The 72,089-nt window shown below is 47.9% G+C and overlaps 1 protein-coding gene across 1 annotated transcript; it reads left to right on the top strand.

Annotated features, from left to right (window-relative positions):
- The first annotated feature begins 21,184 nt into the window (after positions 1–21,184).
- Positions 21,185–56,456, top strand: LOC139268007 (netrin-G1-like). The gene is made up of 5 exons (XM_070885972.1): positions 21,185–21,821; positions 41,761–42,404; positions 45,766–45,942; positions 51,984–52,006; positions 56,124–56,456. Exons 1-5 carry the CDS (start codon positions 21,579–21,581, stop codon positions 56,351–56,353), a joined length of 1,317 nt encoding a protein of 438 aa, XP_070742073.1. The 5' UTR covers positions 21,185–21,578; the 3' UTR covers positions 56,354–56,456.
- The last annotated feature ends 15,633 nt before the right edge of the window (positions 56,457–72,089 follow it).

Raw genomic sequence — 72,089 nt, 5'->3', positions numbered from 1 at the left:
AATTCATCTGAGCACTGATGGAAGTTGAATATATAAACCTGATGCTAATGTCACCATATAAATGGTCTCTTTACTGCAATGTTTGGTGAATTAATGCATTGTGTGAGAATCTTTAATAGCTCTGCAAGACATCAATATTTAGCACACTAAGCTCAATGTTGACTGTAACAGATGGTGGGGAACAAATGATGATGTGCAGGTTGTAAGAATGAGTTGAAGTGTTGAAGTATCTCACCCTGTGCACGATGCAGGATTGGGGCTGCAGGCTCAACTTTAAGGAACAAAGGAAGTGTGATATGTTCTTATGACATCACTAACATACATGCTACACAAGGGTCCAATACAGTCATCATATGACTTTGCCTCATGACCCTTTTATTGTAGCTACATTACCACATTAGTCCACTAGGGTGAGCAGTAGTCCACTAGGCGGTGCTCTATTAAACTTCTCCCTCCTGAATGAAGAAGTAATCTCATTCCAATCCAGCTTCAGGGATCCCACCTAATTTCTACCTATCAAGACAGGCACGTCTCCTGTCATTACTATGAGAGGGAAGGTCTGAAACTGATCTTTCTATTTCACCCATATGTTGATACATCCTACCACAGGAATTTGCTCTTCTGGGTAGCCTCGCAGCTCCAGCTTCGATTTCTCCCGTCGAAAATCAAACTTGTCAAGATATAGCGATTCCTGTACTAGGCTCATGGATGCACCAGTATCGATTTCCATGGGTATCCTGGTTCCTACAACGTCTACTTGGATGATGATACTTTGCGGATCAATGTTAGGTACTCTCATGATCCTGATTACGTGTTCCTCCAGAAATTCCTCATCTTGTTGCTTCTCTTCAGTGCTATGTAGTGTCTGGTGATTTCTACTTCTAGCACTGAAAATCTGTTCACTCTTCAGTCAGTACCCCTCCGCAAGATGCCCAGTTTTCTTGCAGAAGAAACACTCTGCCTTCACATATGGTCAGCTTTGAGCAATGTATTGACTTCAATGCACTGTTACCTTGGCCAGTTGCTGAGGCCTTGGGGCCCAACTGCCTTTTACTTTCAACCTGCAGGCAATTCACCTCGGTTGTCTGATGACAGGAAATGGCACGAAATTCTCGGGAGTATTGGTCGGCCATATCCATGTCTGATGTGCTAAATCAAAAGTCAAGTTCGGTGTTGTCAACAACATCCTTCTGATTGCTTTATTTATCATCCCACAAACAAAGTGGTCACGTAATGCTTGGACCTGAAAGTTTTCAAAATGACAGAGAATGGTCAGCTTTTTTAAAGCTACAATGAACTCACTGATACCCTCATCAATGAATCGATCTCATATTCCAAAACGTTAACCTTTAGCAATTTCCAGGGGCTCAGGACTGTAGTGCTGAATCTCTGTCAGAGATGTGGCCTATGCCTTGAAACGATCAAGCACATTTTTCAAGGTTTAATATAACCCGAGGCCTGTTCCAATCAAAAAAATAGCCTGTTTCCATTCTAAAACCACCCGGTTATGGTTTTCATCATCGGGGACATTGATGATACTATTTGCGGTGAAAAACATTTCTAGCCACTCCACATGCTCCGAAAGTCTCTCAGTCACGATGAAACTCACCCAAGCGTCCTATTATTTCCATAGACGTGGCCATCTCGACTCTGCCAATGTCAACAGTTCAACCAAGTGTGCTTGTAATTTACCTTGGATATTTAGCTGTTCTGCAAAACATAGAATCTCTCAAAGTCTCTCTATTGGTTGGTTGGATTATCCACCAATAAAAATGTCAACTAATGCATCTAGAAATCCTGTCCTCATCGCCAATGTGATATATTCTTAAGACATCACTGAAATACACACTGGACAATATAGCTCCAATATAGAAAACGGTCATCATATGAGTTTGCCACATGACACATTTATTTTATTTACATCAGTAGTTGCATTACCACAGTAGTCCACAAGGTGGAGCAGTAGTCCACTAAGGGGAGCTCTATTACAGGAAGATGTTTCCATCCGTGCAATGAACCAGTGATGAAAGGACCTTCCAGGAAAATTTCTATCATCAATAAATTGTGAAGATGAGCAAGTTCTCCAGCTCATCCTTCCTCAGAAACCTGGGATTGCTGCATCTGACCGACCCTGGAAAATCATTCCCTCTCCCAGTCCCTGACCCATAGCCCATTCTGGGAATTAATTCCTCTTGGTGTGGTGTTTCTGACATCAGTTCTCAACCTGCCTTTTCCCAGTCTGTTCTTGAGTCTCCTTGTCCTGCAGTCACTGTTTAACCTGAAATAAAGGGGGAACATTGACCTCAGGACACCGGGAGAGATCCCTGCTGTTCCTCAAATAGTTCCTGGGGATATTTCCTGGCCTCCTGAGGAGGCAACCTGGGCCTGGGTTTAAGGTCTGACCCTGAGAATAGAAGTGCCTGTGTAGGGGCGAGCATTACTGTGGTGGGGAAGGAGACACACCAGGCTGCCCTGCCTGAGGGTCAAGGAGAGCGCAGTGGGAGCGATGGTCCTGTTCATCCTTCTCCTGATGTCTCGGCGTGTAAAAGTCATTCATTGAACGGCGAGAGCTTCGGGACATTTGAGCGACAGGAGAGGGAGCGATGGGAATTTGAGTCCATCCGATACTGAGAGCCTCTCAGAGTGAGGTCTGTGCCACATTCAACTCTTTGATGCATTGCCCATGTTTAGCATTCAGCTCAAACAGTCCGTCATTTGCAGGTTACGATGCTCACATCTTTCACCAGTGAGCTACTGTCAGCAAACAGACTCCCACAAATGGGCTCCTCATGGAATGGAACCAAAACCCAGCATTGCTGTGTGCTGTCTGTGTTAATGCAGCATTGCTGTGTGCTGTCAGTATTAATGCAGCATTGTTGTGTGCTGTCCGTGTTAATGCAGCATTGCTGTGTGCTGTCAGTATTAATGCAACATTGTTGTGTGCTGTCCGTGTTAATGCAGCATTGCTGTGTGTGTCAGTATTAATGCAGCATTGCTGTGTGCTGTCCATATTAATGCAGCATTGCTGGGTGCTGTCCATGTGAATGCAGCATTGCAGGTACAGCAAGTAATCAGGAAGGCAAATGGAATGTTGGCCTTTATTGCAAGGGGGATAGAGCATTAAAGCAGAGAAGTCTTGCTACAACTGTGTAGGTTATTGGTGAGGCCACACCTGGAGTACTGTGTACAGTTTTGGTCTCCGTATTTAAGGAAGGGTATTTTTGCATTGGAGGCTGTTCAGAGAAGGTTCACTAGATTGATTCCGGAGATGAGGGGTTTGACTTATGAAGATAGGTTGAGTAGGTTGAGCCTCTACTTATTAGAATTCAGAAGAATTATCGAAATGTGTAAGATTATGAGGGTGCTTGACAAGTTGGATGCAGAGAGGATGTTTCCACTGATGGGGGAGATGCGAACTAGAGGGCATGATCTTAGAATAAGGGGCCACCCATTTAAGATGGAGATGAGGAGAAATTTCTTCTCTCAGAGGGTTGTAAATCTGTGGAATTTGCTGCCTCAGAGAGCTGTGGATGCTGGGACATCGAATAGATTTAAGCCAGAAGTAAACAGTTTCTTAAATGATAAGGGGATAAGGGGATATGGGGAGCGGACAGGGAAGTGGAGCTGAGTCCATGATCAGATCAACCATGATCTTATTGAATGGCGGAGCAGGCTAGAGTGGCTGTATGGTCTACTCCTGTTCCTATTTTTGATGTTCTTATGTTCTTAAAGGGTTATGGGGAGAAGGCAGGGAAGTGGAATTGAGTCTATGATCAGATCAGCCATGATCTTATTAAATGGTGGAGCCAGGTGGCCTACTCCTGCTCCTATTTTTAATGTTCTTATGAATGGTGGATTAGGCTCGAGGGGCTGAATGGCCGCCTCCTGTTCCGATGCATGGTGGAACAGGCTCGAGGGGCTGAATGACCTTTTCCTGCTCCGATGTGATGTATAAAAGTCTTGGAACGGGTCCTTTTGAACGTGTCCATGTCAAACACCATGAGCTGCCCCACTGAAGAGCTGATCAGCACCCACAATGTGTAGAATCAATGATCAGAGGGAGAGAGAAGTGGCCCAGCCAGCTCGATTGGTCAGGGGCTGAAGGAGACGTTCGGGGATGGAGCTGATTATCAGTCGGAGCACGGGCTGTCAATCAGGGCCATGGGGGCGGGGACAAGGGGTAAATGAGGGCATCGCAGGGGTCACCGAGGAAATGGGCAGCAATTGGTCGGATCCACAGGAACAGCTACTTACCTTTCCGGTGGGTGTCACTGAGATATTTATCATTAAACACTAGCATTTTAATTCCATGTAAACTGCACTGTGGGAGCAGTGACTGATGGTGATGGGATGTCGGGCTCAGGGCAGTTATTTCGTTCATTTACATTCACTGCGACTGTGGAGAAAATCGATGGTTTTCAGAATGGCAGGCAGTGACTAGTGGGGTACTGCAAAGTTCTGTGTTGGCGCCCCAGCTGTTTACACTGTACATAAATGATTTAGACGAGGGGATTAAATGTAGTATCTCCAAATTTGCAGATGACACTAAGTTGGGTGGCAGTGTGAGCTGCGAGGAGGATGCTATGAGGCTGCAGAGTGACTTGGATAGGTTAGGTGAGTAGGCAAATGCATGGCAGATGCAGTATAATGTGGATAAATGTGATGTTATCCACTTTGATGGTAAAAACAGAGAGAATGGTGACAGATTAGGAAAAGGGGAGGTGCAACGAGATCTGGGTGTCATGGTACATCAGTCATTGAAGGTTGGCATGAAGGTACAGCAGGCGGTTAAGAAAACAAATGGCATATTGGCCTTCATAGCGAGGGGATTTGAGTACAGGGGCAGGGAGGTGTTACTACAGTTGTACAGGGCCTTGGTGAGGCCACACCTGGAGTATTGTGTACAGTTTTGGTCTCCTAACTTGAGGAAGGACATTCTTGCTATTGAGGGAGTGTAGCGAAGGTTCACCAGACTGATTCCCAGGATGGCGGGACTGACATATCAAGAAAGACTGGATCAACTGGGCCTGTATTCATTGGAGTTCAGAAGAATGAAAGGGGATCTCATAGAAACATTTAAAATTCTGATGGGTTTAGACAGGTTAGATGCAGGAAGAATGTTCCCAATGTTGGGGAAGTCCAGAACCAGGGGTCACAGTCTAAGGATAAGGGGTAAGCCATTTAGGACCAAGATGAGGAGAAACTTCTTCACCCAGAGAGTGGTGAACCTGTGGAATTCTCTACCAAAGAAAGTTGTTGAGGCCAATTCACTAAATATATTCAAAAAGAGGTTAGATGTACTCCTTATTACTAGGGGGTTCAAGGGGTATGACGAGAAAGCAGGAATGGGGTACTGAAGTTGCATGTTCAGCCATGAACTCATTGAATGGCGTTGCAGGCTCGAAGGGCCAAATGGCCTATTCCTGTACCTATTTTCTATGTTTCTATATTTGTTCCCCTCACCCACAGCAGGACAGACAGAGGGCAGGCAGCAGGGTGAATTACTTCATTCATTCTCTGCATGGGCGTCACTGGCAAGGCCGGCATTTATTGTCCAACCCTAGTCGCCCTGAGAAGGTGGTGGTGAGCCGCCTTCTTGAACCGCTGCAGTGCGTGTGGTGAAGGTGCTCCCACAGTGCTGTTAGGAAGGGAGTGTTTGAAGGGGAGAAGCCTTGGCAAGTTGCTGCAGTGCATTTGTAGATGGTACACACTGCAGCCACGGTGCGCCAGTGAGGAAAGAGTGAGTTTGGCAGGAATTAGATGTCAGCAGTGGCTCAGTAGGCAGCACTCTCGCCTCTGGGTCAGAAAGTCAGCGGTTCAAGTCTACACTCCTGACAATGGAGCACATCATTAAAGCTGGCACTCCAAATGCCGTACAGAGGGAGCACTGCACTGTCGGAGGGGTAGTACTGAGGGAGTGTCGCAATGTTGGAGGGGCAGTACTAAGGGAGTGCTGCACTGTCGGAGGGTCAGTACTAAGGGAGCGCTGCATTGTTCGAGGGGCAGTACTGAGTCAGTGCCGCACTGTCGGAGGGGCAGTACTGAGGTAGTGCCACACTGTCGGAGGTGCCATTATTCAGATGATGAACCGACGCCCTGTCTGCCTTCTCAGTTAGATGTAAAAAATCCCACGACACTCTTGTTGAAGATATTGCTGTTTGTGGGAGCTTGCTGTGCCCACATTGGCTGCTGTGTTTCGCACTTACAACAGTAAATACACTTTAAAAATACTTCATTGTCTATGAAGGCCGTCCTGAGGTCGTGAAAGGCGCTATAGAAATGCAAGTCCTTTCTTTCCTGTGCAGCCCAGAGTTGGGTGGGGGCGCGGGTTCAGACCTGGTTCTCGCTCAGAGTGAAACGGTTGCGTTTGTTCCCTGGAGACGGACGATAAATGATGGCAAATTTCAGATTCTGCTCTGCCCCCGAGTCTCGGCCTCAGATGGTGTTTCCCGTCGCGTTTCTCAATTCTCCCAGTTTTTATTTTGATCGATCGGGCCGTCGCAGATCTAATTACATCGAGCTTTGCTCATTTATCTCCCCCTGTTTACAGATTGTAGCGCTGTAAATCCTGTTAAACGAACAGAGCTGGGAGTTGGGGATTGGGACTAATATCACACGGTGTGACTCCAGCCCCAGTGCTTCGATATCCCGGCTATTTCTCTCACTCCAGGTCTCAGCATTCACTCTGCCTTAAAACTGTCCCTCGTTGCTGTTCCATAAGAAAGAACAAAAGAACATAAGAATTAGGAACAGGAATAGGCCATCTAGCCCCTCGAGCCTGCTCCGCCATTCAACAAGATCATGGCTGATCTGGCCGTGGACGCAGCTCCACTTACCCGCCCGCTCCCCATAACCCTTAATTCCCTTATTGGTTAAAAATGTATCTATCTGTGATTTGAATATATTCAATGAGCTAGCCTCAACTGCTTCCTTGGGCAGAGAATTCCACAGATTCACAACCCTCTGGGAGAAGAAATTCCTTCTCAACTCGGTCCTAAATTGGCTCCCTCGTATTTTGAGGCTGTGCCCCCTAGTTCTAGTCTCCCCAACCAGTGGAAACATCCTCTCTGTCTCTATCCTGTCCATCCCTTTCATTATTTTAAATGTTTCTATAAGATCACCCCTCATCCTTCTGAACTCGAACGAGTAAAGACCCAGTCTACTCAATCTATCATCATAAGGTAACCCCCTCATCTCCGGAGTCAGCCAAGTGAATCGTCTCTGTACCCCCTCCAAAGCTAGTATATCCTTCCTTAAGTAAGGTGACCAAAACTGCACACAGTACTCCAGGTGCGGCCTCACCAATACCCTGTACAATTGCAGCAGGACCTCCCTGCTTTGTACTCCATCCCTCTCGCAATGAAGGACAACATTCCATTCACCTTCCTGATTACCTGCTGCACCTGCAAACTAACTTTTTGGGATTCATGCACAAGGACCCCCAGTTCCCTCTGCACCACAGCATGTTGTAATTTCTCCCCATTCAAATAATATTCCACTTTACTGTTTTTTTTTCCAAGGTGGATGACCTCACACTTTCCGACATTGTATTCCATCTGCCAAACCTGAGCCCATTCGCTTAACCTATCTAAATCTCTTTGCAGCCTCTCTGTGTCCTCTATACAACCCGCTTTCCCACTAATCTTTGTGTCATCTGCAAATTGTGTTACATTACACTCTGTCCCCTCTTCCAGGTCATCTATGTATATTGTGTTCCCAGCACCGCTCCCTGTGGCACACCACTAACCACCGATTTCCAACCCAAAAAGGACCCATTTATCCCGACGCTCTGCTTTCTGTTAGCCAGCCAAATCTCTATTCATGCTAATACATTTCCTCTGACTCCACGTACCTTTATCTTCTGCAGTAACCTTTTGTGTGGCACCTTATCGAATGCCTTTTGGAAATCTAAATACACCACATCCATCGGTACACCTCTATCCACCATGCTCGTTATATCCTCAAAGAATTCCAGTAAATTAGTTAAACATGATTTCCCCTTCATGAATCCATGTTGCGTCTGCTTGATTGCACTATTCCTATCTAGATGTCCCTCTATTTCTTCCTTAATGATAGCTTCAAGCATTTTCCCCACTACAGATGTTAAACTAACCGGCCTTTTGTCTGCTCCCTTTTTTAAACAGATGCGTTACATGTGCTGCTTTCCAATTCGCTGGTACCTCCCCAGAGTCCAGAGAATTTTGGTAGATTATAACGAATGCATCTGCTATAACTTCTGCCATCTCTTTTAATACCCTGGGATGCATTTCATCAGGACCAGGGGACTTATCTACCTTGAGTCGCATTAGCCTGTCCAGCACTACCCCCCTAGTGACAGTGATTGACTCCAGCTCCTCCCTTCCCACATTCCTGTGACCAGGAATTTTTGGCATGGTTTTTGTGTCTTCCACTGTGAAGACCGAAGCAAAATAATTGTTTTATGTCTCAGCCATTTCCACATTTCCCATTATTAAATCCCCCTTCTCATCTTCTAAGGCACCAACATTTACTTTAGTCACTCTTTTCCATTCTATATATCTGTTTTTATGTTTTGCGCAAGTTTACTTTTGTAATCTATCTTTCCTTTCTTTATTGCTTTCTTAGTCATTCTAAAATGTTCCCAATCTTCTATTTTCCCACTAACCTTGGCCACCTTATATGCATTGGTTTTTAATTTGATACTCTCCTTTATTTCCTTGGTTATCCCTTCTCTTACCGTCCTTCTTTTTCACTGGAACATATTTTTGTTGAGCACTATGAAAGAGCTCCTTTAAAGTCCTCCACTGTTCCTCAATTGTGCCACCATTTAGTCTGTGTTTCCAGTCTACTTCAGCCAACTCTGCCCTCATCCCACTGCAGTCCCCTTTGTTTAAGCATAGTACGCTCGTTTGAGACATTACTTCCTCAACCTCAATCTGTATTACAAATTCAACCATACTGTGATTACTCATTCTGAGAGGATCTTTTACTAGGAGATCGTTTACTATTCCTGTCTCATTACACAGGACCAGATCTAAGATCTATTTGTTTCTATCCCCTTCCCTCTCCCTCTCAGCGGCTCCGTGTTGGCCTGTGATTCCCCACCTTTGGTCCCCCTCCCCCCATGATACCTCGCACCCAACTGCCCATTATTCATCTGCGAGCCCTGATCTCAGCTGGCTATTCCACCATGAGGGTATCACAGCTGAAACCGATCCCGTTTTCAACCAGTGGCTGATTAATCTGGTAAAAAGCACACGGGATCCTGGGTTTTATAAACAGAGGCATCGAGTATAAAAACAAGACATTTTTACTCAATATTTATAAATCGCTGGTTTGGCCCCAGTTGGAGTATTGTGTACAGTTCTGGGCACCGTACTTTCGGAAGGATTTCAAGGCCTTCGAGAGGGTGCAGAGGAGAGTTACTAGACTGGCATGCTGTACCTGTCCTGTGAGTATTTAATGGGACAGTGTAGAGGGTGCTTTACTGTACATCTAACCCAGGCTGTATCTGCCTCGGAGTGTTTGATGGGACAGTGTAGAGGGAGCTTTACTCTGTATCTAACCCCGTGCTGTACCTGCCCTGGGAGTGTTTGATGGGACAGTGTAGAAGGAGCTTTACTCTGCATCTAACCCAGGCTGTCCCTGCCCTGGGAGTGTTTGATGGGACAATGTAGAGGGAGCTTTACTCTATATCTAACCCAGGCTGTACCTGCCCTGGGAGTGTTTGATGGGACAGTGTAGAGGTAGCTTTACTCTGTATCTAACCCAGGCTGTACCTGCCCTGGGAGTGTTTGATGGAACAGTGTAGAGGTAGCTTTACTCTGTATCTAACCCAGGCTGTACCTGCCCTGGGAGTGTTTGATGGGACAGTGTAGAGGGAGCTTTACTCTGTTTCTAACCTATGCTGTAACTGCCCTGGGGGTGTTTGATCAGACAGTGTCGAGGGAGCTTTACTCTTTATCTAACCCCGTGCTGTATCTGCCCTGCGAGTGTTTGATGGGACAGTGTAGAGGGAGCTTCAATATAATTACGTGTATATATCGGATTATTGTGTACAGATTTTTAAATCTTCTCTTAGGCAGTTTCTCGGAGTCAAAGATGACTTGCTGCCACACTAACATGAGTTCTAAAGTGTCTGCTGAGACCAATACGGGATCTACAGTCTCCTTCACAGGTGGGGCAGACGATGGGTGGGGTGCTTGGGTTATCGTACGCTCCTTCCGCTGTTTGTGCTTGGCTTATGAGTGATCCTGGTGAAGAGACTCGAGGTGTTCGATGCCTTCTCCGATGCTCCTCCTGCACTTTGAGCGGTCTTGGGCCAGGGATTCCCAAGAGTCGGTGGGGATGTTGCATTTTTTCAACGAGGCTTTGAGGGTGTCCTTGAACCATTTTGTCTGTCATCCTGTGGCTCGCCTGCCATGACGTAGCTCGGAGTAGAGCACTTGTTTCAGTGTATGTGCATCTCAAGCCCATGCTGCCACCCTTGTGCCCACACACTCACATGCCCACTCACGCATGTGCACCCACACATACACTCACTCACTCACACACCCACGCACACTCACACACTCACACATCCACACACACACACATGCACTCACACTCACACACACCCACACTCACACACACACTTACACATACACACACACACACTCACACTCACAAACACAACCGTCCACGCACACACACACACACCTACCCACACTCACACACACACACACACACACAGACCCACACACAGCATGTCTGTGGATCACAAGCCCATACTGCCGCCCTTGTGCCCACACACAGGACTCTGCCCCTCACTCATTCCCCTGTAACACTGCCGGGATCCAGCCTGAGGAAGGGGATTTGCAGGGAGAGTGAGAGCAGTGTCTCAGGGTGAGTGAGGGGCTGCTCATTGATTGCAGGCTCCAGTTATTGATCAGTGTCTGTCTCCCAGCCACCTGCCCACAGGCAGTGTGTGCAAAGCTTTCACAGGCCAGCATTGACACTGAATGAAAGGGCTGCACGGCCCCAATCTGCCCAGTGACCAGCTTCCCCTGTTGGCTCATTCAGTGCGGATCCTGCTGTGGATCCTGGGGCTGGACATGTCGAGCTATCGAGAGAAGGGAACCTTCGGCCGTCTCTAGTGAACACACGACTCTCAGAAACCAACCTCACTCAAACTGGGAGCTTTAAAGTGGGGCTGGGTCGGTGCAATCAGTCCCTGAAATAATCCGTGCAGGAAATAACCTTCAGAAATAGGCGGAGAGTGAGAGAGAAATCGGGGGCTCCGGGCAGGTGGGTCGAGATATTGCAGCTTAAGACCATCAATGTATTACAGTGTGTGGACAGAGTACAACCCACATCAACAACAACCTGTATTTATATTGTGCCTTTAACTAGTAAAACCTCCCAAGGCGCTGCACAGGACACGGTAATTGTTGTACATTGTTCCTTGAGTAGAATTTCGAAGCTCTGTTTATATTTGGATCGATTTGTTTGTCCTCAGATATCTTTTAAATCTAATCTGAGGATCAGTTTACAGAATTCTCTCTAAATACCAATCAATGCCCAGTTATTGCTGGTGTTGTTCTGGGGTATATCAAACGGACACGTTAATTGTTGTACATTGTTCCTTGGGAGCAGAGTGTGGAGCAGAGTTTGGGAGAGAATTCCTTTGGCCGTTTCTAACCGCACGACCGAGGGTTTGATCGAGTCGATGGTCCAGTCAGCGATCCCAAGCAGCTGGATGTGGGCGTGCGGCGACGCTCTGATCCCGATTCACGGCCTGAGGATTTGCTGCTGGAACAATTGAGATGCCTGAAGGACAGAAGTTTATTGGGCGAGTCTCTGCGATCGGGGCACTGGGCGTGTTGGTCACTGAGGCTTCGGAGCGGCAAATGTGCGGATGTTCGCAGATTGGGAGGTGTGGGGAGTGGTTCAGGTCCAAGGGCCCGGCACAGGGACATTATGGGATGGCCAATGGGTGGGACAGGGACACAGGGACATTATGGGATGGCCAATGGATGGGCCCGGCACAGGGACATTATGGGATGGCCAATGGATGGGCCCGGCAGAGAGACATTATTGGATGGGCAATGGGCTGGGCACGGGGACATTATGGGATGGCCAATGGTCTGGACAGGGGACAGGGACATTATGGGATGAACAGGGGGCACAGAACGATATTATGGGATGGGAAATGGGCTGGACATGTGCACAGGAATATTATGGAATTGGGAATGGGCGGAACAGGGACAGAGGGAATTCAATGTCAGTCAGTATGAGATGATATATTTGGGTTAAATTAACAAGAGCAGTGATTATACTGTGAATGGGAGTGGGCTCGAGGCTGGGGGGAGCAGAGGGATTTGAGGGACAGGGTCACAGGTCATTAAAGGCAGCACCTCAGGGGGATAATGCTGTGAAAAAAGTTAATGGCATTCTAGGTTTTATCTCGAGGTATAGAATATAAAAGCCCAGAGGTAACGATGAGTTTGTCTAAAACCTCAATAACTCTCAGTTCGAGCACTGTGTGCAGTATTAGGCTCCACACTATAGGAAGGGTAGTGAGGCTTTAGAGAGGGAACAGCACAGATTCACTCGGGTGCTGCCTGGTGTGAGGAAATACAAATATGGAGAAAGACTTGGAAAATGGGTCTCTTTTTTTCTCTCCCTGTGTCTTTGTCGGTCTCTCTGTATCTCTGTCTGTTTTCTCTCTCTCTCTTTTTCTGTTTCTGTATCTGTCTCTGTTTCTCAGTCTCTCCATATTTGTCTCTGTTTCTCTGTTTCTGTATCTCAATATCTGTACCTGTCTATTTATCTACTTCTCTCTATCTCTCCCTTTCTCTTTCCTTCTCTCTCTCTATCTCTCTGGGGTGAATGAGAGGGATCTTACAGAGCTTTATATGACGCGAAGTGGAATGGAAAAGGTGAATCCCCAGTGACTATGTGAAGTTAAGCGGTGACTGCAGGACAAGGAGACACAGGGACAGACTGGGAAAAGGCAGGTTCAGGACTATTGTCAGGAGACACTTCACACCGACAGTGACCAATATGTGAAATGGGCCCGGGGCAGGGAGCGGGATTGAAATTCACAAGGATCCGTGGGAGGCAGTGATGGGTGGGCTGGGGGATTTGTAGCATTTATTGGAAAGTGGGATTGGATGGCCTGTGCCCTCTTCATCTGTTGTAAAGCTGCAGGACTTGCCTTCATTTCTCGAGGTAAATGCTGCAGGCATGAAGAGTCCAAGAACCCACACCCCAAGGTTTATGTGGTTAATCCTTCCACAGAATCTCACAGCACAGGAGGAGGCCATTCGGCCCATCATGCCTGTGCCAGCTCTTTGAAAGAGCTATCTGAACAGTCCCTCTCCCTGCCCTTTCCCCAGAGCCCTGTATAGATGGTACATTAGTCAGCTTTCCTGGGAAGATTGTAAACAGAAACAGGACAGATCCCTGAAGCAGTGCAGGAATGTGATCTCCACCCTGGGCTTTCACCTCCCCTCCCCTGTATTATTAAAGGTGTAATTACCACATTTCATGTGGGTTTTATAGATAAATAACAGCAGAACATTTTTCACAGCCCCAAACCGTGCTGAATATCCGAGTCATTGTGATTGGGGCAGACGAGTGTTAAAGGAATGGGACACTATAACCACTGCCCCGCTTGAGTGGAACTAAACTACAGAACCAGTGGGAAGCTGTTTAAACTACACCACCTCCAGGTCAGGGCCAAGATCACCCCAACCTCTGTCATTGAGCTGCAGTATGCGGACGATGCCTGCGTCTGCGCACATTCAGAGGCTGAATTGCAGGATATAGTCAATGTATTCACTGAGGCATATGAAAGCATGGGCCTTACGTTTAACATCCGTAAGAAAAAAATCGTTCATCAGCCTGTCACTGTCGCACAGCATTGCCCTCCAATCATCAAGATTCAGGGTGTGGCCCTCGACAACGTGGACCATTTCCCATATCTCGGGAGCCTCTTATCAACAAAGGCAGACATTGATGTGGAAATTCAACATCGCCTCCAGTATGCCAGTGCAGCCTTCGGTCGTCCATGGAAAAGAGTGTTTGAAGACCAGGCCATCAAATCTACCACAAAGCTCATGGTCTACAGGGCTGTAGTAATACCTGCCCTCCTGTATGGATCCGAGGCATGGACGATGAATAGAAGGCACCTCAAGTCAAATGAGATATATCACCAATGATGTCTCCGCAAGATCCTGCAAATCCCCTGGGAGGACAGGCGCATCAATGTCCTCAACCAGGCTAACATCCACAGTATTGAAGCACTGACCACACTTGTCCAGCTTCACTGGGCAGGCCACATAGTTCATATGCCAGATACGAGACTCCCTAAGCAAATGCTTTATGCAGCGCTCCTTCATGGTAAACGAGCCAAAGGGGGACAGCGGAAACGTTATAAGGACACCCTCAGAGCCTCCCTGGTAAAATGCGACATCACCACCGCTGACACCTGGAAGACCCTGGCCGAAGACCACCCGAGGTGGAGAAAGTGCATCTGGGAGGGTATTGAGCTCTTCGAGTCTCAACACAAAAAGCGTGAAGAGGCCAAGCGCAGGCAGCGGAAGGAGCGCGTGGCAAACCGATCCCTTCCCTCGACAAATGTCTATCCCACCTGTAACAGGGTCTGTGGCTCTCGTATCGGACTGTTCAGCCATCAAAGAACTCACTTAGGGAGTGGAAGCAAGTCTTCCTCGATTCCGAGAGACTGCCCATGATGATGATGTTGATATAAGATGGGCGGGCTTTAGGACCACGCGGAATGCTGAGCTGGGACGTTCCCAGTCTGAGCCCCTGGATTGTGATTTCATTTTTCTCTCTGTGAACCTCGGGATCTCTGTTTCTCTCTCTCGTTTTCTTTACCCTTTTCTCTTTCTCTATTTCTCGCTCTCTCCCAATCAAATTTTCTCTTTCTGTATCTCATTCCCTTTACTAACTTCTATCCATTTCTCCTTTCTCTTTTGCTCTCTTCCCTCACTCTGTTTCTCTCTCTCTCCCTCCTTTCCACTCCCCCTGCCTCCCTCCCTCCCTCTCTCTCCCTCCCTCTCTCCCTCTCTGTTTCTCCCTCCCTTCCTCTCCCCCTGTCTCCCTCCCTCCCTCTCTCGCTCCCTCTCTCCTCTCTATCTCCCTCTCCCTCTCCCTCTCTCACCCCCCCCCCCCCCCCCCGCCCCACTCTCTCCTTCCCCCTGAGTGCGGATTCTGGGCTAAACACCTCGGTTCCATTGAAGAGGCTCCTGGACTTGTTGCTGAGCAATGCGGAGCTGGCTCCGGGAACTCGCCCCATCCGGAGCTCGCTGATGTCCCCCAGAGTGAGTCAGACTCTGTCCCGGGATCTCCCGGGATAGCTTTGATGTTTCCAGCAACGATTGGCGGCTTGTCCCGGGGATCAGACAGGTTCCTGTGTGTATTGTGTGGGAGGGCTGGAGAATTGGAGAGGAAGATTATGTGTGCATTCCAGAGCAGCAATGTCCCATTGGATAAGGGGCTTCTGTGCATTGTATCTGAGGGTTGCAGTATTATATCGGGGCGGGGGTGAGGGGGGGTGGGGGTGGGGTTGCTGTAAATTGTATGGGGGGGGGGGGCTATGAATTGTACAGGGGGCTGTGCATTGTATAGGAGGGCTGTGAATTGTATGGGGGGTCTGTGAATGTTTATGGGGGGGGCTATGAATTGTATAGGGGGGCTATGAATTGTATAGGAGGGGCTGTGAATTGTATGGGGGGGCTGTGAATTGTATAGGGGGCTTTAATTATATAGGAGGGCTGTAGGCATTCTATAGGATGAGTGATCGCATTGTACAACAACTTGCATTTATATAGTGCCTTCAATGTAGTAAAACGTCCGCAGGTGCTTCACAGGAGCGTAAATCGACAAACTTTGACACCGAGCCACGTAAGGAGAGATTAGAACAGATGATCAATAGCTCGGTCAAAGAGGGAGGTTTTATGGTGCGTTTTAAACGAGGAGAGAGAGGTGGAGAGGTTTAGGGAGGGACTAGCAGAGTTTAGGGCCCAGGCAGCTGAAGGCACAGCCACCATTGGTGGAGTGAAGGAACTGGGGGAATGGACAAGAGGCCAGAATTGGAGGAGCGCAGAGATCTCGGTGGGTGTCGGGCTGGAGTGGGATCCAGTGATAGGGAGGGGCAAGGCCATGGAGGGATTTGAAAACAGGGAGCCAATGTGGGTCAGTGGGCACAATGATGATGGGTGAACGGGACTTGGTGCGAGTTTTGGATGAGCTCATGTTTATGTCGGGTGGAGATGTGAGGCCAGCCAGGAGAACATTGGAATAGTCGAGTCTGGAGGTAACAAAGGTATGGATGAGGGTTTCAGCAGCAGATGAGCTGAGACAGGCGCGGAGACGGGCGATGTTACGGAGATGGAAGTCGGCAGTCTTGTTATTGGCGAGTCCATGGGGTCGGAAGCTCTTCTCGGGGTAAAATACAACACCAAGGTTGTGAACAGCCTGGTTCAGCATCAGACAGTTGGCAGGGAGAGGGATGGAGTCGGTGAATAGGGAACGGAGTTTGTGGCTGGGACTGAAGATAATGGATTTGGTCTTCTCAATATTTAGTTGGAGGAAATTTCTCCTCATCCAGTTCTGGATGTTTATATAAGAGGATTACATGCATTGTATAAGGGGATGTGTACATTGTATAGGGGGTGTGTACATTGTATAGGGGAACGTGTGCTTTGTATAGGGTGTGTGTGCATTGTATGGGAGGCTGTGAGCAGTGCAGGGTGAGTTACACTGCTTCTTGCAATCTGCCAATCACCAACACTCCAAGAGTCACATTCTCATTCACTCTGGGACGGAGCGGCTGGAACACTGAGCAGCGCCCCCTGCCACTCGGGCCCAGTCTCACACCCTGGACCACTCCCAGTGTTGGGGAAAATTGGCTCTCACTGAGCCTCTCCTCACTCACTCATTCCCACATTGTCGGACTTTAGAAATGATCGGAGATTCATTAATTATTTCATGGTTAATGAAGAAATAATCCTGCACACACAAACACTGGGATTGGATGAGCCTTCAATCAGCGCTGATGGAAATGAGTTTTTGATGAAGAGCCTGACCCTGAATTTGTTCTGTTTCCCCTCCGTGTGTTTAATGCTCCTGTCTGGCATCAGATTCACTTTCCCCCACATTTCATTTAATGTCGAAATCAGAGTGTCCAGAGCGAGGGCATCACACCAGCCCACATCCCAGAACCACACACTGGACAAGATTCAAACTCCCCTCAGCTCTGAGCTCTCTATAAATTCAAACCCAACTCGCCTGTTCTCAAGGTGTTATTATTTATATTGATCTGCAGCTTGTGAAGATAATGTGATCACTGAAAATAATCTCCCCTGAACTAGGCAGAAAATATCACCATCTCATCAAACTCTAGTGATGTCTGACTGTGAGAACATGCAGCTCTACAACTCTCCAAGATCTCTGCACTCCTCCAATTGTGGCCTCTAATCCATCCCCTACTCCCTTCAACTCACCATTGGCGGCCGTGCCTTCAGCTGCCTGGGCACTAATCTCTGGAATTCCCTCCCTAAACCTCTCCGTCTTTCCCACTCCTGCGTTAAGACACTCCTTAAAACCTACATCTTTGAACAAGCATTTGGTCACCTGCCCTAATATCTCCATATGTGGCTCGGTGTCAATTTTTGCCAGATTACACTACTGTGAGGAGCCTTGATTTACACATAAGAACACAAGAAACAGGAGCAGGAGTCGGCCATTTGGCCCCTCGAGCCTGCTCCGCTGTTCAATGAGATCATTGCTGATCTGATCTTGGCCTAAACTCCACTTTCCTGCCCGCTCCCCATAATCCTTGACTCCCCTATTGTTGAAAAATCTGTCCATCTCCACCTTAAATATATTCAATGACCCAGTGTCCACAGCTCTCTGGGGTAGAGAATTCCAAAGATTCACGACCCTCTGAGAAGAAATTCCTCCTCATTTCCATTTTAAATATGTGACCCCTTATTCTGAAACTATGCCCCTAGTTCTAGATTCCCCTACTAGGAGAAACATCCTCTCTGCATCTATCTTGTCAAGCCCCATCAGAATCTTATATGTTTCAATAAGTTTACCTGTCATTCTTCTAAACTCCAGTGAGTATAGGTCCAACTTGCTCAACATTTCTTCATAAGAAAACCCCTTCATCTCATGAATTAACCTAGTGAACCTTCTCTGAACTGCCTACAATGTAAGTATATCCCCCCTTAAATACAGAGACCAAAATGGTACACAGTACTCCAGGTGTGGTCTCACCAACACCCTGTACAGTCGTAGCAGGACTTACCTACTTTTATTCTCCATCTCCTTGCAATAAAGGCCAACATTCCATTTGCCTTCCTAATTACTTGCTGTACCTGCATGCTAACTTTTGTGTTTCATGTAAAAGGATCCCCAGATCCCTTCCTACCAAAATGGATGACCTCACATTTTCCCACATTATGCTCCATCTGCCAAATCTTTGCCCACTCACTTAATCCATATTGTCCCGTCGTAGATTGTTTTTGTCCTCTTCACAACTTGCTTTCCCAACTATCTTTGTGTCATCAGCAAATTTGCCTAAATTACACTCGGTCCCTTCATCCAAGTCATTAATATAGATTGTAAATAGTTGTGGCCCCAGCACCAATTCCTGAGACACTCTGCTCGACATAGTTTGCCAACCCAAAATGACCCATTTATCCCGATTCACTGTTTTCTGTTCGTTAGCCAATTCTATTTTCATGCTAATATATTACCCCTAACCCCATGAGCTCTTATCTAGTGCAGTAACCTTTTATGTGACACCTTATCGAATGCCTTCTGGAAATCCAAATACACTGGTTCCCCTTTATCCACCCTGCTCGTTACTTCTTCAAATAATTCCAGCAAATTTGTTAGACATAATTTCCCTTTCATAAAACCATGTTGACTCTGCTTGATTGTATTTTGATTTTCTAAGTGTCCTGCTACCACTTCCTTAATAATGGACTCCAGCATTTTCCAAATGACAGATGTTAGGCTAACTGGTCTATAGTTTCCTACTTTCTGTCTCCCTCCTTTCTTGAATAGGGGTGTTACATTTGCGGTTTTCCAATCCGCTGGATTTCTCCAGAATCCAGGGAATTTTGGTAGATTACAACCAATGCATCCACTATCTCTGCGGCCACCTCTTTTAAGACCCTAGGATGGAGGCCATTAGGTCCAGGGGATGTGTCTACCTTTAGTCCCATTAGTTTGCCGAATATTTTTTCTCTAGTGGTAGTGAATATTTTAAGGTCGTCCTCCCTATAGCCTTGTGATTATCGATTATTATTGGCATGCTTTTAGTGTCTTCGACCATGAAGACTGATACAAAATATTTGTTCAAAGTATCTGCCACTTCCCTGTTTCCCAATATTAATACCTCAGACTCATCCTCTAAGGGACCAATGTTTTCTTTAGCTACTCTCTTCCTTTTATGTACCTGTAGAAACTCTTACTGTCTGTTTTTATATTTCTTGCAAATTTACCCTCATAATCTATCTTCTCTCTCTTTATTTTTTTTTTAGTTGTCCGTTGCTGGTTTCTAAAAATTTCCCAATCCTCTAGCCTCCTACTAATCTTCGCAACATTGTATGCCTTTGTTTTCAATTTGACATCATCCTTTACTTCCTTAGTTAGCCACGGATGGTTCATCCGTCTCTTACAGTCTTTCTTTCTCACTGGAGTTTATTTTTGCTGAGAGTTATGCAATTTCTCCTAAAATGTCTCCTACTTTTACTGTGTTAAAGCGCTATATAATTGTAGGTATTGTGGTGGGGGTGGGGGTTGTGTCTGGAGATGGTGAGCATGATTGGGGTGTGACTGGAGATGATGAGTGTGTGTTGGGGGTGTGACTGGAGATGGTGAGTGTGTGTTGGGGGTGTGACTGGAGATGGTGAGTGTGTGTTGGGGGCTTGAGCATGAGGATTGACGTTGGGCCCAGAAGGTGATTGTGATGCTCGAGCAGAAGGGGAACAGCATTACCGGGAGGAAGTGAGACATTCAGAGACTATTCCTGCTCGCAGTGTAGCAGTTTATAAAACCCATAGTATTTATTATAGAAACTGTATTATAAATATCCCTGTTACTGTTCTGTATATCAGTCACAGCCCAGAGTATACCTTGTGTCATAAAACAGGCCATGGGAGGGTCAACAAACCCAGCGTGCGTCAGTGTTTAAAGGTCAACGTTATACACTTAGAATGAGAATAATTTTGCTTCTTCAGTGTGAGCTGCGGCTGAGATTGAGGTGAGATGATGGAGGAAGGAGAATAGATTTTGCTTTTGCAGTTCATCCCCTTCCCCTGCAGGAGCTGACTCAATCCCACTCCAGAGACACGAGCCCAGAATCCAGGCTGACACACCTGGTATAGTTCTGAGGGAGTGCTGCTCTGTCAGAGGGACAGTACTGAGGGAGTGCTACACTGTCAGAGGAGCAGTACTGAGGGAGTGCTGCACTGTCGGAGGTGCAGTACTGAGGGAGTGCTGCACTGTTGGAAGAACAGTACTGAGGGAGTGCTGTACTGTCGGAGAGTCGGTACTGAGGGAGTGCTGCACTGTCGGAGGGTCAGTACTAAGGGAGTGCTGCACTGTCGGAGGGTCAGTACTGAGGGAGTGCTGCACTGTTGGAAGGACAGTACTGAGGGAGCGCCATCCTGTCGGAGGAGCAGTACTAAGGCAGTGCTGCACTTTTGGAGGGGTAGTACTGAGGGCGCGCTGCATTGTTGGACGGGCAGAACTGAGGGAGCGCCTTACTGTCGGAGGGGCAGTACTAAGGCAGTGCTGCATTGTCGGAGGGGCAGAAGTGAGGGAGTGCTGCAGTTTCAGAGGGACAGGACTAAGGGAGTGAAGCACTGTTGGAGGGGCAGTACTGCAGGAGCACTGCAATGTTGGAGGGACAGTACTGAGAGAATGCCGCATTGTCAGAGGGCATTTGTTTAATTTGTGATCTTAACTTGGGTCATCTAGGCAGCTCGTATCATCTGCTGTGATTCCCAACTGGTAATTATTTCTGTGGAACACTGCAACCAATGGGAAGTAGAGTTGGAGGGTGCGGGTCGAAGGTCGAAGGGCAGGAGTTGCACCTGTTCCCAAATGCATTGATTTTATTTCTCCCCTAACAGGGAACTGATGCCAGAAGGAAGAGATGATCGATGGGAAACAGACTCTGGTCAGGAGACAGTCATCTCATTGGGTCCCAGTACTGACTGATCAGCCAATCTGAGCATCTGTCTGCTGGTAAAAGCTAGAAACCCAACCCCTGGAACATCTGCACCAACACTGGGAAAACAGCTGGAATCCCAACACCTGGAACATCAGCAAGCATCGAGATGGCCCCTGTCTGAGCAGGGTCCAGTGGGAGTGGAGACCCCCTGAATCCCCCCAGACGGACTGAGATCCCCCTCTCTGAGCGTGGTCCAGTCGGAGCGGAGATCCCCTGAATCACCTCCAGACGGACCGAGAACCCCCTCTCTAGCGGGGCCCAGTCAGAGTGGAGACCCCCTGAATCACCCCCAGACAGACCAAGATGGCCTCTCTCTGAGCGGGGTGCAGTTGGAGCAATGCGTCTGTCTGGTTTGTTGCCCCTTCAGGCCCTTTGGGCGGCCCTGTCTCTCGCTGCGCAGCACTTCCCGTCCTGGGGTCACTATGACCTGTGTAAGGCTCAGCTTCACTGGGACCAGGGGATGAGTTGGGATTACATGGCCTGCCAGCCCGAGGCCACCCTGCTCACCAGGTTCCTGAAGGTCAGCTTGGATCCCGCCGACAGTACTTGTGGAGAGACCCCCGAGATGTACTGCTCGCTGGTGAGTAGAAGCCTTTCTGAGACAGCCTCTGTTGTGTGTGGTGCTGTGAATGGATGCTCGCTGAATGGTCTTTATCAAATTCCATTCAAACTCCTACATTTGCTTCATTAACAAACGCATCGAGTACAAAAGCAAGGGAGTTATGGTGAACCTTTATAAATCACTGGTTAGGTCCCAGCTGGAGTATTGTGTCCAATTCTGGGCAGCGCACTTTAGGAAGGATGTCAAGGCCTTGGAGAGGGTGCAGAGGGGAGTTACCAGAATGGTACCCGGGATGTGGGACATCGGTTATGTGGAGAGACTGGAGAATTGCATTGTTGAGGGTTTCAGCAGCCGTTAAGTTGAGCCAGTGGCAGAGATGGGCGATGTGACTGAGGTGTAAGTAGGTGGTCTTGGTGAAGGAGGAGATATGGGGATGGGATAACAATCTGATAAGTTGCATTTAGTGGAACAGTGAGGAGATGTAACACTGCTGGACTGAACAGGAAAGGTCAGGACACTGAAACCCCAAAATTCACTGCTTCCCAGTGTCACACTATAAGGGGGGCAGTGTTTGTAAAATTAGACACGGTAATAGATGTGAAGAAAGAGGTTGAATATTTACAAACACCCCTGGAGCCCTGACCCTGTGTCTAAGCCCTATCCCATATCCCCAGTGGGGAATATGTAATTGAGATGTAAATTCAGGCCTGTTTCTAAATATTAATGATCCTCTCGGTGAGTTAATCGTCTCCTCAGGATAACTGGTTCATACATCATTGTTAGAGGGAAAACTCCTGGTTTAATAATCAGCGGCATTCTCTCAGTACTGTCCCTCCAACATTACTTCACTCCCTTAGTCCTGTCCCGCTGAAACTGCAGCGCTCCCTCATTACTGCCCCTCCGAGAGTGCAGCACTCCCTCACTTCTGCCCCTCTGACAATGCAGCACTGCCTTAGTACTGCCCCTCTGACAGTAAGGCGCTCCCTCAATATAATTATTTGCAGAACATGCAGTTTATCAGAGGGAATTATTCTCCAGCTCAATTAGTGATCTGTTATAAAAACAATTTGAGTCTTTGAGGTAAACCTTCCAGCTGTTGCATATTGCACTGTGGGAGCTGTGTGTGAAACACTGCCCGGACCCAGTGAGACCAGACTAGGTGTTACTGTGTCAATCTCACACCTCAGGACGTCCCAAAGCTTCATAGCCAATGAAGGACTGTGTGACGTGACAGTCATTTTTCTTTCACTGATAAAAACGTGCTGAATTTATGGGCCTTTATCCCGTAGTTTGCATCGTTTAATATGGAGCAGTTTTTAACACGTGTACTCACTGCTTCTTTCCCAATCTGTTCCATCTCCGGAACTTCTGTTCCCTGATTCTGTATTCACTGTGAGTGGGTGAGTGAGACGGAAGGACTCCAGGGTGAGAATGGATTCAGACTGTGGCTGTAACCTTGGTGCAAAGACAATGACTCCTGCTCAGAAGCTGCAAATTTTAAAATTCGCATCCTCATGTTCAAATCTCTCCAGGCCTTACCCCACTCCTCCAGCCCTGCATCCCTCTCTATCTCTGTAACTCCCTCCCACCCTACACCGCTCCCTATCCCTGTAAAGCACTCCAGCCCAATAACCTTCCGAGATCTTAATTGCTCCAACACTGGTGGCTGTGCCTTCAGCTGCCAAGGCCCAAAGGTCTGGAATTCCCTCCCTAAACCTCGCCGCCTCTCAACCGCTTTCCTCCATTAAGACCCTCCTTAAAACCTCCCTTGCCCAAGCGTTTTGTTGCCTGCCCTAATATCTCCTTCTGTGGCTCGTTGGCAGTTTGTGTCTGATTCACATTCCTGTGAAGCACCTTGCGGCGTTTTACTACGTTAAAGGCGCTATATAAATGCCAGTTGTTGTTATTGCAGTGATGTGATGTACCGGGATATGTTGGAGCAGTGGTTTTCTTACCGGATCAATAATCCAGAGAACGTGAGTTCAAATCCCACAATGGGGATGTTTGGAAAATTGAAATAAAACCTGGGCTCATTAAAAGTGACCATGACGCTGTCGGATTGTGGTAAAACCCAACTGATTCACTGATGTCCTTTAGAGAAGGAAAGCTGCCTTCTTTACCCAGTCTGGGCCTGTATGTGACTCCAGCCCATGAGGACAGGGCCCATTTAATCCAGTTTCAGGGTTTAAATCTTGGCTGTTTGATCTGTTGCTCTGAGCTGTACAATCAGACGGATCACAGATCCAGTGATGGGCGAGTTTCTCTGCGCAGTGTTGTGTATGGAGAAAGAGTCAGACTGAACACTGTGAGTTCACAGTAAAGTGTGACCTTAGTCTTTATTGCAGGTCTCCAGAATGCCTCTCCAACCTATGAAGCCTCCTTAAATACCTGTTCACCCAAGTGATTATGGGATCCCTTGGGACTCCAGGGGATGAGCCCTCTGGTGGCTGTACAGAATAAATACAAGTATACATATATAACAACAATCCCACCACCCCCCCCCACCCGCCAAAATCAAGAGTGTAACTATTTATAATGTGAGTCAATCTGGGGCCCTTCTTGCCCTGGTTGATCATCTCGGTGTGAAAGCTGGTGTTGTTGAATCATTTGTTGGGCCCTCGCTGGGCTGCTGTGCAGCTGGCCTTGCTGGGCTGCCTGATGTGTTGGGCCCTGCTGGGCTCTGTGGATGATGGGTTCTGCTTCGTGGTCAACCATGGTGCCGGTTGCCACTGGTGTGTATGTTGGGGGATCAAAAAAGGTAGGGTCCAAGGTGGGTTGCTCAGGATAGTCCATGAATCTGAGTTTGATTTGGTCCAAATGTTTCCGCTGCATGAGTCCATTTGAAAGTTTGACCCAAAACACCCTGCTCCCCTCTTTGGCCACGACAGTGCCAGGAAGCCACTTTGGACCTTGTCCATAATTCAATACAAATACAGGATCATTGATTTTAATCTCAAGTGACACATTTGCGCTCTCATGGTATGCACTTTGTTGAAGCTGCCTGCTCTCTACCTTTTCATGTAGATCAGGGTTAACTAACGAGAACCTTGTCTTAAGTGCTCTTTTCATGAATAGTTCAGCAGGTGGGATCCCAGTGAGTGAGTGTCGTCTCGTGCGGGAGCTAAGCAGGACTCAAGATAGGCGAGTCTGCAATGAGCCTTCAGTTACCCTCTTCAAGCCTTGCTTGATGGTTTGCACTGCTCTCTCTGCCTGACCATTGGACGCTGGTTTAAATGGGGCAGATGTGACATGTTTGATACCGTTACGGGTCATGAACTCTTTGAACTCAGCACTGGTAAAACATGTCCCATTGTCGCTCACCAGGACATCGGGTAGGCCGTGTGTGGCAAATATGGCACTCAGGCTTTCAGTAGTGGCAGTGGACATGCTAGCCGACATTATCACACATTCAATCCACTTGGAGTACGCATCTACAACCACAAGGAACATTTTACCCAAGAACGGGCCTGCATAGTCGATGTGTACCCTAGACCACGGTTTGGAGGACCAAGACCATAAACTTAGCGGCGCCTCCCTGGGTACATTGCTTAACTGCGAGCATGTATTACATCTGTGAACGCAGGACTCTAAGTCTGCATCGATACCGGGCCACCACACGTGGGATCTGGCTATCGCTTTCATCATTACAATGCCTAGGTGTGTACTGTGGAGATCATTGATGAAGGTGTCTCTGCCCTTCTTGGGGACCACTACTCAATTGCCCCACAGAAGGTAGTCTGCCTGTATAGACATTTCATCTTTGCGCCACTGGAATGGCTTTATCTCTTCCTGCATTTCCATTGGGACACTGGACCAGCTCCCGTGAAGCACACAGCTGTTGACGAGAGATAATAAGAGGTCCTGGCTTGTCCAGGTTTTGACTTGCCGGGCAGTGACAGGTGATTGCTCACTCTCAAATGCTTCCATAACCATGGCTAGATCTGCGGGCTGTGCCATTTCCACCTCCGTGTTGGGCAATGGCAGCCTACTGAGAGCATCGACGCAGTTTTCTGTTTCTGGCCTGTGGCGGATGGCGTAGTTATATGCGGATAACGTGAGTGCCCATCTCTGGATGCAGGCCAATGCTTTGATATTTATCCCTTTAGTCTCGGAAAACAGGGATATAAGTGGCTTATGATCAGTTTCCAATTCGAATTTTAGCCCAAACAGGTATTGATGCATTTTCTTTACCCCATAGACACACGCTAATGCTTCTTTTTCAATCATGCTGTAGGCTCTCTTGGCCTTAGACAGACTCTTGGATGCATAAGCAACCAGTTGCAGTTTCCCGAAATCATTTGCTTGTTGCGATACACAGCCGATGCCATATGACGACTCATCACATGCTGGTACCAAACGCTTACATGGATCATACAACACAAGCAATTTGTTTGAGCATAACAATTTTCTCGCTTTTACAAAGGCATTTTCTTGACTTTTGCCCCAAACCCATTCACCCTCTTTTCGTAGTAAGACATGTAGTGATTCTAGCAGGGTGCTGAGACCTGGTAAGAAGTTACCAAAGTAGTTCAAGAGTCCCAGAAACGACCGCAGCTCTGTCACATTCTATGGCCTCAGTGTGTCCTCGACTGTCTCCGTCTTCACGTTGGTGGGCCTGATGCCGTCCGCCGCAATCCTCCTTCCCAGGAACTCCACATCAGGCACCAGGAAAATGCACTTCAAGCATTTTAACCTGAGCCCCACGTGGTTGAGTTGACTAAGAACCTCCTCCAGATTCTGCAGATGGTCGACTGTGTTCCGACCTGTGACCAAGATGTCATCCTGGAAGACCACGGTGTGTGGGACTGACTTCAGTAAGCTTTCCATCTAGAATATCGCCGCCGCTGATTGGATTCCAAACGGGCACCTGTTATAAACAAAAAGACCCTTGTGTGTGTTGATGCAGGTGAGGGTCTTTGATGATTCCTCCAGTTCCTGCATCATGTAGGCTGAAGTCAGATCCAGCTTCGTGAACGTCTTTCCTCCCGCCAGCGTTGCAAAGAGGTCGTCGGCCTTTGGTAGTGGGTATTGGTCCTGCAGGGAGAAATGATTGATAGTTACTTTGTAATCGCCACAGATTCTGACGGTGCCATCTCCCTTGAGGACTGGGACGATAGGACTGGCCCACTCATTGAACTCGATCGGGAAAATGATGCCCTTTCTTTGCAGCCAGTCTAGCTCGATCTTTACCTTTCTCTCATCATGTATGGTACTGCTCTCGCCTTGTGATGGATTTGTCGCGCCCCCGGAATTAGGTTGATCTGCACTTTTGCTCCTTGGAATTTCCCAATGCCTGGTGCGAACAGCGAGAGAAATTTGTTTAAGACCTGGTCACACGAGTGTCATCAATGGGCGATAGCGCTCAGACATTGTCCCAGTTCCAGCGTATCTTTCCTAGCCAGCTCCTGCCGAGCAGCTTGCGACCATCGCCCGGTACCACCCATAGTGATAGCTTGTGCACCGCTGCATCATAGGAGACCTTTACAGTAGCACTGCCGATGACAGGAATCAGTTCTTTCATGTAAGTTCTTAGTTTCGTGCGAACTGGAGTTAAGACTGGCCTTGAGACCTTGTTGCACCACAACATTTTGCAAGTCTTTTTGCCCATGATGGACTGGCTCGGGCCCGTGTCCAGCTCCATTGACACCGAGACTCCATTTAGTTCAACATTCAGCATTATCGGGGGACAATTCGTGGTGAATGTGTGCACCCCATGTACCTCTGCCTCCTCGATCTGAGACTCTGGTTCATCGTGATTCTCCGTGGATCTGTCCTCCTCTGCACCATGGTGGTTTACAGGTTTAACAGGCTTTGCAGCTCGCTTGCACGCTCGTTGGAGGTGTCCCATTGTTCCACAGCCCTTGCATTCGTAATCTTTGTATCGGCATGAATGGAAATGATGATCACCCATGCAGCACCAACAAGGTGTTAATGGCTTTGCATTCATCATCCTTGATGGTGGACTCTGAGACATCTTCGGACGTGTAGCTGCAGCTATGTGTGACCTGCCCTGTATGTTACGATTCAAAAACACCACCACTTCGTTCGCAGTACTTGTAGCAGCATTTGTGTGCTGAGGGATTTGCTTCGTATTGTTCCTGGTGGCAATGAATGCCTGGGCTATCACTATGGCTTTACTCAGGTTGGGGTCTCTACAGTCAAAAGTTTGCGAGGTATGGTTTCGTGGCCAATGCCAAATATGAAAAAGTGCCTGCGCATGTGCTCCAAATGTCCATCAGATTCACAATGTCTTGCAAGGCGTCTCAGCTCGACGACATAACTCGCCACTTCCTGGCCTTCAGAACTTTTGTCGGTGTAGAACCGGTACCTCGCCATCAGAATGCTTTCCTTCGGGTTCAGATGCTCTTGAACCAGTTATAGCTCACACAGGGACAGGAGGAGGCCATTCAGCCCCTCCAGCCTGTCCCACCATTCATAGGAACACTGGGACAGGAGGAGGCCATTCAGCCCCACCAGCCTGTTCTGCTATTTAATCAGATAAGGGATGATCTGTACCTCAACGCCATTTATCAGTCTTGGCTCCATATCCCACGATACCCATACCACCAATAATCTGTCGATCTCAGTCCTGAAAGTTCCAATTGACCCCCAGCCACATGATCAATATTTCAGGGTGCCCAGGACGTGATGCTCACTGACTGTTGACCAGCTTAAGCCGTGGCCTTGGTTACTATTTAAATCGCTCGTAGTCTCTGCCCAGAGAGCCTTTGAATAATTACTGCAAAGTTTGTATTCCAGAGAAGCAAACATTATCGAATCAGACAGCGCAGGAGGCCATTCGGCCCATCGTGTCTGTGCCGGCTCTGTGAAAGAGAGATCCAATTAGTCCCACTCCCCGCTCTTTCCCTATAGCCCTGCTCCCTTTAAATTCAGTCACTCCTTGATGGGTTTGAAGGAGAATGTGATTAAATGGAAATCCTTGTCTCAGCGAATTCACTACATGTGTTGTGAGGTTCACTCGAACTGTCGAATTAAAGTGGGGATCATCACTACTTCTGTAGAAACACAGTCTGGGCCTAGCTCAGCTAAAAGACTGACAGCCAATTATTTCTGAATCCGAGCACCAATTATGGAAATCCCAGCGAGTCGTGACAGCAGGTGAATGTTAACGTGGAGTTTCTGGGTAACTTGTGTAAGCTGAGTGTGAACTGATTCTAAACTGGTGTCTGGGGATTGTGTCTGATCCTCTCGGGATGGTTAACATCTGTATCCGTTCCCCCGCCAGCTGTTCACACAATCTCACAGCACAGCAGGAGGCCATTCAGCCCATTGTGCATGTGCAGGCTCTGTGAAAGAGCGATCCAATTAGTCCCACTCCCTGCTCTTTCCCCACAGCCCTGCACATTTATCCTTTTCAATATATTGTTCCCTGTTTTAAGGGAGTTCAGTTTAAGAAGATTCAAATAGCTCTTCAAAGAGCCGGCACAGGCACGATGGGCCGAAAGGCTTCCTTCTGTGCTGTGAATTCTGTGATATTTCCTCTGTTTATTTTAAGCAAGTTGGAACAGCAGACGGGATTTCAATCTGAACGAGCCAAACATTCGCTCTGTAATATCGCATTCTGTTCTATTGGGTCTGGGACTAAACCTTTAATACTCAGACGGGAAACGAGGGCCCGGGAGAGGCGACAGTAAGTGAATTAAACCTGAGGCTAGAGACTTTATCCCCATGAATCCTGCCCCTGACCAATATCTCACTCACTGCCCACTGTCCCCAGTAAACCGGCTGCACATTAAACGTTCCCAGTCTCTCTATTCCTGGATCAGAGCTCCCTCACTGCGCTGCTCTCTCTGATAATGTTCTGTTCATTTTAGCAGCTCGGACAGGAGAATGTTTGAAGAACGATTTACTGTTGTTGTGGCGATGACTGACTGACCTCTGACCCTGTCACCAGTGGATGGATTTTTCTATCGAGCAATTTGAATGATGAGGAGTCTCGGTTCCGTCTCCTGTTATTCTCTGTTTCCCGTTCTCTGTATTGCCCACGCGCAAATTTAATTATAAACACAAATAGAGGCAGACAGGCAAGGTCGAGAGTTCAAGTCCTACTCCAGAGACGAGAGTACATAATCCAGACCGACACTCCCAGTGCAGTACTAAGGGAGTGCTGCACTGTCGGAGGGGCAGTACTGAGGGAGTAATGCACTGTCTGAGGCGCAGTACTGAGGGAGTGCTGCACTGTTGGAGGGGCAGTACATAGGGAGTGCTGCACGGTTGGAGGGCTGCATTATCAGAAGGACAGTACTGAGGGAGTAATGCACTGTCTGAGGCGCAGTACTGAGGGAGTGCTGCACTGTTGGAGGGGCAGTACATAGGGAGTGCTGCACGGTTGGAGGGCTGCATTATCAGAAGGACAGTACTGAGGGAGTAATGCACTGTCAGAGGGGCAGTACTGAGGGAGTGCCGCACTGTCGGAGGGGCAGTACTGAGGGAGTGCCGCACTGTCGAAGGGGCAGTACTGAGGGAGCACTGCACTTTCGAAGGGGCAGTACTGAGGGAGCACTGCACTTTCGAAGGGGCAGTACTGAGGGAGCACTGCACTGTCGGAGGGGCAGTACTGAGGGAGCACTGCACTGTTGGAGGAGCAGTACTGAGGGAGTGCTGCACTGTCGGAGGGGCAGTACTGAGGGAGTGCTGCACTGTCACAGAATTAAGTCTTTCCTCTCTTCCTCTCCCTCCCACATTGCGTGGGCTCAGTCACCAGAAACCCGGTGTATTTTGTGGGTGGAGTTTAGTTCTCGCTGCGAGCTCCTATTTGATTTCCCCCCCACAGTAGCCCGCTCAATGACGGAGCTGAAATGAGCCTGGGATGACAGTGTGTATTTAAATCTGGTTTGTCAGACAGTCGGTGGGTTCCCCGAACACCTGCTCACAGCCCTGTTTCCCCGTGAGGCTGGGGCACTGGGGACATTAGTTTGGGGAAAAGGCCCTTTATTGGCGACCTTCCATTAGCAGGAGGTCACCCATTGGGGACGGACGGTTTACAATTGGAAGCTCAGTGTTTAATGAACGATGGCTGTGGTCTATAAGGACCGATCGACACAGGCCTGTCAGTAATGTGGGATTACACCACAGCCTGTTGAAGGTTTGCTGGAGATTCTCATTCTTTCCCCAGTCTGGTTTCCGTTCTCTGAAACCTCCCTCTGGGCTTCTCATTGCTGAAACTCTTTTGGAGTTCACCTGCAAAAACATAAAACATTAAACGGTGCCACCCGACCTGGGTGACACTCCAGACATTTACAAGGCCCTTTTTTTTTTTTCCCCCCCTTTTTTTTTTTGTGTTTTTCTATTTTTTTTTTTTTTTTTTGGGCACTAAAATCACAATTTTCCCCAGTGCCCCCTATAAAAGGGAAGGGGGACACTAAAAGCACCGGCAATTAAAACAAATTAAACTTTAAAACGTAAAATCAAATTAAAATTTGGTTGCCGGGCGTGATGATGCACTCCAGTCCCTCCGGTGCCCACCTCTCGCGGAAGGCCGCGAGCGTACCGGTGGACACCGCGTGCTCCATCTCCAAGGCCACCCTGGACCGGATGTAAGAGCGGAAGAGAGGCAGACAGTCAGGTTGAACGACCCCCTCGACCGCCCGCTGCCTGGACCGGCTGATGGCACCCTTGGCTGTGCCCAGGAGCAGTCCTACGAGGAGGCCCTCGGACTTACCCGCTCCCCTCCCCACAGGGTGCCCAAAGATCAGGAGAGTGGGACTGAAGTGCAGCCAGAATTTCAGGAGCAGCCCCTTCAAATAATGGAACAGGGGCTGCAACCTTGTGCACTCAATAAAAACATGGAACACGGACTCCTCCAGACTGCAGAAATTGCAGGCGGCCTGGGAGTCCGTGAACCGGCTTAAAAATTTATTGCACGGCACTGCTCCGTGCACCACCCTCCAGGCCAAGTCCCCGATGAATAGTGGGAGGACCCCTGCGTAGAGTGCCCTCCATCGGGGACCCCCGCCTCCTCCGGACGGCAAGATGGTACGCCATGGCGTGTCCGGACGGCCGGCGAGGATGGCAAAGTTGAGGGTGTGCAGGAGCAGCCCGTACAGGAAACCCCTCCGCGCGGAACTGAAAGGCACGGAGGGGATTTCCCCGAGGCAGCTCAAGTTGTGAGGCGCCGGCCTCATTGCTGAAATGTTTAGACACAAACACCAGGTGCAGAGGTCTGGATTCCATTAACTTGAGCAAACATTCATTTCTGCCGGCTCACTTCTTTATAATTAAATTCCAAAGCGTCGAATCCCATCGCGCTCCCTGGGAAGATGTTGACTTAAACTGCCGTTCCTTTATTAAATTCATTCTGGGGATGTGGGCGTCGCTGGTATGGCCGGCATTTATTGCCCGTCCCCAGTTGCCCGGAGAAGGTGGGGGTTGGCCTTCTTGAACTAGGAGTGTCGGCCTGGATTACGTGCTGAAGTGGGATTCGAACCTTCGACCTTCTGACTGGGAGGTGAGAGTGTAGGTTCAGCATCTGGTGATGGGGAGACTGGCGATGCTGGAGTGATGAATGGGGATTAAAGTTGCTGATTGTGTTGCGTGTTCTCGCTGTGTGACTATACCCCGGGGTGTGTGATGGGTTGTTGGGAGGAGCTTTGTGCAGTGTGTTAAATCACCGATTTTTGTTCCCTCATTAATTCCCACCGCCTGTCGACAGCAGCTCCAGAATCCTGTGCTGTCAGCCCCGCTCCCTCTGCTTTGTCCTCATGAGCTGCCGGCTGCTTCACCGATTTGTGTGAAGGAGAATTGAGGCAGAAATGTCACCATTCCATGGACAGTTTTGTTAATATTTCTCCATCACAGACAGAGTCCCAGAAACGAAACAATTCGGATAAATGTCAGGGCGGCTCCAGCACACGAGGGAAGATATCCTGGAGCGTCACTAAGAGGGGAGCTCGCCCAGCATTTATCTCTCAGGCTGCTGACGTATCAGATCCATCTGCTAATGTTGCTCTCCATGTTGGCAGTGTTGGGCAAGGCAATTGGCTCTGAAATCAGCACTGACAGCAGGCAGTGCGAATCTGGGAACCGCAGGATCCGATCCGTTAATGATCACCTCCGAGATTGGGAGCGAATCAGTTTCATCTAATATCCCACGGATTATTATGTCCCCAGCTACCTGGTCCCAAGCTCTGGAATTCCGTTCCAAAACCCCTCTGCCTCTCTCTCCTTTAAGACACTCCTTAAAACCTGCTTCTTTGCCAAGGGAGAATGGATTTTCTCCCTGACCCTCTGTGGGCTGTGGGGAGATGGACCTTCTCCCTGACCCACTTTATTTATGACTGGGATGAGGTGATTGTCCTATGAGGAGAGCTTGAGGAGACTAGGCCTATTCCATAGAGTTTAGAAGACTGAGAGGTGATCTCATTCAAATGTGCTAAATTCTTCCAGGTGTTTACAGAAAGATGCAGGAAGGATGTTTCCCCTTGCTGGGGAGTCTCGAACCAGGGTTCACAGTCTCAGAATAAGGGGTCAGCCATTTAGGACTGAGATGAGGAAAAATGTCTTCATTCAAAGGGTTGTGAATATTTGGAATTCTCTACCCCAGAGAGCTGTGCAGGCTCAGTCATTGAGTATATTAAAGCCATTGATAGATCTTTGGAGATTAAGGGATATGGGGATAGTGGAGTTGAGATAGATGATCAGCTAAGATCTTATTGAATGGCGGAGCAGGCTCGAGGGGCCAAATGGCCTACTCCTGTTCCTATTTCTGATGTTCTTATGTAAACAAACCATCACTCAAATTAGTGGAGTTGATGATAAAAGTCAGCGATCCGTCACAATAATGAGCAGGATGTTCATGTGCTGTTGGGGTTTGTCAATGAATTGGTGTAAAAGTCTCGGGGTTTGGAGCTGATTTATTGTCTCTTTCACCCTAAGACAGTATCAAGTATCGGGGTGAATCTCTGACCCCTTTTATCATCTCGCTGCCTCTGTCCTGTCGCCATTCCTGGAGAACCTTTCAGCTCAGCACTGGCCTACTAAATGCTGCTCATTGTATTCTTGGCCCAATCATTCACCTCCTAACTGCTCGACAATTAACCCCAACAAAGGGCCTGATTACTGGGTGATGGGAAGTGACAGCAGCCTGCGGGGTTGTACTTTATGGAGCCACTAATTTGTGTACTCAATAATACACTGATTTACATCATTAACCAGGGATTGAACCGTGCTGATAGTGAGGGCTTTAGTTAGTGATAACACCAGGCCCTTAGTCACACCACACAGCGTTAATCCCCGATAGCAACACTTAAAGCCTGGAAATAAATGTCAAGGGCTGAGTGGATTTGTAGAAGTAACAATGATTCATAAGATGCTCCATTTACACTCCAGTGTCACAGGAGCAGTTTCTGTAATATATGATCCTTATATTGAAATATCTTCCCTTCCAGCGTTGATGCAGCCACACACAGAAAGAGCCTGTTGTGTGTCTCTCTCCTTGGGCTGTATGGTGATGTTTCATTACTGCTTCAACAACAACTTGCATTTATATAGCGCCTTTAATGTAGTAAATCCTCCCAAGGCGCTACACAGGAGTGTAAATCAGATACAGCGAGCCACATAAGGAGATATTAGGACAGGTGATCAAAAACTTTATCCAAAGAGATAAGTTTTAGGGAGCATCTTAAAAGAGGAAAGAGAAGTGGAGAGTTTTAGGGAGGGAATTCCAGAGGTTAGGACCTCGGGAGCTGAATGGTGAAGCAGTTAAAATCAGAGATGCGCAAGAGGCCAGAATCATAGAAAGGTTACAGCACGGAAGGTCATTCGGCCCATCGAGCACTTCAGCTAGTCCCACTCCCCCGCCCTTTCCCCGAAGCCCTGCAAACGTTTTCCTTTCAGGTATTTGTCCAATTCCCTTTTGAAAGCAGTGATTCAGTCTGTCTCCACCACCCTTTCAGGCCGTGCAATCCAGATCCTAAAAACTCACTGTGTAAAAAAGTTTTTTCTTATGTTGCCTTTGGTTCTTATCCACATAACTGAAATTCCTCATCCCTGCAATCATTCTCGTGAATCTGTTCTGCACCCTCTCCAAGGCCTTCACATCCTTCCTAAAGTACGGTGCCCAGAATAGGACACAATACTCCAGTTGAGGTCGAACCAGTGTTTTATACAGGTTCATCATAATTTCTATACTTTTGTACTCTATGCCTCTATTTCTGAAAACCAGGATCCCATAAGCTTTTTTAACCGCTTTCTCAACCTGCTCTGCCACCTTCAACGATTTCTGCAAATATACCCCCAGGTCTTTCTGTTCATGTACCCCCTTTATGATTGTACCCTTTAGTTTCTATCGCCTCTCCTCGTTCTTTCTACCAAAATGTATCACTCTGCACTTTTCTGCGTTAAATTTCATCAGCCACGTGTCCACCCATTCCACCAGCCTGTCTATGTCCTCTTGAAGTCGATAATTGTTAATTATGTACCAAGGACACGGCAATTCAGGAGCACTTAACATCTGCACCGTTCCATTATTCATTCTTACTTTACACAGCTTTAGCATTCTGTTACTAATGATCACTCGATTCCTTCTACAAAGAGAATTAAAAATAACCAATTCCAATATACGGCTTTAGTCAAAGCCTTTAGTCGATGCTGCGCTAATTGTAGATTCATTAATCTCGATGATCTCTGTATATTGCCACGTTCTCCATCTTTATCACACGCATTAGTATTATTGATTGCTGCAACAGCCACTTGCTGGAGATTGAGGTCTAACAGGCAAACTGTCTGATCATTGGGAAAAGGATGTTGGGCTGATTCTGTATTGCCGATGTCAGATAGAGTCGCAGTGTGTCTGATCCACAGGATGCACTGCAGCAACTCACCAAGGCTTCTTCAGCAGCAACTCCCAAACCCGACACCTCCACCACCTAGAAGGTCAAGGGCAGCAGGTGCCTGGAAACACCTTCACCTCCAAGATCCCCTCCGAGTCACAAACTGTCCCGACTTAGAATCATAGAATCATAGAATGATACAGCACAGAAAGAGGCCATACAATCCATCGTGCCTGTGCTGGCTCTGTGAAAGAGCTACCCGATTAGTCGAACTCCCAAACTCTTTCCCTACAGCCCTGTAAATCTTACCCCTTCAAGTATTTCTCCAATTCCCTATTGAATCTGCTGCCACCGCCCTTTCAGGCAGTGCGTTCCAGATCACAACATGTGGAGCTGCCGCTGTGTCCATCGCTGCTTCATCGCGGAAGGTGGATGACCTGAAGTGACCCCGAGGGAGCCCTGCCTCCTCCGACTGCTCCCTCACAAACCAGCCTGAGGTGAAGCATCATTCGGCCCCGAGGCTGGGCGAGGGTCTGACACACAGAGCCCAGGGTTATGGCCTGATCACAAATAAGGGATTGTTTTACCAACAGACGATAAAAAAACAAATTCCCCTCAATCATTGCGCCCACAAAACTTCCGTTCTTTTCTCTCTCTCTAACTCAAACACACAGCTGAAGTGAGGCTCATTGTCCCATCTCTAGAGGTCACAGGTCGGAGATTCTCACACTGAACATGAACTTTGGGAAATCGAAACAAGGAAAAGGTCCAGAATGTCGACATGTCAGAAATCTGTCCCAATGTCAGCTCCCTTGTCTCTTTACAGCCCATTATATTTTGCTCAAATAGATTCACGAGGAAGATTCCAGAACTGAGAGGTTCTAACTCTGGGGAAAGGCTGAACAGTCTGGGGCTCGTTCCTGGTCCCAGGGATGGAGGGCTTCAGTTACAGGGAGAGACTGGAGAAGCTGGGATTGTTCCCCTCAGAGCAGAGAAGGTTCAGAGGAGATTTAATAGAGTTGTTCAAAATCATGGCAGGTAGTGATAGAGACAATAAGGAGAAACTGTGCCCAGTGGCAGGAGGGTCGGTAACCAGAGGGCACAGATTGAGGGTTATTAGGAAAACATTCCCAGTGACGGGAATCTCTCCCAGTGATGAGGGATCTCTCCCAGTGATGTGAATCTCTCCCAGTGACGGGGAATCTCTCCCAATGACGGGGAATCTCTCCCAGTGATGGGGAATCTGTCCCAGTGACAGAAATCTCTCCCAGTGACCGGGAATCTCTCCCAGTGATGGGAATCTCTCCCAGTGATGGGGAATCTCTCCCAGTGACAGGAATCTCTCCCAGTGACGGGGAATCTCTCCCAGTGACAGGAAACTCTCCCAGTGATGGGGGAATCTCTCCCAGTGATGGGGAATCTCCCCCAGTGACGGGAATCTCTACCAGAGACGGGACTCTCTCCCAGTGATGGGAATCTCTCCCGGTGATGGGGAATCTCTCCCAGTAACGGGAATCTCTCCCAGTAATGAGGAATCTCTCCCGGTGACGGGAATCTTTCCCACTGACGGGAATTTCTCCCACTGACGGGAATCTCTCCCAGTGACGGGAATCGACGGGGAATCTCTCCCAGTGATGTGGAATCTCTCCAGTGATGGGGAATCTCTCCCAGTGATGGGGAATCTCTCCCAGTGATGAGGAATCTCTCCCACTGACGGGAATCTCTCCCAGTGATGGGGAATCTCTCCCAGTGATGGGGAATTTCTCCCAGTAATGGGAATACCTCCCAGTGTTGGGAATCTCTCTCAGTGACGGGGAATCTCTCCTAGTGACGGGAATATCTCCCAGTGACAGGGATCTCTCCCAGTGATGGGGAATCTCTCCCAGTGACGGGAATCTCTCCCAGTGATGTGAATCTCTCCCAGTGACGGGGAATCTCTCCTAGTGATGGGAATATCTCTCAGTGACAAGGATCTCTCCCAGTGATGGGGAATCACTCCCAGTGACAGCAAACTCTCCCAATGATGGGGGAATCTCTCCCAGTGATGGGGAATCTCTCCCAGTGATGGGGATTCGGGAATCTCTCCCGGTGACGGGAATCTCCCCCAGTGACGGGGATCTCTACCAGAGAGGGACTCTCTCCCAGTGACGGGAATCTCTCCCGGTGACGGGGAATCTCTCCCAGTGACGGGAATCTCTCCCAGTAATAAGGAATCTCTCCCAGTGATGGGAATCTCTCCCAGTGACGGGAATCGTTCCCACTGACGGGAATCTCTCCCAGTGATGGGAATCGATGGGGAAACTCTCCCAGTGATTGGGAATCTCTCCCAGTGATGGGGAATCTATCCTAGTGACGAGGAATCTCTCCCACTGATGGGAATCTCTCACAGTGATGGGAAATCTCTCCCAGTGATGGGGAATTTCTCCCAGTAACGGGAATACCTCCCAGTGACGGGAATATCTCCCAGTGACAGGGATCTCTCCCAGTGATGGGAATCTCTCCTCGTGACGGTGAATCTCTCCCAGTGATGGGGAATCTTTCCCAGTGACGGGGAATCTCTCCCAGTGACGGGAATCTCTCCTAGTGACGGGGAATCTCTCCTAGTGACGGGGAATCTCTCCCAGTGATGGGGAATCTCTCCCAGGGAGGATGAGGTGAGATTCTTGCAATTGTTTCCAAACCTTGTGCAGTTTAATAATTCATGTATCTAAATATTTCAGTGGCGTGAAGCTATTTTTAGTTTGACAGCTAAAATCGTTCTTCGACACTCCAGTGATATAATTAGCCAGCTGACTAACTGACTGCACACAGTGCAGTGCACTGGAGCGCGTACAGCTTTATTATCAAGCCTGAGAAACGTAGAATGCATGGATATTCCTGGATTCATAAGAACATAAGAACATAAGAATTAGGAACAGGAGCAGGCCATCTAGCCCCTTGAGCCTGCTCCGCCATTCAAAAAGATCATGGTTGATCTGGCCGTGGATTCAGCTCCACTTACCCGCCTGCTCCCCATACCCCTTAATTCCCTTATTGGTTAAAAATTTATCTATCTGTGATTTGAATACATTCAATGAGCTAGACTCAACTGCTTCCCTGGGCAGAGAATTCCACAGATTCACAACCCTCTGGGAGAAGAAATTCCTTCTCAACTCGGTTTTAAATTGGCTCCCCCGTATTTTGAGGCTGTGCCCCCTAGTTCTAGTCTCGCCGACTAGTGGAAACAACCTCTCTGCCTCTATGTTGTCTATCCCTTTCATTATTTTAAATGTTTCTATAAGATCACCCCTCATCCTTCTGAACTCCAATGAGTAAAGACCCAGTCTACTCAATCTATCATCATAAGGTAACCCCCTCATCTCCGGAATCCGCCGAGTGAATCATCTCTCTACCCCTCCAAAGCAAGTATATCCTTCCTTAAGTAAGGTGACCAAAACTGCACGCAGTACTCCATGTCCGGCCTCACCAATACACTGTACAGTTGCAGCAGGACCTTCCTGCTTTTGTACTCCATCCCTCTTGCAATGAAGTCGAGGGAGCTTTACTCTGTATCTAACCCATGCTGTACCTGCCCTGGGAGTGTTTGATGGGACAGTGTAGAAGGAGCTTTACTCTGTATCTAATCCGTGCTGTGCCTGCCCTGAGAGTGTTTGATGGGACAGTGTAGAGGGAGCTTTAATCTGTATCTAATCCGTGCTGTACCTGCCCTGGGAGTGTTTGATGGGACAGTGTAGAGGGAGCTTTGCTTTGTATCGAACCCATGCTGTACCTGTACATTCAGAATCAGGCGAATTTATAATGGAAAACAAATAAATGGCAGATCAATTGAACAAATACTTTGGTTCTGTCCGTGCTGTACCTGCCCTGGGAGTGTTTGATGGGACAGTGTAGAGGGAGCTTTGCTCTGTATCGAACCCATGCTGTAGCCGTACATTTAGAATCAGGCGAATTTAAAATGGGAAACAAATAAATGGCAGACCAATTGATCAAATACTTTGGTTCTGTCTTCACTCAGGAAGGCAAAAATAATATTGCGGAAATACTAGGGGACTGAGAGTCTAGCGAGAAGGAGGACCTAAAGGAAATCCTTATTAGTCAGCAAGTTGTGTTCAGAAAATTGATGCGATTGTAGGCATATAAATCCCCAAGGGCTGATAGTCTGCATTCTAGAGTACTTAAGGAAGTGGCCCTACAAATAGTGGATGCATTGGTAGTCATTTTCCAACATTCTATAAACTCTGGATCAGTTCCTATGGACTGGAGGGTAGCTAATGTAACCCCACTTTTTAAAAAAGGAGTGAGAGAGAAAACAGGGAATTATTAACCGGTCAGCCTGACATCAGTGATGGGGAAAATGTTGGAATCAGTTATTAAAGATGCAATAGCAGCACATTTGGAAAGCAGTGGTCCAAGTCAGGATGGATTTATGAAAGGGAAATCATGCTTGACAAATCTTCTGGAAGTTTTTGAGGATGTAACTAGTAGAGTGGACAAGAGGGAGCCAATGGTGTATTTAGACTTTCAAAAGGCTTTTGACAAGGTTCCACACAAGAGATTGGTGTGCAAAATTAAAGCACATGGTATTGGGGGTAATATACTGACGTGGATAGAGAACTGGTTGGCAGACAGAAAGCAAAGAGTAGGAATAAACGGGTCCTTTTCAGCATGGCAGGCAGTGACTAGTGGGGTACCGCAAGGTTCAGTGCTGGGACCCCAGCTATTTACAATATAAATTAATGATTTAGACAAAGGAATTAAATGTAATATCTCCAAGTTTGCTGATGATGCTAAGCTGGATGGCAGTATGAGCTATGAGGAGGATGCTAAGAGGCTGCAGGGTGACTTGGACAGGTTAGGCAAATAGGCAAATACATGGCAAATGCAGTAGAACTTTGGTGGTAAAAACAGGAAGGCAAATTATTATCTGAATGGTGACAGATTAATAAAAAGGGAGGTGCAACGAGACCTGGATGTCATAGTACATTAGTCATTGAAAGTTGTCATGCAGGTACAGCAGGCGGTGAAGAAGGCAAAGGGCATGTTGGCCTTCATAGTGGTGGGTTTGAGGACAGGAGCAGGGAGGTCTTACTACAGTTGTACAGGGCCTTGGTGAGGCCACACCTTGAATATTGCGTGCAGTTTTGGTCTCCTAATCTGAGGAAGGACATTCTTGCTATTGAGGGAGTGCAGCGAAGGTTCACCAGACTGATTCCTGGGATGACAGGACTGACATATGAAAAAAAACTGGATCGACTAGGCTTATATTCAATGGAATTTAGAAGAATGAGAGGGGATCTCATAGAAGCATATAAGATTCTGACGGGATTGGACAGTTTAGATGCAGGAAGAATGTTCCCGATGTTGGAGAAGTCAAGAACCAGGGGTCACAGTCTAAGATAATGGGTAAGCCATTTAGGACTGAGATGAGGAGAAACTTCTTCACTCAGAGAGTTGTGAGCATATGGAATTCTCTACCACAGAAAGTTGTTGAGGCTAGTTCGTTAGATATATTCAAAAGGGAATTAGATATGGCCCTTACGGCTAAAGGGATTAAGGGGTATGGATAGAAAGCAAGAATGGGGTACTGAAGTGCATGATCAGCCATGATCATATTGAACGGTGGAGCAGGCCCCATGGGCCGAATGACCTTTCTCCAAAACCTATTTTCTTTGTTTTTCTGTTTCTGCCCTGGGAGTGTTTGCTGAGTCAGTGTAGAGGGAGTTTTACTCTGTATCTAACCCTGCTGTACCTGCCCTGGGAGTGTTTGATGGCACAGTTTAGAGGGAGCTTTACTCTGTATCTAACCTGTGCTGTACCTGCTCTGGGAGTGTATGATGGGACTGTGTAGAGGGAGCTTTACTCTGTATCTAACCCGTGTTGTACCTGCCCTGGGAGTGTTTGATGGCACAGTTTAGAGGGAGCTTTACTCTGTATCTAACCCATGCTGTACCTGCTCTGGGAGTGTATGATGGGACAGTGTAGAGGAAGCTTTACTCTGTATCTAACCCATGCTGTACCTGCCTTGGGAGTGTTTGCTGGGACAGTGTGGAGCGAGCTTTACTCTGTATCTAACCCGTGCTGTCCCTGCCCTGGGAGTGTTTGCTGGGACAGTGTAGAGGAAGCTTTACTCTGTATCTAATCCATGTTGTTTCTGTCTCGGTTTCCAGGACAACCCGTACATGTGCAACAACGAGTGTGATGCTCACACGCCCGAGCTCGCACACCCGCCCGAGCTGATGCTGGATGCCGAGGGGCGGATTCCCAACACCTTTTGGCAAAGCGTCTCCTGGAGGAGTTTCCCCGAGCCCCTCCTGATCAACATCACTCTATCCTGGGGCAAGACCATCGAGCTGACCGAGGACATGGTCATCACCTTCGAGTCAGGCCGGCCAGACCAGATGGTCCTGGAGAAGTCTCTGGACCATGGCCGGACGTGGCAGCCCTACCAGTTCTACGCAGCCGACTGCCTCACCTCCTTCGGGATGGAGCCGAGAAGGACCCGGGATCTGAGACCGGCCTCAGTGCTGGACATCATCTGCACAGAGGAGTACTCCAGGGGCTACGTGTGGAAGGTGGACAAGATGGTGCGCTTGGAGATCCAGGAGCGTTTTGCCCTGTTCGGGGGGCCCCGTCTCCGCGATATGGCCTCACTGTACGGCCAGCTGGACACCACCAAGGACCTGAGGGACTTCTTCACCCTGACCGACCTGCGGGTCAGGCTGCTCCGGCCGGCCACTGGGGCCACCAGTGTTGACCAACACAACCTCTCCAAATACTTCTACGCCATCTCCAACCTGGACATTCGCGGCCGGTAAGAGCTCCTCGCCTCTTCCGGTCAGATTTGCTGGTCCCACACTTCACACCCAGGGGGAGCTCTGTCAGGCCAACATCTGGAGGCACTCCCGGGCAACATCTGGGGGCACTCACCCGGCAACATCTGGGGGCACTCAGGGCCAATATCTGGGGACACTCACGGGCAACATCTGGGGACAGTCATGGGCAACATCTGGGGGCACTCACATGGCCAACATCTGGGGGCATTCACAGGGCAAACATCTTGGGGTACTCAAAGGGCAAACATCTGGGGCACTCACGGGGCAACATTTCGGGGTGCACTCACAAGGAAACATCTGGGGCACTCAGGGCAACATATTGGGGTCACTCACAGGGTCAACATCTGGGGCACTCACAGGGTGACATCTTGGGGTCACTCACAGGGTCAACATCTGGGGACATTCACAGGCCCAACATCTGGGGTCACAGGACCAACATCTGGGGGCACTCACAGGGCAAACATCTGGGGGCACTCAGGGCAATCACCTGGGGGCACTCACAGGGCCAACATCTGGGGGGATTCACGGAAACATCTGGGGACACACTGAGGACCAACATCTGGGGGCACTCACAGGGCAAACATCTGGGGGCGCTCACAGGCCAAACATCTTGGGGTACTCACAAGGCAAACATCTGGGGGCACTCACAGGGCAAACATCTGGGGGCACTCACAGGGCCATCATCTGGGGGGCACTCTATCAGGGATAACAGCTGGCATACCAATCTTAATTAACATATGGAGGGCAGTCTATCAGGGCCAACATCTAATTATCAGGAGCCATCACACAAACAAGGATTGTATTCCCTAGAATTTAGAAGGTGATTTGTTCGAAGGTTTCAATTTATTAAAGGGAACTGAAAGGGTAGATAGAGTGAAACCATTTCCACTAATTCCACTTATTGGTTATTCTAGGAATCGGGGCAAAATTTGAAAAATTAGAGCCAATCCTGTCAGGAGTGATGTTGGGAAACAGTTGTACACAAAGTGTGGCAGAAATTTGGAACTCTCGACCGCAAACGGCAGTTGATGCTAGATCAATTGTTAATTTTAAATGAGATTGATAGATTTTAGATAACCAGAGGTATTAAGGGATATGGGGCAAAGGCAGGTATATAGAGTTAGGTCACAGATCAGCCATGATCATATTGAATGGCGGAGCAGGCTCGAGGGGCTGAATGGCCTCCTCCTGTTCCTATGTGAGTGCTGGGTAACTGGGTTTTGCAGCGATAGATGAGGATCCCTCCCCCGGCCCACTCGGCATGGTCACTGTCCCCGTGTCGGTTGTTTGAGCTTCCCTGAATGGCTGTGTGACAGTGTGCACAGACCAGCACTGTGCCAGCTCCCCCTGCCCCTCGTGATGGGCTCAGTAGCGAGCTTTCACAGTCCTGATGGCTGGCTGGCGATGAGTCAGCGAGTTCCTGCTCAGTGTTCAGCCAATCGAGCAGCACGGAGCGAGCAGAATCTGTCCCTTTACTCTCAACACTGCCGAGCTCCAGTCTCATCAGGATTCAGAGAGTCCGAGAATCAGACCGCACAGGAGGAGGACATTCGGCCCATCTGGCCTGTGCTGGCTCTGTGAAAGAGCTCTCCAATTAGTCCCACTCCCCGCTCTTTCCCCATAGCCCTGCAAATCTTTCCCTTCAAGTAATTATCAAATTCCCTTTTGAAAGTTACTATTGAATCTGCTTCCACCGCCCTTTCAGGCAGCGCATTCCAGATCACCACAACTCGCTGCGTAAATAAACTCTCCTTATCTCCCTCTGGTCCTTTTTCCAATTACCTTCAATCTGTGCCCTCTGGTTCCCGACCCTCCTGCCACGGGAAACAGTGTCCCCCTATTTACTCTATCAAAGCCCTTCCTGGTTTGATGAATAATTGTGACTGAACGCTCTCTTCGTGTTCAATCTATATTCAGTCTGGCTCAGTGAGTTCCCATTGGCCCATCACACAATCTCCTGGGCTCTGAGCCATTCCCTCATTATTCTACACTCAGCTTCTGGGAGGCTCGCTCCAGCTTTTAGTCCCGGAGAATCTTCAGACACTAATTGGAGACCAGGAGCAGTAAAATGTTTACGCTGCTGTTAATGTGACTCCAAGGAACTGTCTGGGTTTCTGCTTAGTTCAGCAAACAGAGCCCAGAACTGCCAATTTGCTGAATGTGCAACGTACAATGTGCGGATTGTGAAGCTTCACCTTCGCAGTAAGTTAAACAGCGGCTCGATGCTGTTAGCACAGAGTCACCGAGACCAGCGTTCTCACGCTTCACGGCAGAGAGACCGTCACAGCACATTGGGCCTGAAAACAACAACTTGCATTTATATAGTGCCTTTAACGGAGTGAAACGTCCCAAGGCGCTTCACAGGAGCATAAATCAGACACAATTAAGAGCCACAGAAGGAGATATTAGGATTGGAGACCAAAAGCTTGCTCAAGGATGTTGGTTTAAGGAGCGTCTTAGAGGAGGGAGAGGCGGAGAGGTTTAGGGAGAGAAATATTGCTGTTCATGGGAGCTTGCTGTGCGCACATTGGCTGCTGAGTTTCCAACATAACAACAGTGACTACACTCCAAAAGTGCTTCACTGGCTGTGAAACGCTTTGGGACTTCCTGAGGAGGTGAAATGCTCTGTAGAAATACAAGTTCATTCTGTTTTAGAATGAGGGACCAGAGAAAGATTAAATGTGAGAGATTGAGGAGGGGGCAGGAGAAAGGTCTTCACACAGGGAGGGGTGAGGCTGTTGGATTCACTCCCAGGTTCAGAGGGTGAGGAGTTGGCGATTGGGGGAGGGGGGGAACCGGGACAGAGTTCCCGCTGTGTGGGGTGGGGGTAAACTCCACCCTTTCAGCTTTTGGAATGTGGGATGTGCAGGAGTAAAGTCGATCAGCGAATCTATCCACTGATCCCAAATCTTACACTGTGCTTCCTCTTTATATCCTGAATCACTGAGATCCGCTTCTGTGTTTCCCTGTCCCGTTTCCTGGGGATTTGTGTGGAAAAGGAGAGTAATTTGTTGTGTAAGCCACTCATTCTCTCACTGAATGTTGCTCCTTCACCTGATCTGAACCTGTAGCTCACGGTGAACTAACACTGGAACCACGACAGGGAATTCAATCTTCAAATGAATGAATGAATGAATGAATGAATGAGAGTTTATAAACAGCCAGCAAAAGAGGTGGCCCGTATTGCTTCAATGTTTAGTGCAAGAGAGTTAACATTGAATGATTGCTGTTTACAGAGCAAAGCTGGGAAAGGGAGAGCGGACTTCCGGAGCGGGCAGTCCCCAGTCTAACCCAGCTGCTCAGCTTATTTGAAACCAGCTTGCCCTTGTTTTTTGCCAGGTGTAAGTGCAATCTTCACGCCAATAACTGTATCTGGGAGAAGGGGAAGCTGAGTTGCGAGTGCGAGCACAACACGACGGGGCCGGACTGCGGGAGATGCAAGAAAGGCTTTCAAGGTCGAGTGTGGAGAGCGGGCTCGTACCTCCCAATCCCCAAAGGGACGGCCAATGTCTGTGAGTAACCAGAGCTGCTCCGGCCCGGCCCAGTGCCGGCGCTAGATTCCCTTCACATTTCATTGTCCCGAAATCAATATCCAGATAGTGACACGACTGGGCAGTGGGAGAGGGGTCTCTATGGGGACTGATGCCCTTACATATTAACCCTGTGTACTTACACACTAATCGCACATAGTGGGAGCGTACCCACGCACTAACCTCACGCTCACCTTACGGGAGCACTTTAGCAACTCCACCTGGTGTGAGTGCTCAGACGATGCAGCACGCAGATCCCCAATATGTTCTTTGTTCGTGAGTTTGAATGGCGTTGATCTCATGAACACGCCGTGTGACGGGTTGTATTAGTGTGTTTATCAATAAAGATAGTTAACCAGACATCTCTCTAACTCTCATTGTTTCCGTTTCCCGCTCCAGGCCTCCCTGACACCATCGTGAGCGGCCGTAAGTAGGACCTACGCTCTCTGACCTGTGACCTGTGAGCTGCTGACCCAGAACCCATTTCTGTATCGGGAACAAACCGCTCTCCTCAAATCTCCTTCATCGCCCACTGACCGAGGGACAGGTGTAGGTGTGAGCAGGGACTGAGTGTGAACGGGTGTAGGTGGGAACAGGGTCTGAGTGTGAACAGTTGTGGGTGTGAATAGGTGTGGGTGTGAGCAGGGCTGGGATCAGGAGGCTGTGTGTCCGTGTATCTATGGGGTAAAGTATAATCTCTTCGAGCGGGGCAGCAGATACGAAGCAGGGAAGATGTAATATATACGACGCACATCTTAGCTGAGAGGAAAGTGCTTCTTAACTCTGTCTCATGAGAACATTCAATGGGAAGTGGAGGGAAGATTTGTAGAAAGCCGATTGGTTGCTGAGGCTGAGATCAATGGGGACTTGTTGTAATCCCGTTATCCCAGATACAGGAATGGGAACTGGGTGAGTGTCTCGGCCTCAATCTGTTCCCCTTTGTTCCCGGATTTTGCATCAACTTGTTCCTGTTTATTTAACCCTTCGCATGCTGACCGTGTCATTCCAAACCATCCGTCACCTTGAATTCCTAAACCAACACGCAGAGTGACTGGAAGCAGAGTGACCAAACGACCCATACTGACCATGAGTGACCATAACTCCCCATACTGACCGAGAGTGACCAAACCTCCCCATGCTGACCAGGAGCAGATTGACCATAACTCCCCATACTGACCGGGAGTAACCATAACTCCCCATATTGACTGGGAGTGACCGTAACTCCCCATACTGACCGGAAGTGACCATAACTCCCCATACTCAGCGGGACTGACCATAACTGCCATACTGACCATGAGTGAGCAGAACTCCCCATATTACCGGAAGTGACCATAACTCCCCATATTACCGGGAGTGCCCATAACTCCCCATATTACCAGGAGTGACCATAACTCCCCATACTGACCGGGAGTGACCATAACTCCCCATACTGACCGGGAGTGACCATAACACCCGATATTATCGGGAGTGACCATGACTCCCCATACAGACCGGGAGTGACCAAAACTCCCCAATCTGACCGGGAGCAAGGTGACCATAACTCCCCACACTGACTGGGAGTGACCATAACTCCCCATACTGACCGGGAGTGACTATACTCCCCACACTGACTGGGAGTGGCCATAACTCCCCACAGTGACCGGGAGTGACTATACTCCCCACACTGACCAAGAGTGGCCATAACTCCCCACACTGACCAGGAGTGACCATAACTCACCATACTGACCGGGAGTGACCATAACTCACCATACTGACCGGGAGTGACCATAACTCCCCACACTGACTGGGACAGTGCTTCTATGAAACGCTACACTTTGACCCCAATTCTGCCCCTTTCCTGCCCAGGTATAGCGAGAACCTACAGTAAGAAACAGACACTCAAAACCTTTATCACCGACACAAACTGAACTGACGATAAACGACTTCTAATGCCTGGCGATGAATCTCCATGTTGCATTGAATTACTGAGCATGTTATTGCTGGATTCAGTCATGCTGAATAATAGCAGGGCGACTCAGTCACATCCTGCATTACACAGTTTGCCTTTCACACCCTTAACCTACTCGAATGTACCCAAATCCCACAATAACCTGTCACTGTCCTCACCCAATTAAACCCTCGCTCAATGGACCAGATTCCTGCTAATTAGCGACCGATCCACTTCGAGCGACAGCCCGCGCAGTGAGCCGACATTGGCTCCTGGTCCAGCAACATCTCCAATTTATAATTCTCATCCTCATCTTCAAATCCATCTGTGGTCTCAGCCCTCGCTAACTCTGTAACCCCATCCCACCCTATACTCTTTCCTATCTCTGTAACCCCCTCCCACCCTACACCCATCCCTATCCCTGTAACCCCCTCCCACCCTACACCACTCCCTATCTCTGTAACACCCTCCCACCCTACACCCCTCCCTATCTCTGTAACCTCCTCCCAGCCTAAACCCCTCCCAGCCTAAACCCCTCCCTATCTCTGTAACCTCAAGTCCCACTCCCCTCCCTATCCCTGTAACCCCCTCCCACCCTACACCACTCCCTATCTCTGTAACCTCCTCCCAGCCTAAACCCCTCCCTATCTCTGTAACCTCAAGTCCCACTCCCCTCCCTATCTCTGTAACCCCCTCCCAACCTACAACCCTCCCTATCTCTGTAAAATGCTACAACCCTACACCCCTCCCTATCCCACCCTACACCTCACCCTATCTCTGTAACCTCCTCCCAGCCTAAACCCCTCCCTATTTCTGTAACCTCCAGTCCCACTCCCCTCCCTATCTCTGTAACCCCCTCCTGCCCTACACCCCTCCCCATCTCTGTAACCCCCTCCAGCCCTGCGCCCCTTCCTATCTCTGTAACCCCCTCCCACCCTATACACCTCCCTACCTCTGTATCTCTGTAACCCCTTCCAGTCTTGCACCCCTCCCTATCTCTGTAACCCCCTCCCACCCTACAACCCCTCCCTCTCTAAATGACCCCCTCCCACCCTACACCACTCGATAGCCCTGTAACCTCCTCCAGCCCAACAATCCTCTCTAACATTGTAATCTCCTCCTGCTCTACACACTCCAAGATCTCTGCGTTCCTCCAATTCTGGCTCTTGTCGATCCCTCGCTCCTATAGCCCACCATTGACGGCCGTGCCTTCAGCTGCCGGGGCCCTAAGCTCTGGAATTCCTTCCATAATCCTCCCTACCACTCTCTCCTCCTCTAAGATGCTCCTTAGAACCTCCCTAATTGACCGAGCTTTTGGTCCCCTGTCTCACTATCACCTCCCGTGTCTCGGTGTCGGTCTCTGTCTGAATGCTGGTAAGGCGGAGATGGAAATGTCTGCTTGCTTGTCTCTCGGACCCTCTTGCAGTCCGGGACAGTCTCCCCTCGATGTGTGCACATTACAGATGTTCTGTTCAGCCCACGCGTTGTTCTCCAGCTGGGATCAATAATTGCTGATTTCCCCTGACACATGCAGCTGACCCAAAGCTCGATCACACACGGCCACGAATCTCATCACTAGAGGTCGTGAACCTAGAGCAAGGTCGGAGCTTGCAGACAAAGCGACTGCCTCAGATCAGGAAGAGAAAGCAAGGATTGCATTTCTATAATGGTCCCTCAGAACTGCCCCTCCGACAGTGCAGCAATCCCTCAGTAGTGCCCCACCGACAGAGCAGCACTCCCTCAGTACTGCCCCTCCGACAGTGCAGCACTCCCTCAGTACTGCACTTTGAGTGCCGGTCTGGATTATGGGTTTAAGTCTGTGGAGTTGGATTTGAACCCACAACTTTCTGACTCCGAGGCGAGACTGCTGTCTACTGAGCCACAATTGAAAGGCCCCAAACTTGGCAGTACTGTATAAACTCTGGCACAGGATTCCACAACCCCGGGATTGGGACCATCCATTGCCATCTGCCTATTCAATGCAAACCGTAACTAGCCTGACGTCTGCTGTTCTCCCCTCACTGCTAAACGCCTCAGTGTTCCCTCCCTCCCATTCCAGCCGTTTCCTCCGAAACTCTCATTGTTGCAGCATGTGACCCTCTTGCAGTCTGCGACACATCTGTGACCCGTCCACATCCCATCTGTGACCCGTCTACACTCTCTGTCTTTCCCTTGCCAGCCTGCGAATGCTTCGGCCACTCGAACCGGTGCAGTTACCTCGAGCTGCTCACCACCGCTATTTGCGTGAGCTGTCAGCACAACACTCGAGGCCGGCACTGCCAGTTATGCCGGTTGGGCTACCACCGAAACCCTTCAGCACAGCTGGACCACCACAACGTTTGTCTAGGTCAGTTCCTGGTACAATCTCTGCTCTCGCCTCCTTCCTTCACCCTTCTGCTTTCAGTCAAATACAAGATAAAGAAACAAAGAAAATACCTTCGATAGGGCTGAACAAAAGGGGTGTCAGAAATCAGCTCCCCTTTCCCCAGTGACTAGGCCCCGACCCAACCTTTCCCCTAGCGACGAGGCCTGGCCCTTGCTTTGTTGAGATAAATCGAAAGCGCTGTGGTTTGATGATATAATCATTGCCTCCCTGACTTCAGTGTTTTTCAGGAATGTGTATTTTTTTTGTACTCTCGGTAAACGACCATCCTGCATCGTAGCAGCGTCGCTCGCCTCTGCTCAATGTTGCCCCTCCCCCCCAGTGTCGACCAACAATCCTCTCTCTCCATTTCCTCATCCCCTCCCAATCTCCACACACACAATTACACAGAATGTACAGCACAGAAACGGGCCATTCGGACCAACAGGTCCATGTGGTGTTTATGCTCCACTCGAGCCTCCTCCCACCCCTCTTCATCTCACCCGATCACTATATCCTTCTATTCCTTTCTCTTCATGTGTTTATCCAGCTTCCCCTTAAATGTATCTCTGCTATTTGCCTCAACCACTCCCTGTGGTAGCGAGTTCCAAATTCTCACCTCTCTCTGGGTAAAGAAGTTTCTCCTGAATTCCCTATTAGATTTATTAATGACTATCTTATATTTATGGCCCCTAGTTCTGGTCTCTCCCACACAAGTGGAAACATCTCCTCAACGTCTACCCTATCAAAACCTTTCATGATCTTAAAGACCTGTATTCAGTCACCCCTCAATATCACTTTCCCAGAGAAAAGAGCCCCAGCCTGTTCAGCCTTTCCTGACAGGTATAACCGCTCAGTTCTGGTATCATCCTTGTGAAGCTTTCTTTGTACCTTCTCCAGTGCCTCTATATCTTTCTTATAATATGGAGACCACAACTGTGCACAGTGCTCCAAGTGCGGTCTAACCAAGGTCCGATACAAGTTCAACATCACTTCTGTGCTTTTGAATTCTATCGTGTCGTGATGAACCAGTGCTGGGTTTGCTTTTTCTGGCCTTGTTAACCTGTGTTAATTCTGTGCAGTCGCCCCAGGGAGTGGAAAATGGGCCGTGTGCAGTATGTTTGTGGGGGATTGAAGCATTGTGTAAAGTGTTGAAGACTTGTTCCACCCCCACAGTCTGAGCCTCCCTTGTCCCGGCTCTCTCACATTCCTGTCACTGAGGTTGTGTCGCTGTGATTTATTGGGAACAGCCGTGTGCAGTGTGTGTCTTGTCTTGTTTCTGCAGACTGTGAGTGTCACCCTGATGGCTCGCTCCACCATCGCTGTAATGACACGGGATATTGTGAGTGTAAGGAGGGGGCGACGGGGCCCAAGTGTGACAAGTGCCTGTCCGGATATGACTGGCACAGGGGCTGTCAAGGTAAGTAACCGTTCCAGCACCAGCCCCTCCCCTCACTCCGCTCCGGCTTCTGTGTGTCAGGGTCAGCAGAGTATCCGATAGCAGAGATACCGTGGGGTGAAACACAGAAGGTTTTAATGAGTGATACCCTCCTGGACTCTCCCATCACCTGCCACACAATTAGTGGCACTGTTCCTCGCAAAGGGAGGTCTGGAGTTCAGTGAGGGGAGTTTCATAGAATCACACAGCACAGGAGGAGGCCATTCGACCCATCGTGTCTGTGCTGGCTCTTGGAAAGATCTATCCGATTAGTCCCACTCGCCTGTTCTTTCCCCATAGCCCTGCTAATTTTTCCCTTTCAAGTATTTATCCAATTCCCTTTTGAAAGTTACTATTGAATCTGCTCCCACCGCCCTTTCAGGCAGCGCATTTCAGATCACAACAACTCGCTGCGTAAACAAAATTCCAAATATATTATATTTACTACATTACCTTTATCGACCCTTTCTGGTACTTCTTCATAGAAATGAATAAGATTGGCCAAGCATGACCTTCCCTTTTGGAATCCGTGCTGACTACTCTTTATTATATTTTCAGTGTCTAGATATTTTTCTATTACATTTTTGAGTAAAGATTCCATTATCCTCCCGACCACTGACGTTAAGCTAATTGGTCTTTCGTTCCCGGACTTGTTCTATGTCCTTTTTTAAATATAGGAATCACATTAACTGTCCACCAGTCCTCTGGCACTATTCCCTTTCCTAATGAATCTTTATATATATGTGACAGTGCCGCTGCTATCTCTTCCCAACTTCTTTTAAAATGCACGGATCCAATCCATCTGGACCAGGGGTTTTATCGTCTCTAAGTTTGATCAGGTTATCATTTATCTCACCCTTTCTACCTTAAATCTCTTTATAACTTTTTGATCTCTTCTTCTAATGTCATGTCCACCATGTTAGTGTCCCTGGTAAATGCTAAGGCAAAGTCATTATTGAATATTTCTGCCATTTCGCTGTCATTACCTGTGAGCTTATCATGTGTGTCGCTCAGCGGCCCTCTCCCATAGAAACATAGAAACATAGAAAATAGGTGCAAGAATAGGACATTCGGCTATTCTAGCCTGCACTGCCATTCAATGAGTTCAGTACCCCATTCCGGCTTTCTCGCCATACCCCTTGATCCCCCTAGTAGTAAGGACTTCATCTAACTCCTTTTTGAATATATTTAGTGAATTGGCCTCAACAACTTTCTGTGGCAGAGAATTCCACAGGTTCACCACTCTCTGGGTGAAGAAGTTTATCCTCATCTCGGTCCTAAATGACTTCCCCCTTATCCTTAGACTGTGACCCCTGGTTTTAGATTTTCCCAACATTGGGAACATTCTTCCTGCATCGAACTTGTCTGAACCCATCAGAATTTTAAACGTTTCTATGAAGTCCCCTCTCATTCTTCTGAACTCCAGTGAATACAAGCCCAGTTGATCCAGTCTTTCTTGATAGGTCAGTCCCGCCATCCCGGGAATCAGTCTGGTGAACCTTCGTTGCACTCACTCAATAGCAAGAATGTCCTTCCTCAAGTTAGGAGACCAAAACTGTACACAATACTCCAGGTGTGGCCTCACCAAGGCCCTGTACAACTGTAGCAACACCTCCCTGCCCCTGTACTCAAATCCCCTCACTATGAAGGCCAACATGCCATTTGCTTTCTTAACCGCCTGCTGTACCTGCATGCCAACCTTCAATGACTGATGTACCATGACACCCAGGTCTCATTGCACCTGCCCTTTTCCTAATCTGTCACCATTCAGATAATAGTCTGTCTCTCTGTTTTTACCACCAAAGTGGATAACATCACATTTATCCACATTATACTTCATCTGCCATGCATTTGCCCACTCACCTAACCTATCCAAGTCACTCTGCAGCCTCATAGCATCCTCCTCGCAGCTCACACTGCCACCTAACTTAGTGTCATCCACAAATTTGGAGAAACTATATTTAATCCCCTCGTCTAAATCATTAATGTACAGTGTAAACAGCTGGGGCCCCAGCACAGAACCTTGCGGTACCCCACTAGTCACTGCCTGCCATTCTGAAAAGTCCCCATTTACTCCTACTCTTTGCTTCCTGTCTGACAACCAGTTCTCAATCCATGTCAGCACACTACCCCCAATCCCATGTGCTTTAACTTTGCACATTAATCTCTTGTGTGGGACCTTGTCGAAAGCCTTCTGAAAGTCCAAATATACCACATCAACTGGTTCTCCTTTGTCCACTCGACTGGAAACATCCTCAAAAAATTCCAGAAGATTTGTCAAGCATGATTTCCCTTTCACAAATCCATGCTGACTTGGACCTATCATGTCACCTCTTTCCAAATGCGCTGCTATGACATCCTTAATAATTGATTCTATCATTTTACCCACTACCGATGTCAGGCTGACCGGACTATAATTCCCTGTTTTCTCTCTCCTTCCTTTTTTAAAAAGTGGGGTTACATTGACTACCCTCCACTTGATAGGAACTGATCCAGAGTCAATGGAATGTTGGAAAATGACTGTCAATGCATCTGCTATTTCCAAGGCTACCTCCTTAAGTACTCTGGGATGCAGTCCATCAGGCCCTGGGGATTTATCGGCCTTCAATCCCATCAATTTCCCCAACACAATTTCCCGACGAATAAGGATTTCCCTCAGTTCCTCCTCCTTACTAGACCCTCTGACACCTTTTATATCCGGAAGGTTGTTTTGTCCTCCTTAGTGAATACCGAACCAAAGTACTTGTTCAATTGGTCTGCCATTTCTTTGTTCCCAGTTATGACTTCCCCTGATTCTGACTGCAGGGGACCTACGTTTGTCTTTACTAACCTTTTTCTCTTTACATATCCATGGAAACTTTTGCAATCGTCTTAATGTTCCCTGCAAGCTTCTTCTCGTACTCCATTTTCCCTGCCCTAATCAAATCTTTTGTCCTCCTCTGCTGAGTTCTAAATTTCTCCCAGTCCCCGGGTTCGCTGCTATTTCTGGCCAATTTGTATGCCACTTCCTTGACTTTAATACTATCCCTGATTTCCCTTGATAGCCACGGTTGAGCCACCTTCCCTTTTTTATTTTTACACCAGACAGGGATGGATAATTGATGCAGTTCATCCATGCGGTCTCTAAATGTCTGCCATTGCCCATCCACAGTCAACCCCTGAAGTATCATTCGCCAATCTATCCTAGCCAATTCACGCCTCATACCTTCAAAGTTACCCTTCTTTAAGTTCTGGACCATGGTCTCTGAATTAACTGTTTCATTCTCCATCCTAATGCAGAATTCCACCATATTATGGTCACTCTTCCCCAAGGGGCCTCGCACAACGAGATTGCTAATTAATCCTCTCTCATTACACAACACCCAGTCTAAGATGGCCTTCCCCCTAGTTGGTTCCTCGACATATTGGTCAAGAAAACCATCCGTTATGCACTCCAGGAAATCCTCCTCCACCGTATTGTTTCCAGTTTGGTTAGCCCAATCTATGTGCATATTAAAGTCACCCATTATAACTGCTGCACTCTTATTGCATGCACCCCTAATTTCCTGTTTGATGCCCTCCCCAACATCACTACTACTGTTTGGATGTCTGTACACAACTCCCACTAACGTTTTTTGCCCTTTGGTGTTCTGCAGCTCTACCCATATAGATTCCACATCATCCAAGCTAATGTCCTTCCTAACTATTCCATTAATCTCCTCTTTAACCAGCAATGCTACCTCACCTCCTTTTCCTTTTATTCTATCCTTCCTGAATGTTGAATACCCCTGGATGTTGAGTTCCCAGCCCTGATCATCCTGGAGCCACATCTCTGTAATCCCAATCATATCATATTTGTTCACATCTATTTGCACAGTTAATTCAGCCATCTTATTGCGGATACTCCTTGCATTAAGACACAAAGCCTTCAGGTTTGTTTTTGTAACACCCTTTGTCCTTTTAGAATTTTGCTGTATAGTGGCCCTTTTTGTTCTTTGCCTTGGGTTTCTCTGCCCTCCACTTTTCCTCATCACCTTTCTGTCTTTTGCTGTTATCTCCTTTTTGTTTCCCTCTGTCTCCCTGAATTGGTTCCCATCCCCCTGCCATATTACTTTAACTCTTAATATGGCAGAGGGATGGGAACCAATGCATCCCCATTCCTCATTCTCCTTTTGTTATTTATGTGTCTGTCGAATACTTTACTGTTGCTTTTGATATTCCGTGATCATTGAATTCTGTACTTCCTCTTTCCTAATTGTTTCTTTACTTCTTTCCTCACCTCTTCATTTTCCCTTTTGGAACCTGGGCTGACTATTCTTTGTTATATTCTCGGTTTCTGGATGTTTCTCTAATAAAATGTTGCTGTGAAAGTGTGATCCTGGGAGCGGCGATGGTTGGAACAATCTGTAACCGGGGGAGATTTTCAATGAGCTGACCTTTCTTTTCTCTGGCCTCTTGCAGCGGGCGTGTGCGATAACTTGCTGACGCGGTGTGAGAACGGAGGAGTGTGTGAGGACAATGGGAGGTGTGTGTGCCCCGCTCCCTACACTGGGCTCCTGTGTGAGAAAGGCCAGTGTGGGGAGGGAGTGGGAGGGTGTGTCTCCCAATCCCCGCGGGACCCCACCTTACACCAGGTGCTGCTGTCGCTGACTGTGCTGCTAACCGCCGCTAACGGCCGCTCGCCGCTCTGACCGGCCTCCAGCACCATGGCCGCTCACGGGAAGCTGAGAAGAGTGCAGGAGAATCCAGCGTTTACTGCGTCGCCGGTAAAACTTGCTCCCCTCCCCCGTCCCCCGGGAAAGGCAAACTGGAACCGAGGCCGGAGCCCACCCACCCACCCAGCCCGACTGGATCTGAGAGCCCGGAAGGAATGGGCAGTCAGTGGGGACTGGACTCTCGCACTCCCCGTGGGGCCGAGGCAGCTGCGAATATTCATTCTGTAATCGCCAGCCGCTCGGCCCATGTCCAGCTTTGGGACAAAGACAGAAAGAAAGGACTTGCATTTCTACAGCGCCTGTCACCACCTCAGGACGGCCCAAAGCGCCTCACAGACAATGGTGAACTTTTTCAACAAACAGCGATGTGATAATGACCAGATAATCTGTTCTTGTGATGTTGGTTGAGGGCTAAATATTAGTCAGGCCACCGGGGAGAACTCCCCTGCTCTACTTCGAAAGAGTGAAATGGGATCTTTTACATACATGAGAGGGGGCCTCGGTTTATCGTCTCATCCGAAAGACAGCATCTCCGACAGTGCAGCACTGACTCCCTCACTCACGCGCAAACTTAACATGCCTGTTACACGCCATCACTCTCATTCCATCCACTCCTGTCCTCTCTCCCACGCTCCCTCTCATCCTTCATCTCTCTCCCCTTGTCCTTCACTCTTCCTCCCTCTCTCTCACCTTCACTCTCTCTCCCTCTCTCCCTCTCTCCCTCATTCTCTCCCTCTCTCCCTCACTCTCTCTCCCCCTCCCTCCCTCCCTACTGAGTGGGGACCAGGCCTCTCTTTCGGTGCACCGTGATCTGAGGGAATGTGAGGGGGGCTTCGAGCGGCCTACAGCCTGGGCTTCAGTGACCATTGCTGTGATCCTTGTCGCTGGGTTTTTGTGTAATCGCTTCCCCCGACCCCCTCCTTCTGAAATCCCACTCCTATCCTGGTCTATCCATGGGGGCCGCTTCAGTCCCATGTGGGAATAATCCTGAGCAGCAATCGGAGCGTCAGTGCGTTTATTGAATCTTTTGTATTGAGATGAAGTTATTTTCTTGCAATGCTACAAGTTGCGATGTAGTTTGTGTATGAATCGTAGTTTGTGTTGGTGGATATATCTGTCACTGTGGAATCCCCGGCGATGGGAGCAATGAGACCATTGTCTGCGTCTGATTTTCCTGGGCACAGATTTCTCTGCAACTGCAATTTGCTGCATCAAAGCATCGGAGTTTCCGGCTCGGAAATGTGTCCTAAGATCCAGCAAAGGACTCGGCGCTTTACAATGGATAACAATAAATGCTCCTGCAGCAAGTGTCCTGGGTCAGGATCCGCATCTGGGCTGTGTGTGTGTGGGGGGGGGGCGGCGGGGCGGGGGGGGTGCTCGTGGGGGAGTGGGGGAAGGGGATTGGGGAAGGGAAGGAGGTAGAGGCGATGGAGGGAGAGGGGGAAGGGTAAGTGGGCGGCAGGAGGGGAGTGGGGGGAGGGGGTTTCAGACTGAAGAGGGGATTCAGTGGGAAGCAGCAGGTGGGACCTTTCCCTGAGGGTTCAGATTTTGCGGATTCCAGTAGCTGGTTGAACGGGACGGCCCCATATTCCCACAATGCAATGGAATCACCTGTCCTCATGATCCTTGACAGGACAGGGGAGGGGCAGCACTGGGGTGGTCATGTTGGCAATCATTGTTGTTTGTGGGATCTTGCTGTGTGCAATTTGACTGCTGTGTTTCCTACATTATAAGTGACTGAACTTCAAAATATCTCCACCATGCAATGCGTCAAAGAAATTAGACCATTAGTACTGCCCCTCCAACAGTGCAGCACTCCCTCAGTACTGCCCCTCCAACAGTGCAGCACTCCCTCAGTACTGCGCCTCCGACAGTGCAGCGCTCCCTCAGTGCTGCCCCTCTGACAGTACAGCACTCCCTCAGTAATGCCCCTCTGACAATGCAGTACTCCCTCAGTACTGGCCCTTTGACAGTGCAGTACTCCCTCAGTACTGCCCCTCCGATAGTACAGCACTCCGTCAGTGCTGCCCCTCTGACAGTACAGCACTCCCTCAGTGCTGCCCCTCCAACTGTGCAGCACTCCCTCAGTACTGACCATCTGACAGTACAGCACTCCCTCAATACTGCCCCTCTGAAAGTGCAGCACTCCCTCAGTACTGCCCCTCCGACAGTGCAGCACTCCCTCAGTGCTGCCCCTCTGACATAAATAAACAGCAACATTAGGGGCAGGAGGATGCCATTCAGATCCTCGAGCCATTCAATGCGATGGAAGCTGGTCTGTATCTGAATCCCATTGCTCCTTTGCTGCATATCCCTCGATACCCTTACCCAACAAAACCCATTCCATCTCAGTCTTGTACTCAATTGACCCCCAGCACCCACTGCCTTCTGGGGGAGAGAGTTCCAGATTCCCACTGCCCTTTGTGTGAAGAAGTGCTTCCTGACATCACCCCTGAATGACCTGGCTCTAATATTAAGGTGATGCCGCCTTGTTCTGGACTCCACCATCCCAGGAAATAGTTTCTATCCAACCTATCAAATATCTTTAACATTTTAACCACCTCAACCTTCAAATACAAGCTAGTCGACACAACCTGTTCTCATAATTAACCCTCTAATTCCCAGTATCATTGAGGGAGGGGCACTGTTTTCGGCTCAGGTTTCTGAAGTGGGACTTGAACCCACGACCTCTGACCCAGTGGTGCGCGAGCTACCCATTGAGCCAAGGCTGACAGCTCCATGGTGTAACTCTCCCATCCTTATAATACAGCCCCTCACAGAAGGTCCACGAGTGATTGAAAGTGACGTCAGGATTTCCCCGCACAAATACTCTGTGTGGCAGATTGAATGGCCCTTCCTCTGAGCTCTGTGGAACTGAGGAGCATTGGGTTCATTCCAGCTTCTGTTTAATTGTAATTCACCGAATTATGTCCAACAATAATCTCCTGTCTTGCTTTCACTGAATGCAGATGACAGGCTTGTCAAACTCTGTAACGCCATAACATTCACCAAATCCCACTCGGGATTGTTAAAATTGAAAATTCCTGAAATGAGGAACTGAGTAGCTTGAGACAAGTTTTTATTTCATTCATTTATTGTCCATCGCCAGTTGCCCTCAGAATGTGGTGGTGAGCGGCCGCCTTGAATCGCTGCAGTCTGTGTGATGAAGGTGCTCCCACAGTACTATTGGGGAGGGAGTTCCAGGACTCTGAGCCAGCCACGATGAAGGAACGGCGATATATTTTCAAGTCGGGATGATAAGTGACTCAGAGGGGAAGGTAGAGGTGGTGGTGTTCCCATGTGCCTGCTGCCCTTGTCCTTCTAGGTGGTGGAGGTGGTGGGTTTGGGAGGTGCTGCCGAAGAAGGCTTGGTGAGTTGCTTGGTGAGATTATGGTGCTGAATGTGAGGGACCCAACTCCCCAACACAGGTCACATTATTCACAAACACTTCTCACAACTTTACAGTTTGACCCCAGCTGATTGATCACAGTGATATTCGGGCAATAACAATGAATAACCTGCAGCCTTTGGACACGGGAAGGACGGGGTGAATATTCTGGAGATTACAGGATTAAGGGCTGGGTTTTGGTATTAGGCTCCCATCATGACATCACACATCGACTTTCCCCGTTGACCTTTACCCGTTTTGAGGTTGACCTTTGAATCGAAGCCTGACCTCCATTCACTGGTTTAAAGGCCTCTCGTGAAACCAGCTTTTCATTTTGAAAACTGAAGCCTTTCCCTGTCACTGAGCTCGGAACTTGTTGTCAATATCTTTGATATTAACATGAAGTTATTTTCTTGCAATGCCACAAGACTGATTCCCTGGATTGTGGGACTGACATATCAAGAAAGACTGGATCAACTGGGCTTGTATTCACTGGAGTTCAGAAGAGGAGAGGGGATCTCATAGAAACATTTAAAATTCTGACGGGTTTAGACAGGTTAGATGCAGGAAGAATGTTCCCAATGTTGGAAGTCCAGAACCAGGGGTCACAGTCGAAGGATAAGGGGAAAACTATTTAGGACCGAGATGAGGAGAAACTTCTTCACCCAGAGAGTGGTGAATCTGTGGAATTATCTACCACAGAAAGTTGTTGAGGCCAATTTACTAAATATATTCAAAAAGGAATTAGATGTAGTCCTTACTACTAGGGGGATCAAGGTGTATGGCGAGAAAGCAGGAATGGAGTACTGAAGTTGCATGTTCAGCCATGAACTCATTAAATGGTGGTGCAGGCTCGAAGGGCCGAATGGCCTACTCCTGCACCTATTTTCTATGTTTCTATGTTAAGGTGATTGGCAGAAGAATCAGAGGCGACACAAGAAAAAACTTGTTTTCACAGCGATTGGTTAAGATCTGGAATAAGTGGTTAAGACTCAATTTTATCTTTCAAAAGGATTTTGGATAAGTGTCTGAAGGAAAATAAATTGCAGGGCTACAGGGAAAGGGCAGAAGAGTGGGACTAATTGAGATTCAGCACGTATTCAATGGGCTGAATGGCCTTTTTCTGTGCTGTAATCATTCTATGATTCTATGTCCGACAATAATCTCCTGTTTCGCTTTCTCTGAATGTAGATGACAGATTTTTCACAGTTGACACCTGTAACAAAGTCTATCACATTCAGCAAGTCCTGCTCGGGATTGTTAGAATTGAAAATTTAAAATTCTGAAATTAGGAACTGGATGAAGGGGTTTGAGACGAGTTTTTAATTCATTCATTTATTGCCCATCGCTAGTTGCCCTGAGAAGGTGAGGGTGAGCCTCCTTCTTGAACCGCTGCAGTCCGTGTGGTGAAGGTGCTCCTACAATGCTGTTAGGGAGTTCCAGGATTGTAAGCCAGCGACTTTGAAGGAACGGCGATATATTTCCAAATCAGGGTGATGTGTGACTCGGAGGGGAACTTGGAGGTGATGGTGTTGCCAGGCACTTGCTGGCCTTGTCCTTCTAGGTGGTGGAGGTGGCGGGTTTGGGAGGTGTTGCCGAAGAAGCCTTGGTGAGTTGCTTGGTGAGATTATGGCGCTGGTGCTAAATGTGAGGGACCCAACTCCCCAACACAGGTCACATTATTCACAAACACTTCTCACAACTTTACAGTTTGACCCCAGCTGATTGATGGCAGTGATATTTGGGAAATAACAATGAATAACCTGGAGCCTTAGTACATGGGAAGGACGGGGTGAATATTCTGGAGATTAACTACAGAATTAAGGGCTGGGTTTTGGTATTAGAGTCGAGAACCAGGGGTCACAGTCTCAGAATAAGGGGTTGGCCATTTAGAACGGAGATGAGAAGAAATATCTTCACTCAGAGGGTGGTGAATCTTTGGAATTATCTCCTCCAGAGGGCTGTGGAGGCTGAGCCGTTGAGTACATTCAAGACTGAGATCGATAGATTTTTGAATATTAAGGGAATCAAGAAATATGCGATTGTGCAGGAAAGTGGAGTGAGGTAGAAGATCAGCCATGGTCTTACTGAATGGACGAGGAGGCCTGAGAGGTTGAATGGTCTACTGCTGCTCCTATTTCTTAAGCTCTATGTTCCACTCCAGAGACCTAAGCACATAATCCAAGCAGGACACTCGCCGTGCAGTACTGAGACAGCGCTCCACTGTCGGAGGGGCAGTACTGAGGGAGTGCTGCACTGTCGGAGGGGTAGTATTGAGCCAGTGCTGCAGTGTCAGAGGCGGGGTACGGGTCTGTGATGGATCCGTTGGTAAGGATCACAGCCGAAATGTCGTCGTGGAGCAGGCGGAGGATGTTGACAAACTTCGGGGGCATCCGAAACGGAGGATCTATCTGTGATTTGAATACATTCAATGAGCTAGCCTCAACTGCTTCCTTGAGCAGAGAATTCCACAGATTCACAATCCTCTGGGAGAAGAAATTCCTTCTCAACTCAGTTTTAAATTGGCTCCCTCGTATTTTGAGGCTGTGCCCCCTAGTTCTGGTGTCCCCGACCAGTGGAAACAACCTCTCTGCTTCTATCTTGTCTATCCCTTTCATTATTTTAAATGTTTCTATAAGATCACCCCTCATCCTTCTGAACTCCAACGAGTAAAGACCCCATCTACTCAATCTATCGTCATAAGGTAACCCCCTCATCTCCGGAATCAGCCTAGTGAATCGTCTCTGTACCCCCTCCAAAGCTAGTATATCCTTCCTTAAGTAAGGTGACCAAAACTGCACACAGTACTCCAGGTGCGGCCTCACCAATACCCTGTACAGTTGTAGCAGGACCTCCCTGCTTTTGTACTCCATCCCTCTCGCAATGAGGGCCAACATTCTGTTCGCCTTCCTGATTACCTGCTACACTTGCAAACCAACTTTTTGGGATTCATGCAAAAGGACCTCCAGGTCGTTCTGCATCGCAGCATGTTGTAATTTCTCCCCATTCAAATAATATTCCCTTTTTTTTTCCAAGGTGGATGAACTCACATTTTCCGACATTGTATTCCATCTGCCAAACCTTAGCCCATTCGCTTAACCTATCTAAATCTCTTTGCAGCCTCTCTGTGTTCTCTACACAACCATCTTTCCCACTAATCTTTGTGTCATCTGCAAATGTTGTTACACTACACTCTGTCCCCTCTTCCAAGTCATCTATGTATATTGTAAACAGTTGTGGTCCCAGCACCGATCCCTGTGGTACACCATTAACCACCGATTTCCAACCCGAAAAGGACCCATTTATCCCGACTCTCTGCTTTCTGTTTGCCAGCCAATTCTCGATCCATGCTAATACATTTCCTCTGACTCCGCGTACCTTTATCTTCTGCAGTAACCTTTTGTGAGGCACCTTATCGAATGCCTTTTGGAAATCTAAATACCCCACATCCATCAGTACACCTCTATCCACCATGCTCGTTATATCCTCAAAGAATTCCAGTAAATTAGTTACACATGATTTCCCCTTCATGAATCCATGTTGCGTCTGCTTGATTGCACTATTCCTATCTAGATGTCCCGCTATTTCTTCCTTAATGATAGCTTCAAGCATTTTCCCCACTACAGATGGTAAACTAACCGGCCTATAGTTACCTGCCTTTTGTCTGTCCCTTTTTTTAAACAGAGGCATTACATTAGCTGCTTTCCAATCCGCTGGTACCTCCCCAGAGTCCAGAGAATTTTGGTAGATTATAACGAATGCATCTGCTATAACTTCCACCATCTCTTTTAATACCCTGAAATGCATTTCATCAGGACCAGGGGACTTGTCTACCTTGAGTCCCATAAGCCTGTCCAGCACTACCCCACTAGTGATAGTGATCTTCACTGCATTTTTCCTGCTGCTGTCGCGCTGCAAAAATCATGTCCGTTGTGTCCCGTAGGGGACGAAATCCGCACTGTGACTCCGGGAGGAGCTTCTCAGCCACGGGGAGAAGACAATTGAGGAGGACTCGAGCGACAATCCCAGTGGCTGATAGCAGGGAGATTCCTCTGTAGTTGCTGCAGTCAGACTTGTCCCCTTTTTTAAAGATGGTCACAATTACTGCATCTCTGTGATCTCCCAGCATGCTCTCCTCCCTCCAGATGAGAGAGATGAGGTCATGTATTCGCACCAACAGTGCCTCTCTGCCATACTTTAGTGCCTCAGCAGGGATTCCATCCGCTCCCGTAGCCTTGTTGTTCTGAACATGTCTTATGGCTTTTTCTACCTCGTGTAGTGTTGGAGTTTTACTGAGGTGTTGGCGGGTAGCATGCACGGAAAAACCGCAAATGAAATGCCCCAATTTAGAAAAGGAGGCAGACAGAAAGCAGGAAACTATAGATCAGTTAGCCTAACATCTGTCGTTGGGAAAATTCTGGAGTCCATTATTAAGGAAGTAGCAGCAGGACATTTGGAAAAGCATAATACAGTCAAGCAGAGTTAGCATGGTTTTATGAAAGGGAAATCATGTTTAACAAATTTGCTGTATTTCTTTGAAGATGTAACGAGCAGTGTGGATAAGTGGGAACAAATGGATGTAGTGTATTTATATTTCCAGAAGGCATTCGCTACGGTGACATGTATACGCTTACTGAACAAGATAAAAGCTCACTGGGTTGGCAGTAATATATTAGCATGGATAGCAGATTGGCTAACTAACAGAAAACAGAGTGTCGGGATACATGGGTCCTTTTCTGGTTGGCAAATGGTAACTAGTGGGGTGCCACAGGAATTGGTGCTGGGTCCTATTATATTCATATTTATATCAATGACTTGGATGAAGGGACCGAGTGTAATGTAGCCAAGTTTGCTGATGATACAAAGATGGATGGGAAAGTAAGTTGTGACGACAGAAAAAATCTGCAAAGGTATATAGACAGGTTAAGTGAGTGAGCAGATGGAATATAATGTGGGAAAATGTGAGGTTATCCACTTTGCCAGAAATAATAGAAAAGCAAATTATAATTTAAATGGAGAAAAAATGCAAAGTTCTGCAGTACAGAGGGACCTGGGGGTCCTTGTACATGAAACATAAAAAGTTAGAATGCAGGTACAGCAAGTAATCAGGAAGGCAAATGAGAAGTTGGCCTTTATTTCAAGGGGGGTAGAGTATAAAAGCAGAGAAGTCCTGCTACAACTGTACAGGGTATTGGTGAGGCGACACCTACAGTACTGCGTACAGTTTTGGTCTCCTTATTTAATGAGGGATATACTTGCATTGGAGGCAGTTCAGAGAAGGTTCACTAGGTTGATTCCTGAGATGAAGGTGTTGACTTATGAAGAAAAGGTTGAACAGGTTGGGCCTATGGTGATTGGAGTTTAGAAGAATGAGAGGTGATCTTGCTGAAACATATAAGATACAGGGGGAGCTCGACAAGGTACATGCAGAGAGGATGTTTCCACGCATGGGGAATCTAGATTAAGGGATCAGAGTTTCAGAATAAGGCGTCGCCCATTTAGAACTGAGATGAGGAGTAATTTCTTCTCTCAGAATGTCATAAATTTGTGGAATTCTCTGCCCCACATTGCCGTGGAGGCTGGGTCATTGAATATATTTAAGGTGGAGATAGACAGATTTTTGAGTGATAAGGGAGTGAAGGGTTATGGAAAACGGGCAGGGAAGTGCAGCTGAACCCAAGATCAGATCAGCCATGATCTTATTAAATGGCGGAGCAGGCTCGAGGGGCCAAATGGTCTACTCCTACTGCTATTTCTTATGTTCTTATTTTTCTGGCCCAATGAGAAAGGAGGCATTGCTGGATCTGGTTCTGGGGAATGAGGTGGGCCAAATGGAGCATGTTTCAGTCAGGGAACATTTAGGGAACAGTGATCATAGTAACATAAGGGTTAGATTAACTATGGAAAAGAAGAGGGAGCAATGTAGAGTTAAAATACTTAATTGGACAAGGGCACATTTCATTGGGTTGAGAATGGATCTGGGCTGAGTAAATTGGAATCAAAGATTGGCAGACAAACTGTAATTGTACAATGGGCTGCCCTTAAAGAGGAGATAATTCAACTATAGTCGAGGTACATTCCCGTGATGGGAAAGGTAGGGCAACTAAAGCCAGAGCCTCCTGGATGCTGAAAGAGATAGAAAGTATAAAGCAGAAAAAGAGCGTTTATGACAGATGTCAGGTTGAAAATACAAGTGAGGAGAATACAAGTGAGAACATAACATAAGAACATAAGAACATAAGAACATAAGAATTAGGAACAGGAGTAGGCCATCTAGCCCCTCGAGCCTGCTCCGCCACTCAACAAGATCATGGCTGATCTGGCCGTGAGGTTATTTGTTTCTTCCTTAGTGACAGAACCAAAGTATTTGTTCAATTGGTCTGCCATTTCCTTGTTCCCCATTATGAATTACATAACATAAGAACATAAGAATTAGGAACGGGAGTAGGCCATCTAGCCCCTCGAACCTGCTCCGCCACTCAACAAGATCATGGCTGATCTGGCCGTGGATTCAGCTCCACTTACCCGCCCGCTCCCCATAACCCTTAATTCCCTTAGTGGTTAAAAATCTATCTATCTGTGATTTGAATACATTCAATGAGCTAGCCTCAACTGCTTCCTTGGGCAGAGAATTCCACAGATTCACAACCCTCTGGGAGAAGAAATTCCTTCTCAACTCGATTTTAAATTGGCTCCCCCGTATTTTGAGGCTGTGCCCACGAATTCTAGTCACCCCGACCAGTGGAAACAACCTCTCTGCCTCTATCTTGTCTATCCCTTTCATTATTTTAAATGTTTCTATAAAATCACCCCTCATCCTTCTGAACTCCAATGAGTAAAGACCCAGTCTTCTCAATCTATCATCATAAGGTAACCCCTTATGGAATCAGCCTAGTGAATCGTCTCTGTACCCCCTCCAATGCTAGTATATCCTTCCTTAAGTAAGGTGACCAAAACTGCACGCAGTACTCCAGGTGCGGCCTCACCAATACCCTGTAAAGTTGCAGCAGGACCTCCCTGCTTTTGTACTCCATCCCTCTTGCAATGAAGGCCAACATTCCATTTGCCTTCCTGATTACCTGCTGCACCTGCAAACTAATTTTTCGGGATTCATGCACAAGGACCCCCAGGTCCCTCTGCACCGCAGCATGTTGTAATTTCTCCCCATTCAAATAATATTCCCTTTTACTGTTTTTTTTTTCCCAAGGTGGATGAACTCACATTTTCCGACATTGTATTCCATCTGCCAAACCTTAGCCCATTTGCTTAACCTATCTAAATCTCTTTGCAGCCTCTCTGTGTTCTCTACACAAACATCTTTCCCACTAATCTTTGTGTCATCTGCAAATTTTGTTACATTACACCCTGTCCCCTCTTCCAGGTCATCTATGTATATTGTAAACAGTTGTGGTCCCAGCACTGATCCCTGTGGCATACCACTAACCAGCGATTTCAACCCGAAAAGGACCCATTTATCCTGACTCTCTGCTTTCTGTTTTCCAGCCAATTCTCGATCCATGCTAATACATTTCCTCTGACTCCGCGTACCTCTATCTTCTGCAGTAACCTTTTGTGTGGCACCTTATCGAATGCCTTTTGGAAATCTAAATACACCACATCCATCGGTACACCTCTATCCACCATGCTCGTATATCCTCAAAGAATTCCAGTAAATTAGTTAAACATGATTTCCCCTTCATGAATCCATGTTGCGTCTGTTTGATTGCACTTATTCTATCTAGATATCCCGCTATTTCTTCCTTAATGATAGCTTCAAGTATTTTCCCCACTACAGATGTTAAACTACCCGGCCTATAGTTACCTGCCTTTTGTCTGCCCCCTTTTTTAAACAGAGGCATTACATTAGTTGCTTTCCAATCCGCTGGTACCTCCCCAGAGCCCAGAAAATTTTGGTAGATTATAATGAATGCATCTGCTATAACTTCCGCCATCTCTTTTAATACTCTGGGATGCATTTCATCAGGACCAGGGGACTTGTCGACCTTGAGTCCCATTAGCCTGTCCAGCCTGTCCCCTAGTGAGAGTGATTATCTCAAGGTCCTCCCTTCCCACATTCCCGTGACCAGCAATTTTTGGTCTGCTTTTTGTGTCTTCCACTGTGTAGACCGAAACAAAATAATTATTTAAGGTCTCAGCCATTTCCACATTCCCCATTATTAAATCCCCCTTCTCATCTTCTAAGGGACCAACAATTACTTTAGTCACTCTTTTCCGTTTTATATATCTGTAAAAGCTTTTACTATCTGTTTTTATGTTTTGCGCAAGTTTACTTTCGTAATCTATCTTTCCTTTCTTTATTGCTTACTTAGTCATTCTTTGCTGTCGTTTAAAATTTTCCCAATCTTCTAGTTTCCCACTAACCTTGGCCACCTTATACGCATTGGTTTTTAATTTGATACTCTCCTTTATTTCCTTGGTTATCCACGGCTGGTTATCCCTTCTCTTACCACCCTTCTTTTTCACTGGAATATATTTTTGTTGAGCACTATGAAAGAGCTCCTTAAAAGTCGTCCACTGTTCCTCAATTGTGCCACCGTTTAGTCTGTGTTCCCAGTCTACTTGAGCCAACTCTGCCCTCATCCCACTGTAGTCCGCTTTGTTTACGCATAGTATGCTCGTTTGAGACACTACTTCCTCACCTTCAATCTGTATTACAAATTCAACCATACTGTGATCACTCATTCCGAGAGGATCTTTTACTCGGAGATTGTTTATTATTCCTGTCTCATTACATAGGACCAGATCTAAGATAACTTGCTCCCTTGTAGGTTCTGTAACATACTGTTCTAAAAAAACAATCCCGTATGCATTCTATGAATTCCTCCTCAAAGCTACCCCATGCGATTTGATTTGACCAATCGATATGTAGGTTAAAAATTCCATGATTACTGCCGTTCCTTTTTCACATGCCTCCATTATTCCCTTGATTATTGTCCACCCCACCATGAAGTTATTATTTGGGGGCCTGTAAACTACACCCACCAGTGACTTTTTCCCCTTACTTTCTCTAATCTCCACCCACAATGATTCAACATTTTGTTCATTCGAGCCAATATCGTCTCTCACAACTGCCCTGATATCATCCTTTATTAACAGAGCTAGCCCACCTCCTTTCCCTTCTTGCCTATCTTTCCGAATTTTCAGATACCCCTGTATGTTTAATTCCCAGTCTTGGCCACCCTGCAACCACGTTTCTGTAATGGCCACCAAATCATACCCATTTGTAATGATTTGTGCCGTCAACTCATGTACTTTATTTCGAATGCTGCGTGCATTTAGGTAGAGTGTTTAATCCTAGTTTTTAAACCATGATTTTTAGTTTTGACCCCTCCTGCAGCCCCTTTATATTCATACATATTGTCCCTTCCTATCACCTTGTGGTTTACACTTTCCCCAGTGCTACTTTTCTCTGTTGCCTCCTGCCTTTTGCATTCTTTCTTGGGGTCCTGTTCATCTGAGCTCTCATGCACTCTAACTAGCTCAGAGCCCTCTCCTGGGTTCAAAATACTCCTCGCATTGAGGCACCGAGCTTTCAGACTTGCCTTTTTATTATACTTTGACCCTTTAGAATTTTGCTGTACAGTGGCTCTTTTTGTTTTTTGCCTTGGGTTTCTCTGCCCTCCACTTTTACTCATCTCCTTTCTGTCTTTTGCTTCTGTCTCCATTTTGTTTCCCTCTGTCTCCCTGCATTGGTTCCCATCCCCCTGCCATATTAGTTTAACTCCTTCCCAACAGCACTAACAAACACCCCGCCTAGGACATTGGTTCCGGTCCTGCCTAGATGCAGACCGTCCGGTTTGTACTGGTCCCACCTCCCCCAGAACCGGCTCCAATGCCCCAGGAAAATCAGGGTAACTATAGATAGTTCAGAGGAGAAAGGAAAATGAAAATAAGAGGGGCAAAGAGAGATTATGTGAATAGATAAGCAACTAACATAAAAGGGAATTGAAAAGTCTTCTACAGGCATATAAATAATAAAAGGTTCGTAAGAGGAGGGTGTGTCTGATTAGGGATCAAAAAGGAGACTTACACATGGAGGCTGAGGTACTGAGTGAGCACTTTGCATCTGACCTCACCAAGGAAAAAGATGCTGACAAAGTCACAATCAAAGAGGAGGTAGTGGAGATACTGGATCAGATAAAAATTGATAAAAAGGAAGTACTAGAAAGGCTGCCTGTACTTAAAGTAGATAAGTCGGATGGGATGCAGCCTAGGATGCTGAGGGAGGTTGCAGAGGAAATCGCCATAATCTTCCAATTCCCTTGTACACGGGGGTGGTGCCAGAGGACTGGAGAATTGCAGACGAAATTTAATGCTGAAAAGTGTGAATCGATATATTTGGTAGGAAGAACGATGAGAGTCAATATAAAGGGTACAATCCTAAAGGGGATGAATGGAGAGACCTGGGGGTATATGTGCATAAATTGCTGAAGGTGGCAGGGCAGGTTGAGAAAGTGTCAGGTCAGCTACTGGAGTATTGTGTCCAATTCTGGGCACCACACTTTAGGAAGGATGTGAAGGCCTTAGAGAAGATGCAGAGAAGATTTACACAAATGGTTCCAGGGATGAGGGACTTCAGTTACGTGGGTAGACTGAAGAAGCTGGGGTTGTTCTCCTTTTAGCAGAGGAGGTTGAGAGGAGATTTGATAGAGGTCTTCAAAACCAAGAGGGGTCTAGACAGAGTAGATAGACAGAAACTGTTCCCATTGGCAGAAGGGTCGAGAACAAGAGGACACAGCTTCAAGGTGATTGGCAGAAGAACCCAAGGTGACATGAGGCAGAGATTGGTTAGGATCTGGAATGCACTGCCTGAAAGGATGGTGGAGGCCGAATCAATCATGGCTTTCAAAAGGGAATTGGATAAGAACCTGAAAGAAAAAAATATGCAGGGCTGTGGGGAAGGGCGGGGGAATGGGACGATCTGATGTGCTCTTGTCGAGAGCCGGCACAGGCTCGACGGGCCGAATGGCCTCCTTCTGTGCTGTAACCATTCTATGATTCTATTCTGTGAGTCACACCGTGTGATCTTAGTCCCAATCCCCAACTCCCAGCTCTGCTCATGTCACAGGATTTACAGCGCTACAATCTGTAAACAGGGGGAGATAAATGAGCAAAGCTCGATGTAATTAGATGCTCGATGGCCCGATCGATAAAATAAAAACTGGGAGAATTGAGAAACGCGACGGGAAACATCAGCTGAGGCCGAGACTCGGGGGCAGAGCGGAATCTGAAATCTGCCGTCATTTATCGTCCGTCTCCAGGGAACAAACGCAGCCGTTTCACTCTGAGCGAGAATCAGGTCTGAAACCCCCAGCTCTGGGCCGCAGACAGGAAAGAAAGAAAGGACTTGCATTTCTATAGCGCCTTTCACCACCTCAGGATGGCCCAAAGCGCTTCACAGGCAAAGAAGTATTTTTGGAGTGTAGTCACTGTTGTAAAGTAGGAAACGCGGTATCCAGTTTGCACATAGCAAGCTCCCACAAACAGCAATATCTTCAACAACAGTGCCATGGGATCTTTTACATTTACCTGAGAAGGCAGACAGGGCGTAGGTTTAACATTTCAATTAAGGCACCTCTGACAGTGCAGCGCTCCCTCAGTACTGCCCCTCTGACAGTGCAGCACTCTCTCACTACTGCCCCTCCGACAGTGCATTGCTTCCTCGGTGATGCCCCTCTGACAGTGCAGCGTTCCCTCAGTACTGCCCCTCTGACAGTGCATTACTCCCTTAGTACTAACCCTCCGACATTGCAGCTCTCCCTCAGTACTGTCCCTCTGACAGTGCAGCACTCCCTCAGTACTGTCCTTCTGACAGTGCAGCGCTCTTTCAGCACCTCACTGGGAGTGTCAGCCTCAATATAGGCTCCATTTTCTGCAGTAGGACTTGAACCAACGACTTTCTGACCCAGAGGCGAGAGTGCTGCCCACTGAGCCACGGATAACATCTAATTCGTGCCAAACTCACTCTTTCCCCCACCGGCGCACCGTGGCTGCAGTGTGTACAATCTACAAACACACTGCAGCAACTTGCCAAGGCTTCTCCCCTTCAAACACTCCTTCCCTAACAGCACTGTGGGAGCACCTTCACCACACGCACTGCAGCGGTTCAAGAAGGCGGCTCACCACCATCTTCTCAGGGCGACTAGGGTTGGGCAATAAATGCCGGCCTTGCCAGTGAGGCCCACATGCGGAGAATGAATGAAGTGCCCGCGCTCTGTCTGTCCTGCTGTGGGTGTGGGGAACAAACCATTGATTTTCTCCCCAGTCAAAGTGAATGTAAATGAATGAAATGGCTGCCCTGAT

This window comes from Pristiophorus japonicus, chromosome 8, assembly GCF_044704955.1.
Source record: "Pristiophorus japonicus isolate sPriJap1 chromosome 8, sPriJap1.hap1, whole genome shotgun sequence".
NCBI lineage: Eukaryota > Metazoa > Chordata > Chondrichthyes > Pristiophoridae > Pristiophorus > Pristiophorus japonicus.
Note: the sequence above shows the minus strand (reverse complement) of the source record. Positions and strands in the feature narration are given on the sequence as shown.

Coding starts and splice junctions, on each gene's coding strand:
- LOC139268007 (XM_070885972.1), top strand. CDS start 21,579: ATGCGTCTGTCTGGTTTGTTGCCCCTTCAGGCCCTTTGGGCGGCCCTG. Junction 42,405..45,765: donor AACCTGGACATTCGCGGCCG/GTAAGAGCTCCT, acceptor GTTTTTTGCCAG/GTGTAAGTGCAATCTTCACG. Junction 45,943..51,983: donor GGGACGGCCAATGTCTGTGA/GTAACCAGAGCT, acceptor CTTTCCCCATAG/CCCTGCTAATTTTTCCCTTT.